General features: G+C 32.7%; 3 protein-coding genes and 1 pseudogene across 9 annotated transcripts; 2 read left to right on the forward strand and 2 right to left on the reverse strand.

Annotated features, from left to right (window-relative positions):
- Window positions 1-8,317: 8,317 nt before the first annotated feature.
- On the reverse strand, window positions 8,318-10,326 carry LOC100241682 (pentatricopeptide repeat-containing protein At4g25270, chloroplastic). Its single transcript, XM_002263614.4, has one exon. The coding sequence runs from the start codon at window positions 10,240-10,242 to the stop codon at window positions 8,692-8,694; it is 1,551 nt and encodes a 516-aa protein (XP_002263650.1). The 5' UTR covers window positions 10,243-10,326; the 3' UTR covers window positions 8,318-8,691.
- Window positions 10,327-12,154: 1,828 nt separating this feature from the next.
- LOC100248550 (adenylate kinase-like) lies at window positions 12,155-26,635 on the reverse strand. Of its 7 annotated transcripts, none has more exons than XM_010664095.3 (11): window positions 24,432-24,523; window positions 23,978-24,057; window positions 23,508-23,616; window positions 20,215-20,268; window positions 17,375-17,429; window positions 16,040-16,157; window positions 15,790-15,946; window positions 15,419-15,499; window positions 15,227-15,334; window positions 13,141-13,206; window positions 12,155-12,618 (listed from the first exon to the last, which is right to left on the reverse strand). In XM_010664095.3, exons 3-11 carry the CDS (start codon window positions 23,571-23,573, stop codon window positions 12,607-12,609), a joined length of 717 nt encoding a protein of 238 aa, XP_010662397.1. In that variant the 5' UTR covers window positions 23,574-23,616; window positions 23,978-24,057; window positions 24,432-24,523; the 3' UTR covers window positions 12,155-12,606. The 7 variants fall into 7 exon arrangements, with proteins under 7 accessions (XP_010662397.1, XP_019081796.1, XP_002263160.1 ...); XM_019226251.2 differs by lacking the exon at window positions 17,375-17,429 and adding an exon at window positions 17,326-17,374 and having other exon boundaries at window positions 24,374-24,482; XM_002263124.5 differs by having other exon boundaries at window positions 24,374-24,482.
- A 3,976-nt stretch (window positions 26,636-30,611) lies between these two features.
- On the forward strand, window positions 30,612-32,757 carry LOC104882139 (acetolactate synthase 2, chloroplastic-like). The gene has a single exon (XM_059743371.1). The coding sequence runs from the start codon at window positions 30,787-30,789 to the stop codon at window positions 32,755-32,757; it is 1,971 nt and encodes a 656-aa protein (XP_059599354.1). The 5' UTR covers window positions 30,612-30,786.
- Window positions 32,758-68,130: 35,373 nt separating this feature from the next.
- Window positions 68,131-69,633, forward strand: LOC132252721 (chalcone synthase-like; annotated as a pseudogene).
- The last annotated feature ends 2,456 nt before the right edge of the window (window positions 69,634-72,089 follow it).

Raw genomic sequence — 72,089 nt, forward strand, 5'->3', positions numbered from 1 at the left:
AAACCATTATCCACAAGACCAATTACTAACATTTAAAGTATTAAAAAGATACTTGAAATGTTACAACTCTGTCAAAATAAAAAGCTACCAGACATCGAGATTCAAATATGAAATAAGCTCCCTAAAAAGCTATTACCCATCTCTTCCAAATGTTAACTTAAGTTTCGAAGGTACATGCCCAAAAAAACTATTCGGACACACCCTATTGTAGGTACGCTTGTCGTTCACTCGGAGGAAGTAAGTCGGAAAAGACATCATTGACCATGCACCAACATGGTTAATAATTCTTAAAAAAAAAAAATTATTTTCTAAAAAATAAATTTCATATATGAAATAAATCTATAAAAAGTACCAATCGATAATATTTAAAACTTGTGAAATTTTAATTTATAAAAGTACTAACTGATAGTATTTAAAACTTGTGATATTTTAATATATTTACACTAAATCCAAGAAGGTGTAAATGAAATTAACCCACTAATAAATTGAATGTGGATACTCTACCCTTATGCCTTATACGTGGTACTCAACAAATTTCTTGAGAAATTTGAAAAAATTAGATAAAGAATCAAAATTTTGATAATCCAAATTGTCTAAATTCTATAGACAATTTAAAAGTGTCAAATGTAAGTCTAAGAAAGAAAAGATGCCAGCAATTTTTGTTATTGAAAATGATGTGCCCATGTTGTAAAACATGGATGTCGTGCAAGGCATAGAATTTGACACAAACTCTACATGACCCAGTTGTAATTAGGCGACAACTGAAATAAGAAATCAAAGGAAATCACGCCTAGCAAATTAAAAATTGGACGTAAACCATTGATGTGATAAACTGATAATGACGTATTTCAATTCAATTAAAGTATGCTAATCTTTTGCATAAAAATAAGAACAAATCCCTTGAATCAATGAACAGCCAAAAATTCGGCTACGTGATATATTATGATTTTAATTTTTAGTAATGGGGCTGTCCAAATCAAATGATCGGTGGAAAATTTAATTATAATATATGAAATTAAAAATGAAGAAGTATAGATAATTTCGGGCACAATAGTTTTCGTGCATGCATTTGAATACTTTCAATAGTTTAAGGCAACAAAATAATTAAACTAAGTAATGGGGTCTCTCAAATGAAGAAGGACACAAATTTGTAATGAAATTTCTTTTAATATATATTTAGGAAAAAAACCAAGGTTTTTATTTTGTATTTAGTGAATTTTAGATCTTAGTTGTTGAAAGTATATTATAAAATCTGAATCATTGAATAAAAACAAAAACCGAGACAAGATATAAAAGAATAAATTATGTGTATGAAATGAAATTATGTTGTAAAATAGTGAGAACAAGATATAAAACAATGAATTAAAATATGATATATAATATTGACACGGAAAGTCACATGTTACCAAACCTAATTATTCTAATATTTTAATTGGATTCATATTTATATAAGTGAACACATGATTATAAATTAGGGATGGCTACGGAACATTACCCCTATTCTAACCTAATCTTATTTGAATCATTAAAAAAATTAAACGGGACATGAGTAGTATGATAATTTATCATACTTATCTCACCTCATCCCATTTAATATTTTTTTTTTAAAAAAAACTTTTATTTTTTTTAAAAAAAATTTAAATTTTTTTAAAAAACTTTAATTACATTAAAATAAATATTTTATAAATAATTAAAATATTATAATTTTTTATAACTTATTTTATTGAAAACTATTTTATTATTATATATATTAAAAATATGAAAATTAAAATTAAATTCAATTCAATTAATTTATAAAATTAATTTTATATATAATCGGGGCGAGTGAGAAGAGGGTAAGGCAATATCCGAACCTATCGTCTACCCGTCTCGGAGTTTAAAAAAAAAATCTCAACCCCATCCCTAATCCATTTATTTAAATTTCAAATCTATCCCATTATGGAGTAAGGCACCACAGATATCCCAAAAAAAACCTATTCGAGACTTATAATTTATTGTATATTTAAAATACTTTTAATTTATTTTTAACTTAAATATAAAATGAGTAAAAATAAAAATATTTACTAAAGAAAGAGCAATGCATTTGACATATCAAATATGACATTTCCTACCTAGGTGCAACAAAATTTAGATCTAACATGCATCTAGGCTAATTTGTGAATAAATTTGTACTAAAATTATGCTATATCAATCTTCAAAAATTTTCAAATTGTTGTGACATAAGTACTCCAATTAAATAAATCTAATATATTAAAAATAAAAACACTAAATAATTTTGGTACTTATTTTTAATTAAGAAATTATATTAGATATAATAAACTAACTCAACTAAATTAAAATAATGATAATAATAATAATAATAATAATAATAATAATAATAATAATAAAACCGATACTTTTAGTAATGATTGAAAGGTAATCAAATCCTTATTTTAAATTACTTATCACCCAAATAAATGTCTTGATGAGTCTCATTCTACTTTTGCTTTTTTTCAAAACTTAAAGAATAAAGAAATTCAATAAATTCAAATTCCACACCCCTTTTTTAAGTTTCGTTTCCACTAAGACAAAACCCATCCACCTTTTTTGAAGTCGGCTGACACTTGAAGCAAAGGAGAATTCTCTGTGTATTTTCTTTAGATTAAATATACCTTTTTTTATTAAAAGAAACCAATGATGTAACATGGGCAACGATTCTTCACCCATCACCTATCCTATCCAAATCATAACTTCAACCTTCTTTTCCTCTTCTTTTTCTCGGGTTCTTTACCTCATTTTCTTTCCTTCCAAACCCTAATCTTATAAAAAGTGTAAAAGAAATTTAGAAAGCAGGTGATTGTCTTATGCTACAGGAGTTGGGACTGTGGTAGGACAGAGTGATGTTTGGAATATTTTGTTTGCTGCCTTTGCTGTTGTTTGTATATATTAAGAGCTTGATTCCCATTTTAAATATGACAGGGTTGGGCTGCCCGTCTTCTTTTCTTTAATATTTTTTAATGTGACAAAAAGATACATAGCATGCCCTTTGATTTTTTGTAATGGCTTTATTCCCATGCTCGATCGATACCACTTGGTTTTTCCAAATGGTTGGGCTGCCTTTCATCTCATCCTTATCTTGCTGAGAATTTCAAAACTCTTTGTTGATAAGGTTGCTAAGGGAATGAGCAACAGTAACTCTAAAAATTATGGAATACTATATGCGCTCAATAAGCATAGTAGAGAAGCAAGTTGAGTGGATCTTCAATGGAGGGAGATTAATTGAATTTTTTTAAATAAAAATAATAGATACGTGTGTTCAAGTTTTGACCCATTTCTTGAAATTATATTTGAAATTTGTTATCATCGCCTCCCCTTTGTTGGTCCCTAGACTGGGCAGTTCTTGATGGGAAGTTTCTCCTATTATCCTATAAGGTGAGCAATAGTCGGATTTGGTTTTTACTTCCTTCAAGATTTAAGATCTTCTAGCATGACATATCCCGTTGCTTTTGAGAAGAGCCCCTCAATGTTGGTTGGTGGAGACTTGGAAAGTGACAGGAATAGGTCGAACCTTTCTTTTGGTCCTTCCTCAAAGCCCATTACTATCGCTTGCATTGTGCATCCTCTTACTTAAAAGAGAACTTGTGTTAAATTATTGTATATGTTGTGTAATGGAAGCTTTAATACAAATAATATTAGTTTAAGAATATAAAGTTAAAATAATTTATTGTTCGATCAATTATATTTATATCTACGGATGGGAAAGAATCTTTTCACTAAATCATAAAAAATATTACAGAGAATAAATTAAATACAATTATTGAGTTTTTGAAATATTTTATATATTTCCTCACTCCTTGTATCCATACCCTGAACCATGAATCCTCATATCTCCGTCCACCTCGTATAATGCATGTCTATCTCCATCTCATAACTTTTTTCTTTTCATCACTTAGAATATTTATAGAGATGTTCTCAATAACTTTCCTTATTTTATAAAAGAATCTAATATAATAATAATATATCAATTAGGAAAATATTCTTTACACAAATGAATATATGTTAATTAGAAATTTGAGACATTTAAACAATCTCCACCTTTGATCAAATTTCATCAAGTCAATCTTCATCTCTATATGATGCATTTTTTTGCATCACATCCTAACAAAAGAATAATCGACTTCACTTTCAACTAAAATATCATTTTTCATCATCTTGTATGCTCTATTTTCTTCAGTTCTTCCAAAGATTTTTAACCTGGGCTTTGGTACTAGTTTGTTGTACCAACGAAAGCTTTAATGCAAACACTATTAGTTTCAGAACACAAAAATAAAACAATTCACATAAAGGTATATGAGGTTTTAATGTGGTTCGACCAACCATACCTATATCCATGGATAGGAGAGAATCTTTTCACTATATCATAGAGGATAAAACCAGATACAACTATTGAGATTCCAAAACATCTCATATTTATCTACTCCTTATATCTACATTTTGAACCACAAAGCCTCTCACTCCACCAAGTGTGTCATATTCTTCCTCACATCTCTATCCACTTTGTATAATCTTTACAAATTCATCTCTATTTTATAACTTTTTCCCCTCATAACTTAAAATATTTATAGAGATATTTCTAATAACTTTCCTTATTTTATAAGAAAATATAATATTTCAATAATATATCAACTAGGCAATTATTTTTTACAAAAAGGAAACTATACTAATTAGGAATTCGAGACACATTCAAACAGTATGTTTGCTTGTATTGATTCCCTAATGGTTTTCTATACTTGGAATAGGGCTTCTAGCCTTTTTTTTTTTTTTTTTTTTTGTGTTGCATTGAGTGAATGTATTGGACAATAAAAATAGCTCATAATTCCTTGAAGTTTGAAATTGAGTTGAGTGGCAATTGGTGGAACCACGTAAGGGTTGGTCCCTATAGGCTAGATGAGAAGACTTTGTGGAGTAACATTCATTCCCTTACATGAGGATCATCATCTGTCAAACATACAATGGTGGAACCACATAAGGGTTGGTCCCTATAGGCTAGATGAGAAGACTTTGTGGACTAACATTCATTCCTTTACATGAGGATCATCATTTGTCAAACATGCGATGGTGGAACAACATAAGGGTTGGTCCCTATAGGTTAGATGAGAAGACTTTGTGGAGTAACATTCATTCCCTTACATGAGGATCATCATTTTTCAAACATGCAATAGGTGTTCTAATTTGTTGCCTATCCCATTGAACATGTTGAATATAAGGATTCCAAATCCTCTAGGCATCTTCTCCCTAAGGATAGCCTTAATGAATGGTGTGGTGATGATATCACATACTGCTTGTAAGGCAAGGGGCTCAATGAAGCATGACAAGTATGTGGGTTTACCACCATAGTTTGGTGGGCGCTTTTTCTTCCCCTTGTGGCTTGGGGCTACGTCATGCTCAATTGGAGTTGATGGTCCCCCGCTCTAGTAAGTGGCTCCTTTGATTTCCTATTTCCTTAATTAAGCTTCTTTAGGATGGTTGTGGATTAGAAGGGCTCAGGCACCTACTATCTTCTTGTGATTCCCTTCTTAGTTGACCATTTTCATGGACGAGTTTTTCATTGTACCTATTTAACTCTGTGAGTTAGCTCGTTGTTTCTTCTTTTTTTTTCTCTTTGAAATCTATGTTCCGTTTTATTTTTATTTGTTGTTGGATCCATGATAACTGAGGATCATCACAAGGATGCATATCGTTAGTTCATTTTTATATTGTGACTAAGTTGATCAAATGAGGATTTTTCTATAGACGAAGACAATCCATTGAATCCTCCTCCAAGTAAGGTCGAATTGGGCATCTGCTTCCTCTTATGGATCAAAGAGATAGATAGGTGAAAAAGGAAAGGGTTGATTAAGTTGACCCGCTATAATGGTCAAGTTATTCATAAAGCGAAGTAAAGAACAATACATAAAAAAAAAAATGGAATTGTTTGTGTGCATCGTGTTTTGAAATTGGGATCTACTTTTATAGTTGTTTTTTGGTAGGTTGATTATGGGAAGGCAATATTGAGAGACATCGGTTATGAATCACCTTAAATGATATCTATTATATCCATCTTTAAGCTCTATCTATTATGTAATGATTGTTGGATGACCTCTACAGTTTTGGTTATTATGTGGTTATTGCGGGTCATGACTATTATGTAGTTAATTATGCGAAGGTTCTCCTCTTTACAAGGTTGCATATCGCAAGTGGATGGTTGTACTTTGTGAATGGAGGTCAACCCTTATATGGGGACTACCCTAGGTCCCTAGTTGTGGCATAATGGTGGCAATAGTTTGGTCCTATATATCCATTGTAGTGCAATGTGGTAGATCCCCGGATGGCATCATGGCATATGGTGTATGGGAGTAGTGCATCATTTTTTGACTTTACTACATGACCAAGTATATTCATGTCCCTAAAATTATCAAACAAAGTCTTGGGATTTAAACCTAAACCTTCATAATAAGGGAAAAAGAAATGCTAAGTGCAAGTTACATATCCTTTTGACGAAATTGGATAAGGTGCTCATCAAATAGTACTTTTGGAAGGCCGTTGTTCTACAAAGATTAAGCACGTTCTTGTTATTGGCTTGTTTGACCCATGAACATTCATGAGTTATGCTTGTAACCATCCCTTAAAAAAGCTAAACAACGCTAGGGTTTGTGCTAAACAACATGCTCTTTTTATAATGTTTGGTTCGGGAAAATGTTAGAGAAAGAAAAAAAAATACTAGGAAAAATGATATTCTCATATTTGATTTTAGGATCAAATTTAAAAGGGACAACAATCTTTAATTTGGAAATCTAACTCCAAGTCTAAAAAATACTCATTTTTGACAAAAATAGCCTTATTTTTTCTTGTAAAAATAATATTTCCTATTAAAACTTAAATATAAATAATATAAAGATTGAAAAGCTTCTTGTAAAAAAATGGATTACTTTTCAAGTTTAAATATGGAAGGGGTTAGATTTATAAAATTGGGTTCATTTTATCATTTTTAATCGATTAATTCTTGATTTGTTAAAAAAACACAAAAAAGAAAATCAAATATAACTAAATTTCATAATAAACTTACATATTTTTAAATTATTTAATATTTATATTGAAGAATTAGGATAAATAAAAAGAATTTGAAAGAACATATAAATATAATTTTGTGATTTTAAATCTAAAATTTTGGAACAACCAAACATAACATTTTGGTTTCAAACCTCTCGGTGTTTACTCTTTTTTTTCCCCACTCTAGACCCCTTTCTTCTAGAAAGAAGGGCGGAAGGCTTTGTTGGTTAATGGTCAGGTCTGAATTCAGTTTTCAGCTGAAACGTTACAAATGTAAATAGAAGAGGTTCCATTTTCAAAATCTTTCCTTTTCTTTCAATCCAACTACTAGAGTGAGCATGGGGATACCGCCATTCATCTTGGGATGGTCTAGCTAATGAGTCTTTGTGCAATACAGTATACATGGTAAGGGTGCAGAACGTTATAGGGGCATCGGTGAGTGCAGAACACATCCAAAACAAGAGAAATCCACCCATTCATGTGGCCTCCCTATCATTTACATGTTAGTAATTGAAAAAAAAAAATTACTTTTGTACCTTTCACCCTATATTGGTACGAAATAACGATGATAGACAATAAGAAAAAACAGTATAAGAACACATGGATTTACGTGGAAAACCCTTGACAAGAAAAAACATGGATAAAGGAGAAGAATATTCACATTATTAAAAATTGGAACGAAAAAGGGAGAGATGCAAGCGGCTACTGCATAGACATTAACATCATGACCCTAAATCCTATACATCATCGCTTATATATATATATATATATATGTGTGTGTGTGTGTGTGAGAGAGAGAGAGAGAGAGTAATAAATAAAGCAGGTCAAACCTAAATCCTATGAGGCCAATCCCTTCGCTACCACTACAGACCCTTCAAAAAATCTCATAATTTTAGCTTCACCACCTATGTCACACTGTGGACTTTTCGAGTCAGACCAAATTAAAATTCAGGTCACCAAACTCTAACATATACCTATAAGAAGATAACTTCTCTTATCTTTCACAATTTTTGGAAGTGGTTTTGTTCCATGCTCAATTATACTGGGTCCTTCCATCCTTATTTTTCTTATCTATCTTCATTTTTTTTCCCTTTTCTTGGTGAGTTTTAAGAACTATTAACTGATATATGTTAATGGGGTCGAGTTAAGGTACTATGAATTTGAAAAGGAAAAGCAAGGAAGAACTTAGGTAAACCAAACTGACCACAATCATGTAAGACCTCGCTCGCTGATGTAAATGCCCTCAGTCTGGAAAGTTAGAACCAAAATTTAACTTCGAATTTCCAGGATGGATGGACATAAAAAAGTTGGGATAGCTTCTTCATTTACAATGGAGAAGTGTAGAATTTGTTCCCATGATCCATCTTCTTTGTGCTCAATTTAGGTTTGTGAGATTTTGGAACTTTCTGACCACCTACTCATATGGGTAGATTTCTTGCGTGTTGATATTCTGAAATCATCTATTTTCTGAAAGAACCAATGAGAAGCACACTCATTCTCTGTCATATTAGTGCCTGGTTGAAGGAGATACCAATTCAATGGGTCGATAGTCCAGCTCCCAAGTTGGATTTTCTCCTCTCAATCAGCCTTAAAATTACAGTTCTGATTGTATAAACCCTCATATTAGTATAATGAATCAAATCCTCTATCTGCCATCATTTTTCTCACTTTCTCTACATCCTCCAATCTACCCACATTGCGGTAAATATTCATCAAAAGCTCAAAATTATGTTCATTATCCGGCTCCAGCTCAAAAAGACACTCTGCAGCTATCTTTCCAATATCTACATTGTGATGAAAGTAACAAGCATACAACAAGGCTCCCCACACAGTCGGACCGGCCTCAAACTCCATTCTCTTCTCAATGATTTCATAGGCTTCCTCAATCAATCCTGCTCTTCCATATAGATTCACCATACATGCATAGTGCTCCATGCTTGGAATCATTCCATAGTCCTCTCTCATCATTGAAAATAACCCTTCCCCATCCTTAACCAAACCTAAATGGGCACAAGCAGATAGTAATGACACAAATGTAACCACATCTGGCAGCACATCAGCCTTCTGCATCCGTGAAAAATATGTTATAGCTTTCAGGTCTTTCCGGTGAGCAGATATTATAGAATTCCATGACACAACATCCCTTTCCGGCATGTGATCAAACAACCAACAAGCTTGATCTAATTTCCCGTGATTTGAGTACAGAACAATCAAAGAATTAGCAATAGATAAATTCCACTGAACTCCACGCCGAAGAACCCATCCATGAATTTGCCCTGCCAGTTTTAGTGATGGCACGCCAGTGACAACAGTAGATATAGCAACAGCATCCGGCTCAAATCCATATTGAAGCATCCGGCGGAAGATGCTCAATGCCTGCAAAGGAAGCCCATGACGAATGTAGCCTGTTAACATCGAATTCCACGAAACCGAGTCCCTGCACACAATCTTATCAAACACCTTACGAGCCTTCACAATGTCACCACACTTGGCATACATGTCAACAAGCGCATTGAGCACAAACCCATCATCCGCAAAGCCACAACGAACAACATGCCGGTGCACCTCTTCCCCTACCGAAATCGAGCCAATTCCTCCACAAGCTTTCAACACTCGTGGAAACGTGAACCGGTCCGGCACAACACCCTCTTCCTCCATCTGAAAGTAAAGTGCCATGGCATCTTCATACAGACCCAGTTCAGCGTACCCAGATATCAACGAATTCCAAGCAAACGCCGAGCGATTTCGCCTAGACATTTGATCGAACAGTCGATGGGCTTCCTCGATCCGCCCAATTGACGCATACAACCTAAGCAACTTGGATGAAAGAGCAACACTTTTACGTAAGAGGCTGGTGGGTATAAGGCGGTGAATTCGGATACCATGATCAAAGGCCTGTAATTGGAAACAAGTCTCAAGAAGCGAAGAAAAGATCTGGGCATCGACTGTAATGCCGTCTTGTATAGAGGCCTGGAGGTCGCGGAGAAGGGCTTCAAGGGCTTGAAGTTTGGTGTGATTGCGGGGTTTGTGATTGATTAAGAGTGGCGTTGGGGATGATTTCGGGAAAACGAGGTTGGGTTTTGTGTCTCGATGAAATTGTTTTTGCTTTTGCAATTGGGTCTTGTTTATTTTCAGAGATTTGTGGAGACACAGAGGCTGTGTTGCAGTCAGCATTTCTGTTTTTCAACCCTAAAATGTAGTGTTAAGCACATTCTCTGTATCATTTGTATTCTTCCATTTCCAAATAAGAAAATTTGTTTAATTTTGCTGTAATATATATCATTAATAAAATTTGTCTTTTTTTTTTTTTTTTCTTTTTTCCTTTTTTTTCTTGGTCTTTTTCCATTCCCGAAAATGATTTCACACATTTCATCAAAATTAATACCGACTAGTATGATATTAGAATTCAGGTGTTTGTTTTAAAAAAATTTATTAAAAATAATTTATTTTCAAACTTTAAATTATTAGTTTTTCTATTTTTTCATGATTTATTATAAATTTTTTGTTAAATAGAAAAAATTAAAATATTTGAAATTTTCAAAATAAAAAAAGTAACATATTAATTTTTTTTTTCATTTTTTAATATTTAATAGAAGTAAAATGTTTCAAAAACAAACAACTTAATACTAATACTATTAAAAATTATTTAGTTTTAACTTTTATTTAGAATTAGGTAAAAAAAAAAACCAAACACCACCTTAAATCTATGGGCAAAGTCAAAAGATAATATTTCATAGCCTAAATTTAAATTTAATCAACTTTATTTATTTTAAATTATTGCTTAATATTTTATGAAAATGTTTTTAAAAACAATTCTAAAATACCATTCTTGAGAATAGTTATTAAAAATAATTCTTAATTGTATTCAAGAACAAAATTTTATTTAAAAATTCAAATATAAAAAATAATTTCCTCTGCTTATCTTTGATAAAAGTACTAGACATTTTATAATGCAAAAATTTGTAAAGTATTCTCTATATTTTCAATAATTACTCAAAGCACTTTATAAAAGCAATTAAAGACAAAAACAACCTATTTTCACAATAAATTCTTAAAAACTTATTTTATATCAAAAGTTTGTTCAACGTATATTTGAATTAAAAATTTATTTTTTTATTTTAAAAAAAGAAAAATTATTTTTAAGAATAATTACCAAACAAACACCTAGGTATGACAAATTGTTAAATAAAATTATTAAATATACATATTTACCTTCTCAATACTAAATAGTGAACTTATATCAAGGAAATAAAAAGGATAAGGGCTGATAATTATGACAAAAAAAAGGGCAATTAGAAAAAAAAAATTTCTTGTACTTTACTATATTTATTAAATTATTTAAAATATTAGATAATTCAAATTAAATTATTAATTTGTATCAAAAAATTATTTTATTAAGCTTATTTGAGCACTTTTTTAATTTTCCATTATCACGTAGGATATAATAATAATAATTTTTATTTTTATAATCAAGGAATCTTCTATGGTCAAATCCTTAAGGCTATGTTTGGTTCTCAGAAAATTTGAGGAAAAATGCAAGGAAAAGAAAATACAAAGAAAAAATAGAAGGAAAGAAAAAGTGGAGAAAAATAAAAAATGGATTAAAAGTTGATAAGTTATTTTTATTTTTTACTTCAAACTCATTTTATTTATTTTAACTCATTAATATAAAGATTAAATAATTTTAAAATACATAAGTTTTTAATTAGTTTTAATTATATTTGATTTTCTTTTATATTTTTCATAAGACAACCAAACATGAAAAAATCATTTTTCTTTGCATTTTTTTTCTTTCCTTAGTATTTTTCGGGAACCAAACATAACCTAAGACTCTCCACGGGGACCCTCGAGGTGTTAAACGTCCTGCAAAAACCAACACCGAGTAAATTTAAGATATCATCAATGACAAAATTCAAATCTAAGATCATGTGTCATTTACCGAGACCACACTTCCCAATGTTCATCCTGACCAACTAGGCTATCTTGACTAGTCTGGGTATAATAATTATTCAAAACATTTCTATTCAAAGCCAATTTTTTGCCTTGGCCAAACCAGGGAACCTTCCTTATCCGGAAAAAAAAAACATGTCTATTGTTTGTGATTTTATTTAATCATAAGATGTACAACATATTCTTTTTTCAATACCATGCAGTTCGACTACAACACCAATAGTTTGCATAAAATATGAAAGCGTGATTCTCCGCTTTTCTTAGTACTACTTGGTTCACATAACCATCGTTTCCGTTGCCTAAAGCAACTACACAACTTGTGGTTTGCACAGCAGGCAGGAGATGTAGAAATGCACCCAGCAACATCAAACCAAACTCATAGTCCCACCAAAACAACAACAAAAAATTGATAATGAGAGTTATCCTGCAGATGGTTTTTCCCTTTATGAATTCCCGCACTTTCCAAGAAAAAAAGCCGTGCTTGCTAACTAACCTATAATGCTCCTTCAAAAGAAAAGCAAGGTGATTCCAACCAAAAACCTTGACCTTCCATGCTTTGCCCTCTTCTTTGTCTTCTTCATTTCCTCCTCATTTAGTTGCCTAATGCAGAATAAGATCTATTTAAATCATAGTCATTCAAAAATTGACATCTACCAATATGTCATGTCCTGCTAGATAAGTAAATAGTTCATCTGGCGATAAATATGAATTCATATGCTTGGAGCTTATTTGAGAAAATTTTAAAGTAGCTTTCTATTTCTTAAATACAGAAAATTGTTTTCTAGACTCAAAAATCCATTTGCTAATTTTTTTTTTTTGACAGAAAACCATTTTTTTGGAAAGAAGGTGTTTTTTTGAGAATATTTTTTAATTGCTTTCATTTATTTTCTAAGGATCATTTTAAAAAATAATTGTCTACATTTGGAGAATGAAAATAAAATGCATATAAAAGTTATTTCCAAGAAATATTTGAAAGCACAGAAAACAAATTGAGAACATTCTAAGTTCCTAAACATACTTTTGTTCGAGGAAACATATAGAATTACTTTTGAAAACAGTTCTAAAAAACAGGTCCTCCGTGACCAAGTACTAGAGAATAGAAAAAATGGCGAGAATACATACCTCACATACAGCAAAAACTGGGCGAACTTGTTCAAAAATCTCATCCACGGTACCTACTGCATTAATCTGCAGGCATAGGCTTCTGTTACTACAACTGATGTTTTAATTCTTAACAACCTTTATTTTTAATTTTTTAATTTTTTATGATAGATAAAGAAAAGTTGTATACAAAGATAAGAGGAGACCAAAAACAACACCCTCAGAGTATACAGGAAGTATACAAAAGAAGCCAAAAAGCTCAAACCAGAGGGGGAGGGATAGAAACAAAAAACATTACCTGCCCTTACTTAGAGCCTAACCAATCAATAAAGGTTACAAGAGAAAAATGGCTCAAATCTATAGACACCCTAACCCAAGACCAAAGGTTACATATAAAAGAATTTTTCAATCTTTGGAGCGAAAGCTCCTCATTACCAAACGTTAACAAATTCCTTTTCTTCCATATTGTCCAAAATATACATAAGGGGTCACTTGCCAAGCCTTTTTACGAGCTTTACCCACAAACAACCAACTAAAAGGATAACAAACAATAGTTGATAAACAAACTGCCATAAACTCAGCCAAGTTAATTTAAAAAGAGAATTGGTAAAGCAATTTATCAAATATCATAAATTGCAGACCAAAGATGCTCTTACACTGACACCTGAGGAAGGATGAGGGATCCAAGCCACCAACTCATAATGGGATGTAATTCCAACTCTAAGCATATTTGTGTGTTGATAATTCTAGGTCAAAGTTCCCATTGTTTTTCTCCTAGCTCAATCACTTCAAATCTTCCCTTGGACTCTTGTCATTCTAATTTTTTTGTGATTTAAGATTGCTAGAGGAGATGGTTAGTGTTTTTGAGGCGATAGATAATATCAAACATTGGTTGAAAAATGAAGTTGAAGCTTAAGAGTGTCAAAATTTGTATTTAAAACATTTGGATCGATTTTTTATTAATCAAACTAAAGAGTAACAGTTTCTATTGTACCCATATTTTTTTTAATCTTGTCTAATCGAACAAACTTTGACCACATCTGTGAATCTTCATTATTTTCCTATTGAATCTCAATTGTTTGATAGGTTTTAAAACCTTAATATTTAAGCCATTTTTCCATAAGAAGAAGAGGTTGGGAGAGCTAAGTGACTCCTCTTTGAGTTTTACGTTTCTTACAAAACTTGGAGTGTGTTTGTTTTGAGATAAAATCTCATGAGTTTGAGTAGAAAATCATTTTTGAGTGATAAACTTTCTTTCAAAATGGGTTGATTCAGTGTGGGTTTCATCCCTACTCTTATATTCATCATATTTGGGGTAAAACCCAAGTTTCTTCTTGTAAGGATTCAAAAAAAGGTTGAGATCAAGCTTGATGTGGATTCCCAATATTCTCTGGAGGAAGAAAGTGGGTAACTAGAGTTTGAAGATTCTAGGCAAGTGGTCCGGGAAAGGATTGAAGGGTTGAACTAGGTAAATCTTTGCGCTCAGTTAATTTTAGTGGATGTTTTGATCACTTGAGACTTGTGGTTTTTCATCTTTTCGAAGGTTTTCCATGTTAAAATTTTTGTGTCAATGTCTCTTTATCACTATCTCATTTTTTGATTAGTTTATGTTGGCTTATGAAATTTCCATTGAGTTATTTTTCTTATTGATAGGGATTATGAGTTAGAATTGGATCATTTAAGCTTTGAAAGAGTAAAATATTTTGGTTTTGATGTTGATGTCAATGGACATGTGAAAATGTGAATTTGAGTTGATGCAATGTCTTATACATCTTGGTTGGGGAGTGTTGTTTCATTTGCATATGACTGGCATTGACTATCTTGTTGGGGAGTGTTGGTGCATCCATTATTGCTTGTGATTTGCTTGCTTGCTAAGTAGGATTGAAAAAGAAAATCAAAACAATTGAAAAATCAGGGGAGTTGTTAGCATTTGTGAGATATCATCTCAAATAGTTTTTAAAACACCTATTCACCCCCCTCTAGGTGTTATCCAGAGGTGAGATTCATCTTCACCAACTACTGAATTGTATAAAACAAACTATCCCAAATCCTTTTTTTTCTTTCCTTATTCCTACCAAACATTCACTTGTTAATACTGAATGAGTACCTTGTAAAGCTTTCCCTTCTCAGAGTAATATTTGATAACAGGAAGATGCAATGCTGTAAAAACTTCAAGCCGTTTCTTGATTGTATCTATGTTGTCATCAACTCGGCCCTGGATTTAGAAGATATCATGCATGATTGAAGAAAACAATGGTCCCCATGTGATATGATAATACGGAAATTAAAATGAATGCACCTCATTACGGCTTAGCAGTCGCTTCACCATCTCTTCTTCAGGGCAATGAAAGAAAAGCACAAAGTTTGGTTCTGCTCCAATCTGCATTTGAGAAAAATAGTCATCCTTCATACATGCAGTGTTTTATAATGGATTCAGTACTGCCTTATACTACTAATCTCCCTTTCAGATTCTTCATATCTGATTTCTTATTTTTCTTTTAGATTTCATGACTTGGCTACAGAGTTCATTCTTCCTGGAGGGTCAAGATCTCACTTCAGACAGTTCTTTGAAACCATTACCCAAGATATTCTCGATTAGATTTCAGAACTGGAAACAAAAAAATCTTCCATTAAACAGTTTTCATAAGGAAACAAATTGAAGTAACTTACAACTCTTTCAAATGCAATGCGGTTCTCCTCAGTTCGCGGAAATCCATCAATGAGAAATTTATTATTTTTACTTGACTCCATTTCCTTCTCAATCAGTTTGACTGTCACTTCTGAAGGGACGATTTTTCCCTCTCTAATACTGTCTAGAATCATGGAACTGAAATTAAATTCCAAATATCATTAAAAGGGTCATAAACTCGAAGAAATGTTTCATAAAAGATTTTTAACAGCAATAGAGGGACATTGTTACCCATGTTCACTATTACAAGATATTTCCCTCCTTAACAGTTCTCCAGCACTTATGTGTGTAAATCCAAAGGTCTCAACAATCTTTGCACATTGTGTACCTTTTCCACTACCAGGGCCACCTGAGAGAATGGAGCAAAATGAATTAAATTTCATGAACATGCAACAAAATGTTATAGTGTGAACAACGGTCGCCAGAAATAATTAGAGGGCTTTTCAGTACAACATTATTTTGCATAGCTAAGGAATGGCTTTTCTTTGTCAAATATCAATTTGAGGACCAAGTGACACCTGATGTACAAGTTACTATACCCTATGACAACTTTGTTTAACCCACATTGTGTCAAAGAAGCTTTTGGAATAGATATCACTCTTATATATCCATGCGAAATATCACAGGGTTCAGATATCAATAGCTCTACTGTCCATTCTTGTGTTTCCTTTCATATGGAAAAATCAAAATAAAACTCCAATTGAAGAGTTATATTAATGAGATAGCAATTATCAATTTAATATTTGGCAAGCAAGACAAGCATGGGACTTGATTCGGTGAAGGGAAGAAGAAAATAACAATAAAACCCTTTCAAAAGTTCCATTTTGATATTTAGGGTTTGCATATCCTAAATGTTTATGAGTGCAAGAGGGTGAAACCAAAGAGAAGACAGTAGGAACATGTGACAGGAAAAAAATATTGAATAAAGGATACTTCCACTCCTCTGGGCCCACATAAGGCAGAAGGAAGAACAGAATCACCACAAAATAGAAGTTTCTGTTATACTCGACTTTAATGCAATTCTTAGACCATGGGTAGTCTCTAGATGCAAACTAATGATAACTTTAAGGAGGCAAAGCCACATGAAAAATCATAGTCCACCATTAGATAACTGATAGCAAAAAAACCATTTCAATGAAGTCAAGCATTTCCATTTTTAATGACTCAATCCCCTTCACATTAATTATGACACTTCTTATTGTTAAAGGCAGTCCCAAAGAGTTCCTAAAACTCCCTGACTATGAAATAATATCATATTGTAACAATTGAAGTATAATAATAACTATTGGAATAACCTCTTCCATTTGGTTAATTCACAAAGCAAACATTTCAACATGAAGCAATACCCAAGGAATGAAGTACAAAGCATGAGCCTTGGAATATATTATTTTTGTGGTGGGTGTCAAAACATTTTGATTGAGCCAGCATCAGGGCATAAACCTTTAGAACTATGATTTAAACCAAGAAACTCTAAGAAAATATGAGCATATATTTCATAACTGAGTGCAAATATAGACCTGGAAACCTGGATTGAGGTTCCAAGTGCAAAGAATGCACAATTGTTACCTACAACAAAAGTTATGAATGGTGTTTTCTCATCAGAAGATATTCCAGCTTTTGCCTACATCTCAGCAAGAAAAGAACAAGTTAAAGATAAGAGAAACAACATATAATTAATATCTTTATATACATTCCCATACTTCATAAATAAATCTTCCAGAAATCCCCTAGGCTATGAATCAAGAACTGGCAAATTATGTAATGTAAACTTATGTTAACATTTGTCATGTGTGGGTGGGTGAAGGGTGAGTGTGTGTTTCTAGGTGTGCGATCCATCTCACTCCCAAATTTTAGGACACAAAGACTTGATTAAAAAGGATCTGAATACATGGATGCAGCCTACATAATTTATGGCTGTCTTAGCTCAAAGAAGCGATAAAGACTTAAGGGCAGTGAAATAAAATGACTTGAAAGTGAAAACCCAATCCTAAAATCTCTTACCCACTCTCTCTCTCTCAAACTTCTCATTTGTTGATCACTACTCTAGTTCTCTCTCAAAGCCCCCACCACAACCTTTTCCTTCTTTTGAAAATATCAAAACTTCTAGGGACACCATCTCCAACTTTTCTTCTCCTCTCTTTTATTTCTTTCCTTTATTTATTTTTTTAATTTTATTATTTTTTTGGAGATATTACATAGTCTCCAATAACGCCTCCCACACACCCACTCTTCCTCTCTGGTACCAGAAAACCAAATGGACCAGCATGCCTATAGATGCAATTTTATTTTTCTTTTTACTCTCTTCTGCTATTTAAGTTTCTTGTACAAGGCAAATGCCCTTATGCTTTATCTCCCTTGAGGCAACTGTCTTCACATATGTTTATTTTGCTGTACAATTACCTAATTTTATCTCCCTCCTCCCTCCCTTGCACCTAGACCAAAGATTTATGAAGGATGCCTAATGCTTAAAAAAAATCAACCAAAGATGTTGGTCTGAGATGACTGTCATTTCTAACCCATATCTTGGACCCACATCCACTTGTGGTAAAGTGAAAATTCCAGGCATTTCAAATGTAAGCCAAAAAGTCTACAAAATACTGCAAAAACAGCTAACTCATGTTAAAACAGGTTGCTGAAATAATGTCTCAGAGTTTGAATGAACATTTAAATTTGTAGGACAGTATCAACATAGCACAATTTTTCTCCTATATTCAGGTTTAAAAATGCAATGAATGAGAAGTAAAATGTGCTTCAGAAACAACTAAATGGCATGTGGTTTAACTTGATGACATTACAAGACCTATTGGAGGCCCAAAGTTTTCCAATCTGCCTGCTTGGTTTTGCTCAACTAAAAGACCAAAAAGGTTCAAATTGAATACACAACCCAAATTCCAAGGTCAAACTGGGCCAGAATATGAATAATTGATGTAATGCATACAAATTTTCATGTCAGACCAAATTTTCAATTAGAATGCTCAAAAATCTGCCAGATAGATTTTTTTAGACCAAAAAGAAAAAAGCTTCTGGTAACATTTTCTTTTTTCACTTCTTTGCTTCCCTAGACAACATATTCCGTCCAATATCTAGGTCTAAACCAAGTTAAACAAGGAAACTTGGTTTTATGCTGTTAATTCATGCAAATCCACCTTAAACCTGTGATATCTAGAGCCTTCACTTTACATGTCCGACAAGGTAATCATATCTTGGACACAGTACTTATGTCTGACACAACAGTTGTGTTTCAGATATGATAGTCCCAACTTTTTTCTTAGGTACCTTTCATAATAATTGGTCTAGCTGTAAGCAGGAGAGAACAAAAGAAAGAGATAAAGATATGATAATGATATAAACAGAATAAAGTACAGAAAACTAATTCCACATGGAGACAGAGATAAAAAAAATTGACTTTTATAGAATACCAAGATGGCGGGGCAGAGGAAAGTGAAAGAAAAATGTTTGCACAATACTTCCATTGGATTGTTCGATATTAAATGCAATGGAACACATTCACATTAAACATCATAAATATCTTTAAAGGAAGTCAAAGGGGTGAGTACAAAAGTTTTAATATATCTTCAAAAGAAGTTGAAGGGTGTGGTGAGGGAATAGAAAGTTGGACAGTGAGAGAAGTGATCAAGAAGTTGAGAGGCATGAAAATAGAGAGGGAAAGTAAGGGAGAGATTTTAAGATTGAAGTTCATCTCTTTCAAGTCAAATCTCTTCATTACCTTATTCTTCATCACTTATTTGATTTATAGGAGCATAAACAAAATAAAATCTTTTTCTAAGCCGACTTACGAAATAAAGAGATGAATAGATAATTATTTAAAAAATTGATTATGAAATAAACTAATAATTTATCTTCACATAAATTATGAAGTAAATAACTAAAGTTGTTATGCATATACACATTTGTACCCAATATTAAGATCCTCTATAGCCAAATCCTCATATCCTTAAATTTGGTAGTTTAAGGACATCTAGGACATCTAGACCAACACTCACACCAGAATCTATGTAGCATAATCTTAAGCCCATTCTTTTGCAGCCCTTACCTAGAAGATCATAGGTGAAGTTGCTAGGAGATGTTAAATTAGCCCTGGATGGAGCAAAATGAATTAAAAAGATTCACATGGCCTGCCTGTTTAATTAAGGCCATTTCAAGTTGGCTTAAGTACAGAAAAATGTGCTTATGAGAATTCAGGGAACAATTACTGCCACCACCTTTAAATACATATTTCTTCACATCTGATTGATATAAACTTCAGAAGCTTTAGCATATGAACCAATTTATTGAAAAAAAAAAAAGAATGCAAAAGCCGGTTATAATTTCATAGAAACTGATTACAATTATATGCAACATTATCTCAACAATAAGAAAAGATCCTCATAACAAGCTCTATGTACCGGAGTGAGTATTTCTGTGGTGAATAACTCCCAAATCTTCCCTCCATATGATGCCTGCATTAGATAGAAGAAACAAAAAGTCATAAGTAGCTAAGGATTGGTAAAAAAGAGATATAAACAATTAAGAAAATACAATTAGAGCAATTAAATATCTAAACTGATAGAATTCCCCATGCTGTGTCTTGAAGTAAATGCCTAAAAGACACTCATGAAAAACACTAAAAAAGCTCATAAAACTACTGGAATCAACTACCTAATAACCCTCCTCTTTACCCTATCAGTAAACTGCTCTTCCAACTCTAAATTTGATTACTGTACAAAATACTTCACTAAAAGGAAGTTTTGACTTCATAACTGTAATTGGGCTGGTGCATCTTATCAATAATAATCTAATGCTATGTTTACTGCCAAATATGGATGAATCCCCTACTCATATAGATAGAGCACAGCACTGTATAAGCACTGCTTTTACATTTCAAAGTTCAATTTATAGTTCTCATAACTTTTATTCATGTACAGATATTTTGAGGCCAAAACTAAAAAGAAAAGCACTACTAGAACTGAATGCAGATATATCAGAATCCTTTACCAAATACCACTGCGCTCAATTCTGACTCCCATAAAATATCTGCAACTAAATGGTTGATATGTAAAGGTGTGTTATTCATAGTTAAAGGCTGGAAGGCCATTTCATGCTAACATTTAGCAGGCTTGTATTGTATTGAACAATTGATTAGAGGCATGCCAAGACCAGTTCTTTATGGATTAATTTCTTTCCAACTAGAACTTATACTTCACTGGTTTGTGAGTTGGGTTGGACTAGGAGCAAAGCTTGGTATTGTTGTCAGTAAGAGGTTAGTTTTGGGAGGTTGGAGCAAAAATATGTGCAATAATACTCAGCTGGATATTCCTCTAACTTTGGACTTGTTTAATGACTGAAACTCCTATTATGATTGGTTATGCTTCTTCTTGCAGAAGAAAGTTCTGGTATATAATGTGTAATGAGGCCCCTTTTCCAATATCTCCTCCAGTTTCAGGCAATGATTTATTGATTATCGATTCTGATCTTGATCCTACACCTTTTTTTCCCCAGTGTTAACCATTTCCATCAATAAAGGCATGTATCCTTTCCTTTGCTACCTTATCTCCAATTTTATGTCTTGCATTGATTATTTTCAGAATACAATTCTTTCATTTTTTCTGGGTCACACTCTATTATGGTAATTTCATAATAAAAAGCCTCACTGAAAAGTAGAAACTAAACAGAGATAAGAATGCTACTGCAACTCAAGGAAAAGCGTCTTATGGTGATACCTCTTACCATCTCAACTTCAACTATTCTCAAGCTTGTCAAATTTTACAGGTAACTCTATGATCATAAAGCCCCAAGGATACTGTTTTATTTTCAAAGCGTTGTCCAAACTAGTAAAAGCTTTCAATGATGCACCAATCTTATAAGAAGACAGTCCAAACAAGAAAAAAGAGAAAAGACAGGGAAGACCAAAAGAAAAATGGCCCCATTCTAACTGGTAACATCAACAATCCCCCACTATACATTTCTTTCTAAATTATACCACCTGTAGGCAGGCCTCTGCCCTCTCATGTTCACTCCACTTTTAAGTTTTAGCTATGTATTTGGAATAGCAATCTATATCATTATCTTCATTATTGATCCTGTATATAGATGCCTGTATATATATTTATCCTGTATAAGGCTCTGAGTAGCATATGGTTCTAACTGAAAGTTCATCTGCCATCTCAACATCGCCTGAAAAATCAGGCCAACAACAACACCTAAGGCTTGGTGCCCTTCCAATCAAACTGCTAGCTTGTAATCAGAAAAGGTGCCACATCTAACAACTTTCAAGAACTTTAGCACCTGGCTCTGCCTATCTGTGATGATCACAAGATCACCTGAATTTCTGTTAATAGGGACCTGCACTAGGATAAGTTCCATTTGGTGGGGCAGGGCATCATGGCATATTTTTTCAGCGATTGATACCCAACAAGCCCTATTTAAGAGATAATCCGCATAAAATATAGTGTAAGATGATGATTTAACCACTTAAATTTAATTTTCTTCAAAGATGCTAAATAATTCAATCAATGGAAATTTTTTTGACAATGTTTAGGACCAAAACTGTGAAAATAAGATCCTATATAGTAAAATATGAAAACAGATGAGTTATGAATCACACAGAAATTTTGTACTAGTAAATCCACATGGGCTTCAATGTTTTAACACAAACATGAAATTTGTAAAAGGGGCCAAACATTATATGTCAACATATTGTCACAGGATGCTTCAAATGAGCCTCCTCATGGGTTTATATAGAGCCCAGGAAACTTCTGGAAACTCCTACATTTAGCCATTAGTGGGAAGAGTGTGGAAGGTTCTAGAGATGCCTAGAGAAGTCCACACATATCTACACTATGGTGGAAGGCATGAGAGGAGTCCAAGGCTTTCTAAAGAATTCTAGAGATCTCTTGTATATTCTTGTACATAGACTTATACATAGAATTGTGTAGGGTGTTCTAGAATCTTCTTGATTTGTGAGAAACCCTCCAAGGTTCTAGAGAGTTCCATTGGTGCTTATAAATAGGTGAGAGCCTCATTTGGCTAAGACACCAAGCAAGTGAGTTCCCAAAAGCACTTGTAAAACTTCCTTTGAGTAATAAAAGCTTCCATTTTTTAAGAGTTGCCTACTACGCCTTTTAAAGCTTCCAAGTCGTGAGCATCTTAGCCCAGCAAGCTAAGCATTGGGAGAAAGGCTGACTTAGCAAGATCAAGTGTCTTGATTTGTCTAAATGTAGCATGAGCTTAGAAAAAGACTAAGTTTGTGACAATATGCTTCTTAACAGGAGCAACACTCCTCCCTTAAGAATCAGTTTTATTTGATGAGTATTAACCATTTAAATCAAACATTCTTTTCACAAAACATTCCAGAAGATTTCCACCATCCAAGCAACTTGACACAATTTGAATAAGACTAGCTATAACAAATCAATAAATAGAGTTTCCCTATGAAAAACTTGCTTTACTGAGCAGCACATTATCATGGAGGTACAAGAATTCTCTGCCTACACATGGCTATGATTGTTGAAATAATGAAAATTCTCCAATCCATATTCTTATATATTTTTTTTTCTATGATTTCTTAGCAAAAAAATGGCACATTAAACAAAATTAATAGTTAGATCTTCAACTAAGCCAAATTGATGAAATGTATTCAATTATTTGAAGAACGACATTTAGACAAAAATATGGAAATTATAAGAGAATTACGACATACCTGGTTACGAATAGATGGTTTGGAAGAAGAAATAAATGGAGAAAGCGAAGTCACACGTCTCCACATATCTGGGTTATGTACCCTTCTCCACGATTTCTTGCTCTAGTTTCTGATTCCAATGAGACATTTCCTCAGATAAGTTATAGACTATATACATGGGGATATAAGACAAAATTCAAATTAAATGGGAATCCTAAAAAAGGGTATATGAAATCATACTTAAGTGAATTAAGAACTAAATATTAAAAAAAAATAAAAAAATCTGCATTTCTGCATATCATATCTGCATTTTCTTTTTTTATTTAATTAACTACCCCTATATTCTTTTTAACACCAGCCTCAACTTAAGCATAGATCAGTCATTCTTCACATCAAAAGGCCAACAATCAAATTATCAACAAATTTCCCACAAACCATAAATACCGAAAAAAGGAAAAAGAAAAAAAAAAATGAAGAAGTCAAATTCTTACATGTTATGCTAAATCTCTTGTCCTTCTTCACATAAACAGGGCTTATGCTTTAAGATAATCTCTAATCTGGTTGGTATTAACTACAAAACAGCATGGTTTTTCATCAAAAACCTTCTGGGTTTTTTCATCAAACAGCTCGAATGCATTATCAAAGCTACATTTCATCAAACAAATTCTTTACATTAACGAACATGAAACAACACTAAACCATCCCACGATAGCACAAGCTTAACAATGAAGAGAATTCACAAAAATTAAAATTTTGATTCCTGAAATCATTAAAAATACAAATAAATAAAAGCCAACAACCCAACTCAAAAAAAGAAAAAAAAAATCATGCAATAGATTCAAATTCAGTAAACTTGAATGTCCAAATGATGATCAAATTCAGAAAACCTTCAATTTTCCAGATGAAATTCAGAAATTGGAAAATTCTTGAATGAATCTACCAAACCTTAGGAAAAATCTGAAAATGGAGAAGTGTTCGGGGTGGCATGTCGGTCTAACCCCAACGCAGTACAAAGAACGTGGGCCGACCTTCGACCCAAACTAAGAGGTAAAGTTTTGGGCTAGCCCATAAAAATCTACTTTGGGCTAGTGGGTTTTAGCCAAAACTCATAAGTGATGACGATGATAGGAAATAAATAATATAAATTTTTATAATATATTTTTATGTTAAATAATCTTTATATATATGGATAGGATGGGGTCAACTTGTCCCTGAATCAGACTAGAAATTTCAAAAAATCGCCATATTAGGAGGGGTGGGGGAAGAGGAGGGGGCTTGGTGAGATAGCACAATAGTCCCAAAAAAAAAAAAAAAATTCTTTGTTCCATTTTCATCTCTAGAGGATGAAATTGATGGAGTAATCAAAAGTTAATAAGAAATATGTTACATTGTATAAGAATAAAATAATAACAAATTGAAACCATGAAGAATGAAAAAAGAGAAAAAAAGAATATTACATTGCTTAAAATAAATAAAAAATCTCAAAATCGAATAGGAAAAAAAAAATTATAGATTTTGCCTTCCACCAACATCCTTGTGTATATATATAGAACATGAAATGCTCACCAAATGATTAGTATTTATATCAAGTGTAAATATATTCTTTAAGCATTATAATTTGCTTATTGTTATCCTTATTTATAGGAAACTATTGAATGTTAATACCATATTTCTATCTAAGCATAGAAAGTCAATTATAGCAACATTGTGATAGGGAATAGATTAGCATGTCCTTTTATTAACCTTGTTAATGCATTCTACAAGATTAGTTATCATCATCCAAATCAAAGGCTTCTACATTGTATTTTCCAAAGTTTGAAAGAATATTATAAATACCATTTCCCAAAATTGTGAGAATGATATTATGATCCAATCATATTCATGAATCTTTTTCTTATACTTGTTTTTGAGATTGTTAGTCACATATCTTAGATTATATCAATCATGAAGAACATAAGACTTGGTCCATCTTGTTCCATCCTGTTGGAAGCTTTGGATTTCTTTGTTCCCATACATTGGATAGTATAGGTGCATGCAAACTACCTTAGGCCTATAGATCCTATGAAATGGAAGCAAAAAATCATATTTTTACAAATCTAGGATCCAAAGAAAAGGCATTAGAAAAACTAAACCTTTGAATCGTATGTTCCCGAATCAATTCCGCTCACTGAAGATAAAGAATGAAGAATCCGAAAGTCTCAAACGCCCAACATTTTTTTGTTTGATGACTTAAACTACGATATTGACACTCCAAAGTGTGGGCTTTGGAAGGAAAGAATTTTAAACTCTTTTTTTCTAGAAGGGAAGATGATTGTCTCTCAAAAATGATGGAAACCCTAACCTTTAAGGGGTTATTTATAGGGTTGCCTTATTGGGCTTAAGTGACTTGAACCTACTAAGGCTTGGAATTTATTAAAGAAAACCATTTTGAAATTTATTAAAAACTATTTTCTAGAAATTTTATTAAAACTGATTTTTCTGAAAATTTTATTGTATAGTAAAAAAAAAAAAAAAAAAAACTCAAGCGAGAAAAATAAATCAAAACCCAAATATGGCATGAAATGAAATATGAGACAAAAATACTAGCATAAATAGAATTACAAAAAAATTAAGACAGTGAAATATGAGGCAACAGGACTAATATTAATAGAATTATAGAAAAATTAAGACAATGAAAAATGAGGCAACAAGACTAACATAAACAAAATTATAGAAAATTTAGGATAGAAATTGCACAAATATAGAAAACTTGAAACAAAATACGTATAGTAACACATGTCAACACATATCAACAAAATAATAAATAAACATGACAAATTTATAGATGGGTAGAAAAAGTTTGGCAAATGTGCATACATACAAATTATAGAGTATAATGAACATATAACCCAAATAGGCAAAGAACTGAATAAATGAGATGGATAAAATATTTAACTACCAAAATGCTTATAAATATAATAAATATAAAACAAGATAAATCTAATAAATCCTAAAAAGAACAAAAACATAATACAAATAAAGAGATGAAGAAGAAATAACTTACTTGAATGCCACCCTAAATTGATCTAGACTCTCCGAACCTCCAAAGGCAACTCCAACATACGAATACAATATAAAAAAACTAATGGACAACCCTATAGTACATACACAGTAAGGAAAAACTCTCTCACTAACAATATACAATCAAGAAAGAAACCCCCCGAAACACACACACACACAAAGAGACAAACACAAAAAGAATAAAGTAGCAACACCTTTTCTCTCTCTATCGTCCTCCCTATTGCCTAAGGCTTGTGTGCCCTTTTTATATAGCTTTCAAGACTTCCACCCTAAGAAAACTCTTGGGCCCATGCAAAAAAAATAACTCATATCCATCTATAAGGAAATTTGAATATCAATTCATGCAATTTTTGGAAAAAAAAAATCTAAAATTCAACCTCATGCATTTTTTTAACAAATAAATAAATAGATAAGTAAATATAAAAAAATAGACAAAAATAAATAAATAATTCATAATAATAATAATAATAATAAATACTGCAATCAAAATTCAAATGTTAATCTATTGTAATTAATGATAAAAAAAATGAAATGTTGAAATCTCACACCTAAATATTGAAAATTCAATCCAAGCAATTAAAAAACGAAAAAAAAAATCAAGCTGAATACTCACATAAACTTAGAATCATGCCATCACAACTCAAAAAACAAACCTAAGTGCATTAAGCCTAAAGAATCGATCTAAGTGAACCTAAGGGGGTTGGGTGAACTAACATAGAACGTGCCTAAGTGATTTGAATGGAAAAAAATCTCTTAGTGAACTAAGTGGAATCTAACTTAAGGGGGTGTGTAAATGGGCTTAAGTGGGCATGGTGTCATAGGAAATGCCTAAGTATGCTATCCTAATGAAGGAAAGTGCATCTAAAAGGGCTAACATGAAAGAAAAAGGAAAAAAATAACCTAAATCTAACTCAAGGTTACCAATGGTCACAATGAGGAGCCATATAAATCCCCCAACTAGAGTCTCCAAGGTGGCTCAAAAAGTATGAGTAGTAATGGGCTACTAGGGAATTGTTGTGGAGTATTGAAAGAACACCTCATAATGCATGTGCTAAGAAGACAAAATGGGGGGTCTATACCTAATGCATTCAAGTCATGTATAATGCAATAAATGTTTGGCTAGAATACTTATGAGATATGATGTATGGAATAAGGATAGATAAAAGTGAAACTTGAATATTATTAAATAAATAATAAACTTTATATTTGTTACATCATATCATACATTTAAGGGTTCTATCCTAATAAAGATCACCATCATTGATGATGATTTTGCCACAAAATATTAAAAATTAAAAATAATATGATAAAAATATATTTATCTTATTTACAAATGATAAGAATTTGCAAAATAAACAAACATTTTATTTAAGATTCATATAAAAAATCTTTGGTTAATGGAAATCTTATATCTTGGCCTCTAAAACATAAAACATCATTTTTAAATCTAAATCCTAAATTATCAAATGTATTATTATAATTAATATTTTAAACTATCAAGTGTACTATTTATAGGATAAAATTTTCATTTTCTACCCATTTCATACTTATATTTACATTTAATTTATTCTAATTAGTTATTTATTATGTATTATAATTTTATATTTAATGTGTCCAAAAAATTATTAAAGTTAATAAATATGAAATTATTTAAAGAGTGAAAAGAAATCTGAAAGTAAAGAGGTTGAGTAGAGAAAGCCTCGTCACTTCGACATATATAAAAAAAAAAAAAAAATGTCAAAGGTGGGATATCAAAGACGTAATATCATTATTAGAATAACATTTTTTTTTAAAAAAATTGTACCAAGTTTAAGAAAAATAAAGTTAATTGCAAAGAATGGGTTAATTTTTTTTTCCACATTTTAGGAAAATATGGATTAAATAAATAAAGAAAACTAAATATCCAATTGTTGTGAATTAAATAAATAAACAAAACTAGATCTCCAAATTTTCCAACAATTTTTTTTTTTTCGATATTTCATCTTATTTGGAAAGTGATAGGATCATCGTGGAGCAAATTTTGTGAAAAAAAAAAAAGGGTTCATCAAGCAAAGTTTCAAAAGAATAGAATTGTCAATGGAAGGACTTCATAATGAAAAACATTTTTAAGGAATTGATTCTAACTTCTGTACGTCCTTTAAAAGGTACTACCAATTGATTCAAAGACTTGGAGGATGATCCTCATCCTCTCGACACTTCACTCTAGATGCTAGAATTGAATTAATCGGTTCCACAGTATGAAACTTTTCACGGGGAACATGGGACATGTGACAACATAAGTATGTACCAAACCAACATAAAGAAACTCTAGACAGAAAGAGATCAATAATAGTTCAAAAAGTGGGGGTGATGGGGATCAAGGCCACCAAAACCATTCAAATTACAGGAGTTGAGAAAAAACATGAAACATGGTTAAAAGAGATGTGTTGCCAAACAGCTCATTCTTAATAAATAGTGTAAATGAGACCTTAGAAGTGTAATATTTGATTTCTTGTCAATGTAGCAAAATGGAAAAAAAAAAAAAAGAAAAGAAAGTGAAATAGATAAATATGAAAATCTCAAATGAATTATGATCAAAGTTATTTTATGGTAAAAAACAATCCCATCACCAACAAGTCTTATCTCACCTATATCATTGAAGTGATGGGACTTCTTTTCCCTACCAATAGGCTCGTAAAATTGTCACTTAATTATAATTCTAGCATGATTAAATTTTAAAAAGCTAAAGATAATGTTGAATTACTGGAGTTATTATGACGCTATAATTAATGTTTGTAGAAGTTAAAGTCAAAATTTATAACTGTGGGATCACACTTCTTTTATTACTTATTAGTATAAAATTTTAAGTAAATATGTTTCAGTCTATAAACATTTTTCATTCTTCATATGTATACAAATTTTAGTATCTTATTAATCTTGTTTCCTACCTCTAGTTAAGTTTGATTCTTCTTTATTTCTATACACACTTATGTGGTATATATTTTTTCACAAGCACCAACAATAAATATATATATATTTTTTAAAAAGTAAGGATAATTTTGACATTTGCAAAATTTTTAACAAAGAAAAAATTTATGTCTTACATCATATTTGAGTAAAGTCAAGGCCACTGAGAGAGTGTTTGTCTTTTTAGTTTTTTGCTGAAAGTAATTTGCTTTTATATTTTAGGTTAGGTTGTTTGTTTTTCTTCTTTTTCATGATTTATAATAAATTTTTGGTTAAATAGAAAAAAATCAAAATACTTGACTTTTCTAAATGGAAAAAGTAACATGCATATTGGTTTTTCTTTATTTTTAAATACTTAATAAAAATAAAATATTACAAAAATAAATAAACTAATACTTAATACTATTAAAAACTATTTATTTTTAAGTTCTATTTAGAATTAAGTATAAAAAAACAACACCGCCTAAGTGTCATTCACGATTCTTAATTCTATACAAACATCTTTAAAGGTTGCAATTGATTTTTAAATACTTTTTTTAATGTCTAAGAACTTGTAGCAAATACAACTATTAAACATATTATATCATTTTCAGATTACAAGGCCAATATATAGAGAAGTTAGATGATTTAGTTTGAATGGAGATTTTGCTTCATATTTTTAACTTATATAAATAAAAAGACCAAATTAGTATAATTAGAGTTTGATTAAGTAGAAGAGTTTTTGTGTATAAAAATGTAATTTGCAAGGTGCAACTATTTCATCTTTGCTTCTATTTGGGGTTCTCTTAAACGACACAGTTAAGTTGTCAAAATATGTACCTAAATTACTATCAAAAGACTCATATTTGTCTTAGAAATGAGGTTTGATATCCAAGTAGTCAGTTCAAACAAGATCTTAAAAATTAAAGTTTCACAATAATGGAATAATTTAAAGAAGATATTTTTTAAATTATAATTACATGACCATCATACTGAAGATTATTGGTAAAAGAAGTCATCAAGATAACTACCTTAAAATTTTTTATATGTTAGTATTCATGGTGCTGAATATATAGTTGGTCTAGTAGTCATTTCATGGATATTGAAAATAATTTGTTCAGATTGCTATGGTTCCTTCGAAGTGTTGCTATGTGAAAACATGACTTTCAAGTAATGTATGAAAAAAAAAAACTATAAAAAATGTTGGACGTATATACCATGTTTTTTCGCCATCCATGTTTGATATAAAACCAATCTTGCCAGCCACAAAACGGCACACTCAACAGAACTTGTACTGAGCTCGCTGCATTCAACAATGGCGAATGTTGCAGCTACAAACATCACCTTTTTCAAACCCTTTTTGCAGCATTATTCCAATTTTCCTACCTCATTTTTCAACATCACCATCCCCATTCCCAATCATTACCATAAACCTACCAGCACAAAGTGTCTCTCCCGCTGCCACCTCAGTGTCACTCCCGAACCCTCCCCGGGCGCCCCAGAAACCTTCGTTTCCCGGTTCGCCGCTGACCAGCCGAGGAAAGGCAGTGACATCCTTGTGGAAGCCCTGGAACGTGAAGGGGTGACTCATGTCTTCGGTTACCCGGGGGGAGCCTCCATGGAGATTCACGAAGCCCTCGCTCGCTCCTCCATGATCAGAAACGTGCTGCCCAGACATGAGCAAGGGGGCATCTTTGCGGCAGACGGCTATGCTCGCGCTTCTGGACGCCCTGGTGTCTGCCTCACCTCCTCTGGTCCAGGCGCCACTAATATTATCAGCGGCATTGCGGATGCAAACTTCGATAGCATACCCATCGTGGCCATTACTGGGCAGGTCCCACGAGGCTTGATGGGAACCGATGCCTTCCAAGAAGTCCCACTTATTGATATAACTCGACCGATCACAAAGTTCAATTATTTAGTTCTTGATGTTGAAGACATTCCTCGCACAGTTAAAGAAGCCTTTCTCCTTGCAACTTCAGGCCGACCTGGTCCGGTATTGATCGATATACCAAGAGATATACAGAAAGAGCTCGTGGTTCCGAATTGGAATAAGCCAATTATGCTGCCTGGGAATGCATCCAGATTGCCTAAATTGCCGGAAAAGGCCCACCTGGAAGAAATTGTTCGATTAATTTCAGTGTCAAAGAGGCCAGTTGTGTATGCTGGTGGAGGGTGTATGAACTGCAGTGAAGAGTTAAGGCGGTTTGTGGGGCTCACTGGTATACCTGTGGCAAGTACTTTAATGGGTCTAGGGATTTTCCCATGCACGGATGACCTATCTCTTCACATGCTCGGAATGCATGGGACTATACAAGCAAACTACGCTGTGGACAGGTCTGATTTGTTGCTAGCATTTGGTGTCCGATTTGACGATCGGGTAACAGGTAAAGTTGAATCTTTCGCTAGAAATGCTACAATTGTTCATATTGATATTGATCCAGCAGAAATCGGAAAGAACAAAAAACCCCATCTTTCAATTTGCACTGATGTAAAGCTGGCATTGGAAGGCATCAACACGATCTTGGAGAAGAATGCAGCAAAGCAACCCACTGCAGAAAACAAAAGAGGAAAAGGGACAAAGTTTAATGACAATGTATCGGCTTGGATAGAGGAAATTGATGAGCAGAAAGAGAAATACCCAGCAAGTTATAGAACATTTGGAGAGGCTATTCCTCCACAGTATGCTATTCAACTTTTGGATGAATTAACTAATGGAAATTCTATTATTTGTACCGGAGTCGGGCAGCATCAGATGTGGGCTGCCCAGTATTGCAAGCATAAGAATCCCCGCCACTGGCTCTCTTCAAGTGGATTAGGAGCAATGGGGTTCGGATTGCCTGCTGCTATGGGTGCTGCACTTGCTAAACCCGACGCAATTGTTGTCGACATTGATGGTGACGGAAGCTTTATGATGAATATCCAGGAATTGGCTACAATACGAGTGGAAAATCTGCCAGTGAAGATTATGCTATTGAATAATCAGCACCTTGGCATGGTTTATCAGTATGAGTATGAATATGGGGACGGTGATTCGTTGCACTCATACATGGGGAATCCATCGAACCAGGCCCAAGTATTTCCTGACATGTTGATGTTTGCGGAAGCTTGCAACATAACTGCAGCCCGTGTGACAAAGAAAGCAGAGCTGAGAGAGGCAATAGAGAAGATGTTGAAGACTCCTGGTCCATTTCTGCTAGATGTGATGGTACCCCATCAAGCACAAGTGCTGCAGTTGATTCCGGATGGTGGCACTTTCAAAGATGCTATCAAAGGTGCTCAGTAAATGTAAAACAAATGCAATTTTATTATGAACTGTCAAGTACTAATACAATGGAAAATAAAAAATAATATTTATTTTTTATATTAATATTAATATTAATGAAGATATTATCATTTAATTTTCATTTCATTGATATTGAGTATAACAAAATTTATTACATGTGTTAGAAAAAGAAGACATAAAAACAATAACTCTCCAATCCCAGGAATGAAAATAAATATCAATATGTCAAAGTAATTTATCTATCTACCAATACAATTCAGATGGAAGTAATTTGTAACAAATTTGCAATCAAAGCACAAAAAAAAAAAAATGAATAGCAAGAATTTTAAGAGATGATTTATCAAACGGATAGAAAGCAAGACACAAATACTAAGATTTAATATGGTTTGAAAATGTGCTTACATGCACAACTCAAGCTTTGACAACAATTCACTATAGTAAATATTACAAATGTCACTCCTCAAACTTTCCATAAGACTTAAGTTAATATGGCAAAAGGAAAGGGATACTTGTATTACTATAAATATGCCAGTTATAATTCAAACAAGTTTAAGAGCTTAAAAATACCCATAAGACGCTTCAATGGATGTTTAATGGTGTTAGTAGAAGAAAAAAATTGAAACCTAGCCTTTTTTCTTTTCTCCCTAGAACTCTCTTTCTATTTAATTTCTATTTCAACAAAACCCTAAATTTTTGCCAATTCATGTCATTTTAAGATGTGCTTGTGCCCAAATATTGGGTCTAAGAATTAGGACCAACGATAACTATCAATGGACTAGATGCCCTTGAGGAGGATTGTCTTAAGTGAAATTCAATCCCTATTGTAATATTCATGATTCTCTCATTGATCTAATTGTAAAGATCTCTTGAAATTTCTCCAACATTAGCCATAAGTTATGCTTTATAGACAATTTGAAAATTTTCCTATGGTTAGATTCATTGTGGTTCATTTACATTACTTATGTGTAGAAGCTTGAATGGATCAAGAAAGCATCGAGGGCTCAAATTCTATAGAGTCTCTAAACACTGAAAGTGCAATTGAATTTTTATTTGGAATTGACCCTATTTAAATTGTAGATCTAATCCTATAATTGAATATATTTGGATGACATCTATTCAATTGATAAATTCTCTATTTTGCTTCATCTTAATCATCATCATTTATCAAGCTCCACATATTCATTTTATCATGAATGATTTTATCTACTTTTAATGCATTTTTCAATCATTTATGTTACAAATTTTAATCACTTTGAATCAATATTTTGAATCATAGATGACTAATCCTTGTGAAAACGGTCAAACACTATACTATAGGTATTCATTCTCAATCAAATGGATAAAAATAATTTAAAAACTAATGCTATAACTGTTTATTATCAATCAAATTGCCAAATTCATTGCACAAACAACGATAATTAAAACAATAATCTAGATACAATTAAATCAACATACCTATTTACATTTTTCTTGCAATCATCTCATTTACCCACTCGTTTTAGTTAAATTTTTAGATTGAAAACGAGCCATGCCAATATAGATGATTAAGACATACAAGCAAACACATGCTTCATCTTAATCATCATTATTTATCAAGCTCCACATATTAATTTTATCATGAATTTTTTTATCTATTTTTAATTCATTTGTCAATCATTTATGCTACAAATTTCATCACTTTGAATTGATATGTTGAATGTTAGATGACTAATCCTAGCGAAAATAGTCAAACACTATACTATAGGTATTCATTCTCAATCAAATGGATAAAGATACTTTCAAAAACTATTGCAATAACTATTTATTATCAAACAAATTGTCAAAAGTCATTGCACAAGGAACAATAATTAAAAAAACAATCTAGATACAATTAAATTAGCATACCCATATACATTTTTTCTACAACCATCTCATTTACCCACTCATTTTAGTTAAAGTGTCAAACTCAAAAGGAGTCATGCCAATATAGATGATGAAGACATGCAAAAACACATGCTTCCTCTTAATCATCATCATTTACCAAGCTCCACGTATTCATTTTATCAAGAATGATTTTATGTACTTTTAATTCATTTGTCAATCTTTTATGCTACAAATTTTCATCACTTTAAATCAATGTTTTGAATCTTATATGACTAGTCCTTGTGAAAATGGTCAAACACTATACTATAGATATTCATTCTCAATCAAATGGATAAAGATACTTTAAAAAACTATTGCTATAATTGTTTATTATCAATTAAATTACCAGAAGTAATTGCACAAGCAACCATAATTAAAATAACAATTTGGAAACAATTAATACATGGAGCTTGATAAATGATGATTATTAAGATGAAGCATGTGTTTGCTTTCATGTTTTCATCATCTATATTGGCTTAGCTACTTTTGAATCTAACACTTTAACTAAAATGAGTGGGTAAATGAGATGGTTGCATGAAAAATGTATATAGTTATGTTGATTTAATTGTATCTAGATTGTTGTTTTAATTATCATTGCTTGTGCAATGACTTTGGGCAATTTGATTGATAATAAACATTTATAAAAATATTTTTTGCAAGTATCTTTATCCATTTGATTGAGAATGAACATTTGCAATAAAGTGTTTGACTGTCTTCACAAGGATTAGTCATCTAACATTCAAAATATTGGCTCAAAGTGATGAAAATTTGTAGCATAAATGATTGACAAATGAATTAAAAGTAGATAAAATCATTCATAATAAAATAAATACATGGAGATTTTGAAATGATTGTGATTAAGATGAAGCATGTGTTTGCTTGCATTTATTCATCTATATTGGTTTAGCTCTTTTTGAGTCTAACAATTTAACTAAATTGAGTGCGTAAATGTGATTTATGCAAAAAAAAAAAAAAAAAGTGTAGCTATGTTAATGAGTCGAATGTGCTTGCTCCCCTGAGTGTGAGGAAAAAAGGCCTTAGCTTGTCTATGAAACGAGTTATGAAATGTCCCAAAGCTACGAGACAACCCGTGAGGTGTTGTAACTCTTTCTTATTGTTTAGAGCAATTGTTTCGAGAACGACTTTCACTTGAGCCGGATTGACTTAAATTCCTCTTTGGGTTACCATAAACCTTAGAAACTTCCTTACGTTGATGCCAAAGGCACACTTAGATCTCACTTCATGTTGTATGCTTGCATAAGATGGAATGCCTCTTCCAGGTGTTGGGCGTGCTCAGCTCGGGTTTCGCTCTTTACAACAATGTCGTCAATGTAGACTTCCATAGTTCAACCAATTAGGGGCTTGAAATTTTTGGTTATTAGCCTATGGTAGGTAGCACCGGTGTTCTTCGGTCTGAATGGCATGACTTTGTATTAGTACAACCCTTGCGGTGTAACAAAGGTTGTATTCTTCTCATCTGACTGGAACATGGGGATTTGGTGGTATTCGCAGAAGGTGTCTAGAAAGGAAAATGTCTCATGTCTGACAGTGGTGTCAACTATCTGGTCTATCTGGGGTAAAGGAAAGCTATCCTAAACAGACGTCATTTAAGTTGGTGTAATCAACACAAACTCGCCACTTTCCATTCTTCTTCGGAACTACCACCACGTTTGCCAACCAATCCAGATACTTGACATCTCTGATAAATCCAATTGCCAATCATTTGTCAATTTCTTCCTGGATGATTTTCTACCTGTCCAGATGGAAATGCTGGACCTTTTCCCCGATAGGCCGCGAGGTAGGTGAAACATTAAGTCTGAGAGAGGATAGGCAGATGAATCCCTGGCATGTCTGAGTGAGTCTAGGCAAAGATGTCAATGTTGTGCTGGAGCATTCTTTCTAACAGTTCTAGTTCCTCATGCGTAAGCAAAGAGCTGGTATAGGTGATTTGTCTTATGTCATGTGAAAGGTGTAGTGGTTGAAGAAGATCAACTATAGACAGATCTTTCTCTACTGAGCTCAGTGATTTTTATTGCTTCATTACGCTTGATGATTCAGGGTGTATCTTGTCATCGACCGATTGTCTGAAGTCTAGCACCACTTGATAGCATTGACACACGGCTAGTTGACTGCCAAGAAGATCGACTTGTCCCTCCTCCATGAGGTAGCTCACCATTTGGTGGTACATAGAGGGAATGACTTTCATTCTGTGAAGCATGCATGCCCCATTATAGCATTGTATGGTAATAAGTTGTCAACCATCGAGAATCACACATTTAGGATGACTAGGCCAACTTAGACTGGTAGCATAACGTCACCCAAGGAAGTCGTTGTAGCTTCATTAAACCCGAACAATAAATGCCCTGGGTTCTCTAGGGCAAATAGTGAGTAGCCCATCTACTTATAGGCTAACATTTGTAAGAGGTCAGCTAAGCTACCCAAGTAAACCAGAATCCTTCTCATGTCAAATCTGCCTACCCCTAGTTTTAGGACTAGGGTATCTTCATGTGGTTGCAAGATTCAGTTAGCATCTACTGGAGGAAAAGTAACTACGTCGTCTATAGGGCGCACACTCTCTTTTGAAATGTTGTTGAATGGAATTAACCCGCTCTTTTATAGAGGCTACACGGAGCAACCTTCGCCTTTGCCGCTTAAAACTGTGTTTATTGTCTACGAGGCCTCTATGTATATAATTGATGACAACTTTGGGAGCTGTCGGAGATATAGAGCTTGGATGGTTGCCTCTTGCGCTGCCTTTTTTTACTTGCCAGTTGTGCGGACATACTCTTTTAGGTACCCGACCTTAATTAGTTTCTCCACCAAGTAATGGAGACTCTTGCATTGCTTGGTGATATGACCGTGATCTTAATGATAGGAGCACCTTCTATTCCAATCTCGCTTAGCTGGATCTATCTTGATAGGTTTCGGTGACCTGAAGTATGACAGATCACAAATGATAGGAAGGAGTCTTTCATAGGATATACTGAAGGGGGTGAGTCTTACTTGCTAGCTTGCCTCGATTGGTTCAAGGGCTTAGAACTCCTGGCCTCATTGTTCTTGGTCGGGCGATGGGTGACCAAGACTTGTTGAGAAGCTGCTCGGACTTCGTCTTCAAGCATAGAATATTTATCCGCCTGTCTGAACAGGTCATCCATCGTTCCAGGTGGCTTCTTTGCAAGAGACTCAAAGAAGGGTATGCTTAGGTTGATATTTCGCTTGAATATTTACAAGATGACATCCATATTGTAGGATTCCACTTGAAGTACTGCTTGCCCAAACCACTTCATGAAGTCTTTGAGCGACTCGTTCTCCTGCAACTTGATGTTTTGTAGGGTGCTTATGTTCTGTTTTTGGCGAGCAGAACATAGGTAGTGGCCCACAAAGGCTTTCAAGATATCCTGGAACGTGTTTAAGGAATTCAGTGGGAGATGGTGGAACCATGATAGAGCTGAGCTGTGTAAGCTAACCGGAAAAATCTTGCATTAGTGCATTATTCCCTATGTCAAGGGTCATGAGCTGCTTGAAGTGCATAATATGATTAAATGGGTCACTCGTTCCGTCGTACATCATGAACTTTGACACTATGAATCCCTTGGGCGGCTCTTAGTTGAAAATATGGGGGCTAAATGGCGTGGAGAGCATGTCATCCAGCCGCTGGCTAATGCAATTGTGTAGAGCTCGCTTCAACAACACTTTAACCTGCTATCTTGATAGTTAAGAGGGTCGTTCTAGCATAGGTGTTGTGGCTGGGGGACCTAGACGAGCACTCAGAATTTCTAACATGCATGATTGCCTTTCCACGCTTGGCGCTTGAGGTCCCATCTGAGCTCGCAATGCATCTAATAAATGCAATCTTTTGTTACGCCTCATTTTCTTGGATACCCGGTAAAAGGTTGTTTCTTCATTCGGCTGAATCTGGCGATCCGATGAAGACTCCTCCTTAGACTGTTTTAAATAACTACTAGAAGAGAACTCTATTCCCCAGGGGTAAAATGCCTCAGCAGTTCGCCTCAAAGTCATGTGCCAGCTCTGAGTGTGCTGACTTTAAAAGGGGCCCACTGTTGACATCTGAGTCTGTAACTCCTCATTCTCCTCTCTGAGTCATTTTGTTTGGTAAAACAGGGTCCACATCTGTCGATCATTTTCTCATTGGCATCTTTCCATCCTTTTATGCCATACAAAATAATCCTCCCCACCCATAGTTGACGATTGACTTTTGGAGGGTGTTGACATCCTTAGTTCTTTCGCTTCCCACAGACGACGCCAATGTTGGTGCAATGCCAACCAGATTGAGTCCATTTAGCTTCTCTGGAGTCAAACGAGCTTCTTCCCTACACAAAGGATATCCGGACAAGTGGTCCGGGCACTCCCCTCCGAAGCTTAAGTTAGAAAAGAATAAGGACGGGTCTAATTCTTTCAAATGGATTTGTACGCGCATGCTTTTTTTCATGCTTCTCCTAGGTTTTTATAGAGCAAATGGCACATTCACCCTAGTGCTGATGGTGTATTCATGCCTTTTTTGTGATGATGATTGCCACCAGGGCGGAAATCAAGCCTTAGCAAGAGGGTCAATGCCATCATCTCTGCACCGATTGAGCAATCATACTAAACAAAATCCGTTGACTAGTGCCATTTGCTAGCTGTTGAGCAAGAGTCTCAGACCACATAGTTGACTATGCATTTACGTTTATCAATGTCGTAGATTGTGCGTAGCAATTAATAAACATTGACTTTCAGGTGTAAATGTTGTTTAAGTCGTTGCCCAGACATTGGATGTGATTGTCCATCTGTTCAATGCCTAGAGTCTCCGGTTATGTTAGTTAATTTGTTTGGAAATCTCTATTGACTTGGTCTGTCCATTCCGTCTGACATCCAGAAAGAAAGAAAACTCATTCGTCTTGTGCTAGATGGAATTTGTTTTGGTTTAGACAAATGGATCTAGACGGATCATCTCTTTATCTTGGACGAACCAAGGGTTTTGGATTAGGGGAGGATATGTGGAGGGAAGCCCCCACAACTTATACTTGAGATTTTAATTCTCTCAAATTGAAAGATATTTTGATTCCTAAGTTACTTTTTAATTTTTAATTTTTAATTTTTAATTTTTATAAAAAACACAATTGTATATTATTAAAAATAAAAAATTTAATTATAATAAATTAATAAATAAATAGTTTTTAATAAAATGTGAAAATTAATAATATAATAAAATTATAAATGAATTTTTTTTTATAAATATTATAAAAATATAAATATTAACATTAATGGATTCATTTGTTAAAAATAAATAATAATATTTCAAAATTAATAATTTCTAATACTATTCTATTTTAAATGAATATGACAACAAATAAAATTTAAATTTTTAAGGTATAAATGAGCCAAATTTTTTATTATATTTATTACTCAAATATGAAGATGACAAATTGAATTATTTTATTTAAAATTACAAGATTTATTTCAAGAATTTAAATAATTAATTATGTCTATTATTTTTTATAGTTATTAAATAATTTCTAATACTATTCTATTTTTTAATTATTAAACTTATTAATAAATTCAATACAAATTCTCACATGATTTGAAAATCATTTTTATAATAAAAAAAATCAAAAGAACAATTCTCTATTTTAGTTTGTTTTTAAAAATTATTGTTATAGAACAATAACCAAATATTGGTAAAAATTTTAAAAACAATTTTGTTTTTTAAATCACACGTACAAATATTGTGAATATTATTAGAGTTTAAAGTGTTTAATATTAAAACCAATATATAAATTGTTAATTCTAATTCTATTAGGAAACTAATTCTAATTATACTATAAAAAAATTCAAACTCTAATAAAACTATATTATTAATTAATAATAATCCTAAAATAAGAAAAATAAAAAAAATTATCACTTTCTATATTTAGGCTTGATGTAAGTACGTAATCAAACATATGAATCGCCATTGTTTCCTCTTGACAAAAAACAACTCCACTTTGGTGAATTATACAATAGGTATTACTCTAAAAAGATAAGGATCAAGTCAATAAAAATCCTCATAAAAAATCCAAGTATCATTTATAGAATGGCTAATCCTTTCATCGAACAAAGAAGACAATTGCCCAATACCGAAGTAACATATTGATCCACCTATACATGCACAATCACATCAGTAATAACTGTTTTCATTCATCACTAAGAGCCAAACTATTGAAGGATAGTTTAATATTTGTATGGTTTGCTCATTGTGGACTTCATCTTTATTTGAAGGTCATACCAGCCATAAAATCAAGAGCTAAATCTCTATCTTTCAAGCTTGAGTTCACCCTGAATTGGGGAACTGAGGTTGGATTTTGGGGTTTAGAAAAACTTTTGATAACAATACATCTCAAATGCAATAAGAACAATTTATGTTCTACCTTGTCGATCAGATGTACTAAGCTTGCAATGAGTTGCTCAAATTCGCTTTTTTCCCCCTATTGGACTGATTAAACTCAGAATTTAAAATCAATATTAAATTGATTGCAGATAAAATGTTACATCTAAAATAAGAACAATAAGTTCTAACTCATTAAGATCTTGTTTGACAGTGATTCTAGTTATAAAACATTTCTAGCCTTTTTAATACTTGAAAACTACCTTTTTGATAAAAAATTTCGAGTGCTAAAAGACTCTAAATTGATTTTATGAAGTACTTCTAATCTTTTCAACACTTGAAAATTTCTTAAAGGAATTTTCAAGTGTCTGAAAGACTATAAATGACTTTTAAAATCACTGTCAAATAAGTTCTAAATGTACTTATGTATCATAATTTACCAAGCTTAAAATGAGTTGCTTCTATGCTTTTATTTTTTCCCCATTTTTTGCCTTTTTCCTTTATGGAAATCACCATCAATATTAGACCAACTCTACCTCAAAATTTTACATTCAAATTGGCCGACATGAAGACGAGGACAATATGAAACATCCATTACCAACAAGAAATTCTAATTGAATTCTACAAATGCAGGTGTGACCAGTTTGCTGAAGAGGATATAAAGAAGAAAGATTGATAGTGGTTGCAGGACTATGGCACTATAGCTTTCAACATGTGAAAGGCTGCAAATAAGAAAGAATGTGGTGAAAGAAGGTGGGAAAAAAATGGTCCTTATCCTCCTTCCATAAGGTTAGGCTGTCCTACATCTACTAAATGTGGGGCTCCCGCCTTACAATGATTGGATATGAACGGCCTAGATGAATAAAAAGTGAACATATATTAATCATATGATGACCCTACCATTTACAACTGCCAAATTTCAACACTGATCATAGAGGAAAATGATGTCAGGCATGCCTGAGGAACAAAAGTGAGACTCGCAAGAATATCTTCAATTTATTAATGAACGTGTTGAAATGAATCTAAAAAAAATGCTTTAAAAAGACTGGTGATGTTGCTAGTATCTTGTGATAGAAAGAGTAACACATAATTGAAGGGAGAAGGATGCCAAAAACGGCCAAGTCGGCCGTCCCATGAAGGCCCATTTGCAAGCAAGGAGTCCATAAAATATTATGGATTTCATCCAGAACATTGTTGAGCTATCTTATCACTCTTTTCCATTTGCCCACTTGCTTCTAATTTCAAAAGAAAAGGTCACACGATCAATTATTCTTCAATGCGTGCTTAAAAATTGAGATATTTTATGGGTGCTTTGAATCATTGATTAATTGTTAGGCTTCAAAACATCTTCAACAGGACCACCTTTTTGTGTCGTTTTTTCATTCAATAATGCTTTACAAGTTGCATGCAATTGGGGTTTCCTACCAGGAATTGTTGGCCTTTACTGGATAAAAAATGTATAGAGTGAAACTGGGACAACTATTGGTGAAGCTTTCAGGTTTCAACCGAATAAATGAGATCAGGTGGGACACAATAAGCTATTTATATTTATCAAGCTAGGTTTTTGGCGTTATCTTCATTGTACCAATTTTAAAGAGGAATCTCAGAAAGTCATGACACCTCAATGTAAGGAGCAAGCACTAATGTCTTTTGAAAATTGTTTTTAAAAATAGTTTTATGTTCTTGAGAACAAAAAAAATAGCAAAACATCTTGATCAACAATCATAAAACTATTTTTTGCTTTTTATTTTTAAGAATAAGAAATAAATATTTTTAGAAAACATCTTCTAGTTGTTTTCAATTTTTTATAAAGACTGTTTAAAAAAAAAAAATTATACAAATATGGGGAATGATTAAAAATAAAGTACTAAATATAAAAATTATTTCTAAAATATAATTTAAAACTTTTGTTGTACAAAATATTAAAGAATAATTTTCAAAAATTATTTTAAAAAATAATTAATAATTACCAAAGAAGGTCTAAATATCATCATCTCATTGATATTAGTAATGATTCTTATCTATAAAAGGAACATAATTTGTTATAAGTGAGTTTCAATATTTATAAATAGATATTCCTTTTTTTTCCTTTCCCTAATTATCCTTTCCTAGGAAAGTAAAACAAAAAATATAAACCTAGAAAATGATCATAACAAAAATTATCTTTAATGCTAAATTTGCAATTTTCTTTTGACCAAGGCAACATCCATTGTTCCAGCTGGGGAGAGGAAGAAACTGCTTAAACACTTTGATGTGGAAGGGATATTGTACTACGTAAATTACTTAAAAATTAAGTACTAGTTCATAGTAGTTGGCTTCAATTTCAAGTTTTGGGTTTTTCTATGTGGTGTTTCTTATTTTACTAAATAAAAAAAATCAAAATATCTGACTTTTTCTATTAAGTTAAAAGTAACATGTTAATGCTAACCAACATAAATAAAGTGAATTTATTGATAACGATTTCACTTTAATTATGTTGATTGATATTAACAGGTTACTTTTATCTAATTAGAAAAAGTAAAATATTTTAACTTTTTCTATTTAGCAAAAAAAACAAGCACTAAGGTGATTTTTTTTATAAAAAAAAATCTAAATAAAACTTTAATGCTTAATAGTGTTAAGTATTAGACTATTTGTTTTTTTAAAATATTTTATTTCTATTAAACATTCAAAAGTAAAGTAAAAACAACATGTTACTTTTTCTATTTAGAAAAAACTAAATATATTGATTTTTTCTATTTAGTAAAAAGTTAATAATAAGTTATGAAAAAAATAGAAAAACAAACAATCTAAAGTCTAAAAGCAAATTGCTTTTTGTAAAAAGTTAAAAAACAATGGTGTTTATTTTTTTACTTCACTCTAAATAGAACTTTAATACTTAATAGTATTAAGTATTAAATTGTTTGTTTTTATAATATTTTATTTCTATTAAGTATTAAAAAGTAGAGAAAAATTAACATGTTGATTTTATAATATTTGGTTTTTTCTATTCAAAAAAAAGTTTATAATAAATTATGAAAAAGTAAAAAAAATAAACAACTTAAAGTTTGAAAGCAAATTACTTTCAACAGAAAGGTAAAGAAACAAACACCATATAAATCTTCCTCTAAACACAATAAAGAGCAGGAAATAGCTTATATCTTTTATTCTCATCAATCGCTATAGAGTCCAAATATACTATTAAAGTAAAAGTGATATGACTTTCATCTTTTTTCTTTCATTGGTTCATTTGGAGGCATGATGAAGTTCTTTTTCTTAAGATAGCAAACATTTTTGTACAACTTCATTCAAAAAGATACTTTAATTATCATACTTACAAAACCCTGTATGATTCATAATTGGAAATGCTTAATTTTTGAAAGTTATAAAATAAAAACAAATTTAAAATTATCAACATAAAATTCTGAAAAGGAAATATATAATCAATTCACGTGGTTCTTAATTTAAAAATAAAATAAAATAAACAAAACCGAAATTTTGGCATCCTATATGAATCTTGAGGGTGACCTTAATGTTTCCTCTGTACAGAGAAGAGAGAAACCCAGCTGCTTCTTACGTTGGTTGGCAGGAAGTAACCAATTGCTCATATAGTTCAATTATTTTGGAGCCTACCTGAATCTTGAGGGTGATTTCCTTTGTATACAGTTCCATATCCTCCTTGGCCTAATTTATCTTTGAATTGACTTGCAATCCTTTTAACATCAGCATGGGAGTATCTTGAGGGTTTCAGATCTTCATAGTCTTCTAGAAAATTTTTAACCTTTACTCTATTCTCTCTTTCTACTTTATCTGAGCTATAGACCCGATAAAGCATAACAATCACTAACACGAGAAGAAAAAAACCAAAGATTGCACCTGAGTACATAAAAAGAAGAAAACTTAAACTTTTTTTTATATAAATAAATAGATAAAATAACCAAATTAAAAATCTTTATCTCTATAATAAAATATGTATGAATAGAATATTACCTGTCACAATTATTTTCTTTGATACACTTATAAAAAGAATAAGAAAAAAAAAAGTAATTAGCTTGTTATGCTCTTGGAATTAAAAAAAAAATGCTAAATTACATGTTCATGTGATATGATTTTAATCTAATTAATTTTATGCTAGGCCTCAACCTTATCTTTTGGTTTCTTTCTCGTATTCTATGCTTTTACTTTTAAGGTAGTACCAATTCTACTAATAACTCTATCCTAGCTTGTAGTGGAAATTCAAACATACCCTTCTAATCCCTATTATGTATCATAGTTAGACTATGTTTCATAATAACTTATTGTCTCCATGACTCCCTCATACACAAATTCATCCTATTTTATGACAAAAACTAAAATAAAAATGAAACTCTATGTAAAAGGAATGTGGAGAAATCTCTATCCTTATTCTATATCATTACATATAGTGATCCAATTGGTAGGTATGATGACACTTGGTGATTCGATTGACCATTAACAATTTAGTATTAAGTATTAAATTGTTTGTTTTTATAATATTTTATTTCTATTAAGTATTAAAAAGTAAAGAAAAATTAACATGTTGATTTTATAATATATTGTTTTTTCTATTCAACAAAAAGTTTATAATAAATTATGAAAAAGTAGAAAAATAAACAACCTAAAGTCTGAAAGCAAATTGCTTTCAACAAAAAGGTAAAGAAACAAACACCATATAAGTCTTCCTTTAAACACAATAAAGAACAGAAAATAACTTATATCTTTTATTCTCATCAATCGCTATAGAGTCCAAATATACTATTAAAGTAAAAGTGATACGACTTTCATCTTTTTTCTTTCATTGGTTCATTTGGAGGCATGATGTAAGTTCTTTTTCTTAAGATAAGAAACATTTTTGTACAAGTTCATTCAAAAAGATACTTTAATTATCATACTTATAAAACCTTGTATGATTCATAATTGGAAATGCTTAATTTTTGAAAGTTATAAAATAAAAACAAATTTAAAATTATCAACATAAAATTCTGAAAAAGGAAATATATAATCAATTCACGTGGTTCTTAATTTAAAAATAAAATCAAATAAACAAAACCGAAATTTTGGCATCCTATATGAATCTTGAGGGTGACCTTAACGTTTCCTCTGTACAGAGAAGAGAGAAACCCAACTGCTTCTTACGTCGGTTGGCAGGAAGTAACCAATTGCTCATATAATTCAATTATTTTGGAGCCTACCTGAATCTTGAGGGTGATTTCCTTTGTATACAGTTCCATATCCTCTTTGGCTTAATTTATCTTTGAATTGACTTGTAATCCTTTTAACATCAGCATAGGAGTATCTTGAGGGTTTCTGTCACGCCCCAAGACCCACTCCAAGGGCGTGATGGTCAATTTACACCTCAAACCCAAAGGCTTAAAGTGTAACCTGACCCAAACAATCATATTGTAACTGGAAGCAACAAATTACCAAATACCTGTTCAGAGTAGCGGAATAAAATTCTAAAATCTTCAAACTTAACTTTAAGACTAACCATCCATCAACCAAAATCCATTATCTAAATAGATTGCAAACTCAAACAAATCAAGTGCTAACAAATCTTCATAATCTCCAAATCTCAACTTCAAACTATCATAAAATAAAATATTTAAAAGCTCAATGTCTAAATAGCTTCCAAAAGCCAAATAATCCAAATGAACATAAACTTATAAGCTAACAATGTTAAAAAATAACATCCGAAGAAAAATCTTAATGATGACCATTTCCCGACCCAGCCATCACTCCTCGCCCGAACTAAGGATACCTGAAAAATTATCAACAAAGGGAATGAGCTCAAAGCCCAATAAGGAATATTAATGCAATCCATAGATCAAATATTTCAAGTTCACTTACAAAATAGGAGATATTATAACTAATTATTTTCATAAACCTTTGAGTCAGTTTTGTCAATACATTCAAAACTTTTAACTCCACACTTTCATTTCTGATTCAAACATTTTCATATCAAATCCAATCAAAATATTCAAATTATTTATTTACTCTAGTCATCAGACATCAGATGGTGCCCAGTTAGGTGGGACTTTTCAAATAGGTGGCTAGCCTCAAATTGTTCCTTTAAGGTGGACGAAACCAAACACTACTAGTACTAGTAACCTCTAACCAAACCCTTAGAGGCTGGGGTCCAAATCAATTACATTCCCCTCCAAGAAATGTAAAGATCAACTATTATATCTCGTTGACAAGGGCCAAAAATTCAAAAGTTAACTATTATATCCCGTTGACAAGGGCCAAACAAACCAGAGTCAAACACTTATTTCAATTATTCAAATTTGTAAAACATAATATCTCCACATTTCTCTGTTATAAACAAAATGTAAGGTTCTAACATACTTTTCATGCAAAACATATTTGATTCATGCATAAAACGAATAATAACTCAAAATATTTCCAAATGATGTATATAAAAATTTGTTTCTAAAAAAAAATAATAACTACATTAATTTCTCTTACTTCAAAAGACGTCCTTGAAAGCTCGGGAGAAAAATAATTCTGGAAAAAAAAAATCTACTCTTCACCTAATATAACATAAGAGAAATAATTATTACTATTTATCTATAATTTAAATAATCTATTTCTTATTTAAATAAAATTAATAAATTCCCAATTTGTTTCTAATAACACATTACTAATTTAATTAAATTGCAATTTTATTTCATTTTAAAATTATATATATATATATATATATTGCTAAATCTCTCATTCTATTTATTACAAAAAAAAAAACCATTATTACTATTATCTTATTTGTTAATCTAAAACTAAATATTATTATTTTATTAATTATCCAATTCAATAATCACCCAAACCATTACCCATTTGTCTCGGGTACACACCAAACCAATAAAACAAAGCAAGTTTTTTTTTTCCATTGCCATCATCATTATTATGATGATTCATTATATTTATATATATGTTCCAAAGTCTTCCTTCCATCCAATGCACACGCTTTTTTTTTTTTCCTTTTTTCCAGTATTGTGCACACGCGTTTGTTTTTTTTTTACATTTTCTAATCCCTTCAACTATTTACTCTAATTTTTTTTTTAATAAAATTAACCCTAGCCTAAAATCGAAACCTTCCAAGGAACCTTTTTTTTCATCTAAAAAAAAACTTAATATCTCCCAAATTCCAACAATAAATCAAAATCTTAAATTTTTACTATTTTGATATTAAAACGAATTAAAAAAAAAAAAAAAAACTAACCCTAATCTAGATTTGGGTTTTTCAAAAGATATCTAATGTATTTGAAATTAACCAATGAATCTAAAATATTAAACTAAGGGTTAGAATCTTACCTATAGAGATCTGTTCTTCAACCCTGAAATCTGACTCCAACCTTACGTTCTCTGGAATTCTGCAAACAGGAACTCTATTCAGAAAAGAACAGGAAGAATAGAATTTCTAATTTATACCTTGGGTATTTATTCATAAAAATATATTTTTACCCCTCTTCCCTTTTATTAAATTAATTAATTAATTAATTTAATTATTATTAATAATTTCCTAAATTACCCTTAAAAAAACTTGGGTGTTACATCCTCCCCTCCTTAACAAAAGTTTAGTCCTCTAAACTAGACATACTTGAGTCTTGAAATAATTGAGGATGTTTTTCTCTCATCTCTTCTTCTAACTCCCAAGTGGCCTCTTGGATACTATGATTTCTCCACTAGACCTTTACCAACTTGACAACAACATGTCGTAGTACATTATCCATCACATCCACAATTTGAACGGGTACCTCTTCATAGGTCAAGTCCTTAGAAATTTGAATAGGCTCCAACTCCACAACATGAGAGGGATCATAAATATACTTCCTCAAAGTCGAAACATAGAATACATTATGAATCTTAGATAGACTTGGGGGCAAGGCCGCTTTATAAGCCAAAGTGCCTACTCTTTCTAATACCTCAAATGGTCCCACAAAGCGAGGACTGAGTTTCCCTTTTCTTCCAAATCTCATTATAGACTTCATAGGTGAAACTTTCAAGAAAACATGATCACCCACCTCAAACTCCAAATCTTGCCTGCGATTATCAGCATAATTCTTCTGTCTACTTTGTGCTGCTTTTAATCTTTCCTTAATTAAAGAGACCTTTTCAATAGTCAACTACACAAGTTCAAGCCCCAAAAGCTTCTTCTCTCCAACATCATCCTAACAAACAAGAGATCGACATCTCCTACCATACAATGCCTCAAAAGGTGTCATCCCAATGATAGCTTGAAAGCTATTATTATAGGCAAACTCCACTAAGGGCAAATAATCATCCCAATTACCTTTCAAGTCCAAAGCACAAGCTCTCAATAAATCTTCCAAGACCTGAATTACCCTCTCTGATTGACCATCAGTCTGTGGATGAAAAGCAGTACTAAAACTCAACTTAGTACCTAATGTTTTCTGTAAACTATGCCAAAATCTAGAAGTGAAATGAGGATCTCTATCAGATACTATAGAAACAGGTACACCATGCATTCTCACAATCTCCTTAATATAAAGAGAAGCCAAACGATCCATGGAAAAATTGACTTTCATAGGTAGAAAATGAGCAGACTTTTTCAATCGATCAACAATCACCCAAATCGCATTATTGCCCCCTAAGGTCTTTGGTAACCCTGTCACAAAATCCATAGTAATATGTTCCCATTTCCACTCGGGAATAGAAAGTGGTTGCAAAAACCCTACTGGTCGTTGATACTCAGCTTTCACTTGTTGACAAACCAAACACTGAGCCACAAATTGCGCAATATCTCGCTTCATACCTGACCACCAATAATTTTGTCTCAAATCTTTGTACATCTTTGTCCCTCCTAGGTGGATTGCAAGCCTAGAACAATGAGCTTCCTCCAAAAGCTCCCTCCTTAAGTCTCCATCATTTGGGACACAAATTAAGTCTAGTCATAAACCTCAAAATCCCATCATCTGATAAAACAAAGTCAGGCTTACTGCCCTTTTTAACCTCTTCCATAAGTTGCACTAAATTCAAATCATTCTTTTGTAGGGCCTTAATTCTCCCAACTAAGTCTGGTTGTACTCTAAAGTTCGCCACAAGAGCTTTTGAGTCCAAAACTCTCATATGGACTTGTAAACTCCTCAAATCTTCCAATAATTGCCTTTGACAACCTTTAATAGCTGCTAAGGAACCAACAGATTTCCTACTCAAGGCGTCAGCCACAACATTCGCCTTCCCTGGGTGATACTGAATAATGCAGCCATAATCTTTAAGCAACTCAATCCACCTCCACTGTCTCATGTTCAATTCCTTTTGAGAAAATAAATACTTCAAACTCTTATGATATGTGAATATCTCACGAGTTTCACCAAAAAGAAAATGTCTCCAGATCTTAAGTGCAAAAACCACTGCAGCTAACTCCAAATCGTGAGTAAGATAATTTCGTTCATAAGGCTTCAACTGTCTGGAGGCATAACCTACAACTTTCCCATGTTACATAAGAACACAACCCAAACCTTGACAAGAGGCATCTTTATACACCACAAACCCTCCTGAGCTTGAAGAGATAGTCAAAATAGGAGCTGTCACTAATCTGTTCTTTAACTCTTGGAAACTACTTTCACAATCATTAGACCACTCAAACTTAACCCATTTATGAGTCAACCTGGTCAAAGGTAGGGCGATCTTAGAGAACCCCTCAATAAACCGCCTATAATAACCAGCTAGTCCTAAGAAACTTCGAATTTCTGTCACAATATTAGGTCTCCTCCAATTTGATACGGCATCTACCTTTCCAGGGTCAACAGAGATGCCATCCTTGGTCACCACATGCCCAAGGAAAGAGACTTTATCTAACCAGAACTCACACTTCTTTAGTTTAGCATACAATTGCTTATCTCTGAGAGTCTGCAATATAATACCCAAATGACGCTCATGCTCCTCCCTAGTCTTTGAGTACACCAAAATATCATCTATAAAAACCACGACAAACTGATCTAGATAGGGCTTGAATACCCTATTCATTAAGTCCATAAAAGCAACAGGTGCATTAGTCAAACCAAAAGGCATAACCAAAAACTCATAATGCCCGTATCTAGTTCGAAAAGCAGTCTTGGGTACATCTTCACTTCTAACCCTTAACTGATGATAACCAGACCGAAGATCAATCTTAGAGAACACACATGCACCCTGAAGTTGATCAAACAAATCATCAATCCGATGAGGGGGATACTTGTTCCTCACCGTCACCTTATTCAACTCTCTATAATCAATGCAGAGTCTCATAGATCCATCCTTCTTTTTTACAAATAAAACAGGAGCTCCCCAATGTGAAACACTAGGCTTAATGAAGCCCTTATCTAACAACTCCTGAAGTTGAATCTTCAACTCCTTAAGCTCCAAAGGTGTCATCTTGTAAGGGGCCTTAGAGATAGGAGTTGTCCCTGGTGCCACATCAATGGTGAACTCCACCTCCCTCTCTGGTGGCAAGCCAGGTAGACCCTCTGGAAAAACATCAGGATAGTCCCTTACAATGGGTATGTCTTCCAACTTTAAATCATTTTCCTCATTCACAATAAGCTAAAAAGTCTTGACAACCTTTCCTAAGAAAAGAACTAGCTCGCAAGGCTAAGATCATACGCAATGGTTTGTCCACATGTTTCCCCTCAAAACTAAAATCAGGCTGACTAGGAATACTAAACGTCACTCTTTTCCCAAAACAATCAACATATGCATGGTATGAAGCTAACCAATCCATCCCCAAAATCACATCAAAATCTTGGAGGTCAAGAAGTACTAAGTCAACTGTCATCTCTCTATACCCAATCATCACACAATAGTCTCTAAGTATTTTATTAACCACAACAAAATCTCCCAAAGGAGTAGCAACAAATAAATCAAAGTCCATGTTATTAATCGACATACCTAACAAACCAACAAAAGATGCGGAAACAAAAGAGTGCATTGAACCAGGATCAATTAAGGCTCTAGCAAATAAGGTGTGAATTCGAAGAGTACCTATCACTACATCAGAAGTAGCCTGAGCATCTCTATAAGTCATAGCAAATACTTGCCCTTGAGCCCTGGGCTTCTGTCTATCCTCTTTATTCTCCTCTTTAGGCTTCCCAAATACAAACTTCTTACACTCTGGACAATCCCGAACCATATGTCCTTGCTTTCCACAACCAAAGCAAGCTCCTGTCTCTCTATAGCATGGCCTACCCCCATGCTTCTTGCCACAAGTAGGACAAATCCCATCTAAATTTTGTGCTACTTTTCCTTTATTCTGATTTCTACTTGGAGCAAACCTTTTTTGTGCTTGGTTACCATGAGCACCATCATTTCTATTCCTCTTCCTTTGTTGTTCCCTATACTGGTGAAGCTCTTCATTATCCTTCTTTGTAATAAGGGCTCTGTCTACCACCTCTGAATAACCACTAAGCTTCAGAATTGATATCTTGTTCTTCAGATAAGGCTTCAGTCCATCCTGAAACTTTATTGTTTTTTCCTCCTCTATAGCAATCAACTATAGGGCAAAACATGATAGTTCGATAAACTTAGCCTCATACTGGGCCACAATCAAATTCCCCTATTCCAAACGGACAAACTCTCCCACCTTTTGTCGTCGAACACTGCTAGGAAAGTACTTCTTATAAAAAGCCTCCCTAAACTGACTCCAAACAATAGGCTTCTGATCCTTCAAAAGCCTTTTAGTCATGCGCCACCAATGGTTTACCTCTTTGTCTAACAAAAATGTTGCATAAGAGGTTTTTTGCTCCTCAGAACAATCAATGACATCAAAGAATTTCTAAATTTTCGTAATCCAAGCCTTTGCCTCTGTTGGATCTGAAGTACCAGAAAAGTAAGGGGGACCCAACTTCTTAAAGTCGTCAAATGAGCTACCCCTAGTAGATGAGGATTGTCCTTAACCATTACTTCCAATAGCTCTAGCCAGATGCTCAACCAAACCAGCCAAAGTCCCTAAGTATCTATAAAGCCCTTCAGTACTCATAGGGGGCAACGCCTCAGATGGAGGAGGTATATCATCATTAGCCTGACTATTTTGGGAAGATGTAGGTCTCCTTGGTGACATGGTGTCCTATAAAGCAACAGGTATAACTAAATTAGTCACTAAGAACCCAAATAAACAAATCAAAATTGTAAAGAATAAAAGGAATCAGACTAGATGAAGTTGAAACTCAAACTAATATGTCACTCATCTATTCCCAAAGGTAAACTAAACAAGCTCCCATCAAGATCACAACCTAGTGCTCTAATACCACTTTGTCACACCCCAAGACCCACTCCAAGGGCGTGACGGTCAATTTAGACCTCAAACCCAAAGGCTTAAAGTGTAACCTGACCCAAACAATCATATTGTAACTTGAAGTAACCAATTACCAAATACCTATTTAGAGTAGCAGAACAAAATTCTAAAATCTTCAAACTTAACTTTAAGACTCAGCATCCATCAACCAAAATCCATTATCTAAATAGATTGCAAACTCAAACAAATCAAGTGCTAACAAATCTTCATAATCTCCAAATCTCAACTTCAAACTATCATAAAATAAAATATTTAAAAGCTCCATATCTAAATAGCTTCCAAAAGCTAAATAATCCAAATGAACATAAACTTATAAGCTAACAATGTTAAAAAATAACATCCTAAGAAAAATCTTAATGATGACCATTTCTCGACCTAGCCATCACTCCTCGCCCGAACTAAGGATACTTGAAAAATTATCAACAAGTGGAATGAGCTCAAAGCCCAATAAGGAATATTAATACAATCCATGGATCAAATATTTCAAGTTCACTTACAAAATAGGAGATATTATAACTAATTATTTTCATAAACCTTTGAGTCAGTTTTGTCAATGCATTCAAAACTTTTAACTCTACACTTTCATTTCTGATTCAAACATTTTCATATCAAATTCAATCAAAACATTCAAATTATTTATTTACTCTAGTCATTAGATATCAAATGGTGGCCAGTTAGGTAAGACTTTTCAAATAGGTGGCTAGCCTCAAATTGTTCCTTTAAGGTGGACGGAACCAAACACTACTAGTACTAGTTACCTCTAACCAAACCCCTAGAGGCTGGGGTCCAAATCAATTACATTCCCCACCAAGAAATGTAAAGATCAACTATTATATCCCGTTGACAAGGGCAAAAAAGTCAAAAGTCAACTTTTATATCCTGTTGACAAGAGCCAAACAAACCAGAGTCAAACACTTATTTCAATTATTCAAATTTGCAAAACATAATATCTCCACATTTCTCTGTTATAAACAAAATGTAAGGTTCTAACATACTTTTCCTGCAAAACATATTTGATCCATGCATAAAACGAATAATAACTCAAAATATTTCCAAATGATGTATATAAAAATTTGTTTCTAAAAAAAATAATAACTGCATTAATTTCCCTTACCTCAAAAGAAGTCCTTGAAAGCTCGAGAGAAAAATAATTTTGGAAAAAAAAATCTACTCTTCACCTAATATAACATAAGAGAAATAATTACTACTATTTATCTATAATTTAACTAATATATTCCTTATTTAAATAAAATTAATAAATTCCCAATTTGTTTCTAATAACTGTAGACCCTCAATTTTGTCCCTCGACACTGACATTTATCCTTTGGGTATCACCTGTACCCATCGTTCTCATATGGCACCACTAGGGCCCTTTTTGGGCTTAGTCGGTGTCCGAGCCTCGTGTGGGCTTGTCCGTGGTCCATTGTGGTGCGTATGTGGTTCATTTTGGAGGGTCATCGTGGCCATTTTCCTAGTCGTTCACATCACCCTATAGGAAGGAAGTGGGGTCATCCCGATGTTTTAGCTTAGTTGGAGTTTATAGGGGCATGTTGAGGTTCGGAGCACTCGGGCTTGTTTTGATCATAGCTCCCTCATTCAAACTCGGAATTGCACACCATTTTTGTTCATGGATTCCTCACTCTTCCAGGAACATTCTGTCAAATTTTCAAGATTTTTTGCAACCGGTTCGACCGGTTGGAATCCGGTTCAGCCGGTTCAGCCAGTTCATCGAGTCAGTCGGTGTAGAACACTGATTTTTGGTAATTATTTTGATCATATCTCCCTTTTCCTAACTCGGAATTGTGTACCATTTTTTTTATGGATTCCTCACTCTTCCAGGAACATTTTGTCAAATTTTCAAAATTTTTTGCAACCTGTTCAACCGATTGGCATCCGGTTCAGCCGGTTCATCGAGTCAACTGGTGTAAGACACTGATTTTGGTAATTTTGGGACCCAAATCCTACATGGATCAAGCCCATAAGCTCTAGATCGGTTTTGGGAAATGTTGTGGGCCCATTTTGGGCCTTGGTTTGGGTTCCTTGTAGCCCACCACGAATCCATATGGATTCTTGGTGGTAAAGCAAGCTGAAAACTGAAGGGTTGAGCTGGTCTCGTAAGTGCAAGAGAAATAATGGGGGGTGTATTTTCCATGCTGATGGAGGGGATTTTGGTTCTGAAGAGGAAGGAACCCAGGAGGCTCAAATGCTGAGAGGGGTATGAGTATAAAAGGTAAGAAGATAGGAGGGCAAGATGAAGAGGACTTTAGAGAGGGGATATTTTGCTGGTGAGAAAAACAGAAGGTCAGGGCATCTTCTAAGTTAAGAGCGTGAGGGAAAGCTTCAACACTGTGATTTTTGAAGAGGAGAGCTACAACATCTCAGTTTTTGGAGGTCATCGTCGGCATACACGGATCATATCTGGTGGAGATTCTGAGGTAAGTAGGCTGAATTTTTTTTTACCTACAGTTTATCTTCATCTTCTTCATATGCGTTTTCTCCTTCCGCATCATCTTTTATTTCCTTTGATATGAAGATTGTATTGCTTGGGTGTGGATAATAAAGGCCACACATGATTGTTGTTGATTGGTTATGAATGGTTTAGAAACTTTCTGACCAAATTTAGGATTTTTCATCAACCGGCTAAACCGGTTCAACTAGTTCAGCGCCATAGCTGGCTGCCTCTGTCTGCCATGAGGAACCCCTGACCTTTCTTTGTCCGGTTCTCACTCATCCGGGCTCAGAATTGAGAACCGTTTCTTTTGTTTGTTTCCTTATTCAGTTAGAAACTTTCTGAAAAAATTTGGGATTTTTTATCAACCGTCTGAACCAATTGGGAACCAGTTCAACCGGTTCAGCACCATAGCTGGCTGCCTCTGTCAGCCATGAAGAACCCCTGACCTTTCTTTGTCTGGGTCTCACTCATCCGGGCTCGGAATTGAGAACCGTTTCTTTTTTTTGTTTTCTTATTCAGTTAGAAACTTTCTGGCCAAATTTGGGATTTTTTATCAACCGTCTGAACCAGTTGGGAACAGGTTCAACCGTCTGAACCGGTTGGGAACAGGTTCAACCGGTTCAGCACCATAGTTGGCTGCCTCTGTCAGCCATGAAGAACCCCTGACCTTTTCTTTGTCTGGGTCTCACTCATCCGAGCTCGGAATTGAGAACCGTTTCTTTTGTTTGTTTCCTTATTAGGTTAGAAACTTTCTGGCCAAATTTGGGATTTTTTATCAACCGTCTGAACTGGTTGGGAACCGGTTCAACCAGTTCAGCACCATAGCTGGCTGCCTTTATCAGCTATGAGGAACACCTGTCCTTTCTTTGTCTGGTTCTCATTCGTCCGAGCTCGAAATTGAGTGTCGTTACTTTTGTTTGAATCCTTACTCATTTAGGAGTTTTCTAGAAAAAATTTGGGAATTCTTCTCAATAGGTTGTACCAGTTGAGAACTAGTTCAACCTGTTCTGCTGGAGGACTTTAGGTAGCCCTCGATTTTGGCATTTTTCGAGCCCGTACCCATTGGGGCTCAAACCCATCTGCTATAGGGCACTTGTGAGCCATCTTGAAGGTTTAAGTCAATGTTTGATTTCAGTTAGTATGGGCAATTTTGAAGTTATGGGTGGTGTGGTCTAGATGAGTCTAGTTCGATTTGTATGACATTTGGGAAGTCCCTTACCTCATTTCAACCAGCTATCTTCCTTTTTGGCACAAGCTTTGATGCTTGATTTTGAATACATGTTGCGTGGCTGACTCACCCTCTACTGTAGCACATGGCTAGGGACCACAGGTATGCATCATTGGTTTTGATTGTTGAATCATATGCATGCATGGTGCTTAGTCCTGAATGTTTGTTATGTGTTTATCTGTGTTTGGCTGACCTTTTATGCAACGCTTGGCTAGGGACCACAGGTACGCACCCATTGTTTTGGTTGGTTGAATTCATATGCATGCCAAATACCAATTAGGATTGTGTGATTCATGACATCTATTTAGCCTAGGGTTTCATTTTTGACCCATATGCTCCCACATACCCAATTCATTAGTAGAGACCGAGTTCCGGGCCTAGAGGGGTGCTACCTCGCATGAGGTACCTTCCCAATGGGTAACCTGATCCCCGGACCCAGAATCTAGTTTTCGCAGACCACTTTTTCCATACTAGGGTCATTAGGGGTTTTTGTTCTTACTTAATTTTCCCCATTTTAAAAATAAAAATAAAAATAAAAAGTAAGTGGCAACTCCATACAACATCGTTCCTCACCGGGGGCGGGTTTTTCAAAACTGGAAAACACAACTTTTTCTTTCTTTCTTTTCTTTTAAAAGCGAGTCGCACTGGTCCGGTGGATCGGGTGAGGGTCCACAATAACACATTACTAATTTAATTAAATTGCAATTTTATTTCATTATAAAATTCTATATATATATATTGCTAAATCTCTCATTCTATTTATTATAAAAAAAACCATTATTACTATTATCTTATTTGTTAATCTAAAACTAAATATTATTATTTTATTAATTATCCAATTCAATAATCACCCAAACCATTACCCACTTGTCTCGGGTACACACTAAATTCTAACAATAAATCAAAATCTTAAATTTTTACTATTTTGATATTAAAAAGAATTAAAAATAAATAAACTAACCCTAATCTAGATTTGAGTTTTCCAAAAGATATTTAATGTATTTGAAATTAACCAATAAATCTAAAATATTAAACTAGGGGTTAGAATCTTACCTATAGAGATCTGTTCTTCAACCCTGAAATCTGACTCCAACCTTGCGTTCTCTAGAATTCTGCGAACATGAACTCTATTCAGAAAAGAACAAGAAGAATAGAATTTCTAATTTATACCTAGGGTATTTATTCATAAAATTATATTTTTACCCCTTTTCCCTTTTATTAAATTAATTAATTAACTAATTTAATTATTAATAATAATTTCCTAAATTACCCTTAAAAAAACTTGGGCGTTACAATTTCAGATCTTCATAGTCTTCTAGAAACTTTTTAACCTTTACTCTATTCTCTCTTTCTACTTTATATGAGCTTTAGACATGATAAAGCATAACAATCACGAACACGAGAAGAAAAAAACCAAAGATTGCACCTGAGTACATAAAAAGAAGAAAAGTTAAACTTTTTTATATAAATAAATAGATAAAATAACCAAATTAAGGATCTTTATCTCTATAATAAAATATGTATGAATAGAATATTACCTGTCACAATTATTTTCTTCGATACACCTATAAAAAAATATAAGAAAAAAAAAAGTAATTAGCTTGTTATGCTCTTGGAATTAAAAAAAAAAAATGCTAAATTACATGTTCATGTGATATGATTTTAATCTAATTAATTTTATGCTAGGCCTCAACCTTATCTTTTGGTTTTCTATGCTTTTACTTTTGAGGTAGTACCAATTCTACTACTAACTCTATCCTAGCTTGTAGTGGAAATTCAAACATACCCTTCTAATCCCTATTATGTATCATAGTTAGACTATGTTTCATAATAACTTACTGTCTCCATGACTCCCTCATACACAAATTCATCCTATTTTATGACAAAAACTAAAATAAAAATGAAACTCTATGTAAAAGGAATGTGGAGAAATCTCTATCCTTATTCTATATCATTATATATAGTGATACAATTGGTAGGTACGATGACACTTGGTGATTTGATTGACCATTAACATCTAACTACTCATCTTAGATGTAAGGCAAAAGTCATCCATGTGGATAACTATTTAAACTAGAAAAATGATGTTTATGGAGTTTTTTACTCAATTGTAATTATTGAGAGTTGAAATAAAGATGAATTACTTGGAAAATTTAGGGTTAGTATGGTCCAATTGGATATGAAAAAATAAATTAAGAAAATCATCTATATTCAATAATCTTAGTAATTTTCTTTTATTAAATATTTCCATATCCAAAAGGAATGCTTTTTAATTTCAAAATGGAGTATTTGTGCACTAGTACCAAAACACAATTTATTATACGTTTTTGGGCTCATCTAAACCTTTTTTTTAAAAAAAAAGAGGAAAGCGAGGCGGTAGAAAAAATTTGAAATCTCATTAGTGCATATTATGACTGAGTCTATATGATTAGGATATAAAGAAGATGACTAACAATTTGAAGAACAAATTATAACTAGAAGGTTTTGGCACGACATACAAAGGAAATTTCGAGGTAGTAGCATTGTGAGCTATAAAAGTGTTACTTCTATAGTTAATGAGCAAGATTTCATTAATATGAAATCACTACTATTAGATGGTTTCATCTTATTGTGGTTCGCCTAATTGGATTTGTGTGAAGGGATCAAAATGCCCTCTCACATATGATTTGGTGTCTATTGGATCTCTTAATAAGTACATTTTTCTTGAAAGAGAAAATTCTATTCCTTTGGGTTTGCAAATGTTATATAAGATTGCATTAGGAGTGGCCAGAGGAATCGAATATTTGCATCATGGTTATGACGAGCAAATTATATGGTTTAATATCAAGGCCTACAATTGATTACTACTCAAAAATAGCATATTTTAGATAATAATTCTTATGAGTTTCACATCTTTTGAGTAATAATTATGCCTAAAACACTCAATTAACATGTTGTTGCCTTTGCAAGAGTTACTAACAAGTTTTATGAAGTTTTGGAGTCATTTCATGGTATGATTTTGATAAATTGGTGACAAAAAAGATGAATCAAATTGAAGAGAACAAGTAAAGTTGATGATGATCCAAATGCATAATGAAAGAAGCAATGCAATCGGTTTGTATTGGGATTTGGAGTTGATTTGGAGGTAGTTGAAGTGGAATCAAGAGAAAGAAATGGAAGAAATGGAAGAAATGGCAAAAGGAGTTGAAAAACTATGTTTTTCTCATTTCGCATGAACATGCGGAAAATTCGCATAGTCGTGCGAAATGAACCAAAAGGGAATTTGGCTACAACTTAAAGGGGAAAAGTGAAAACTGATTTCGCATGACCATGCGAAAATTTCGCACAGTCATGCGAAATGCTCTAGGAAGACAAAAATGGTGCTGATGAATTTTCCACTTCGCACAATCGTGCGAAATTGTTGGAGCTCATGTGAAATTACATTTTTTTTTTCAGATTTCTTGGTGAAGAAGCCTCCGGAAGACCTCTTAGATGATGTCAAGTGTCCACTTGACCATGACCTATAAATAGAAACTTGATTTACTCATTTTAAAAACTTTTAGATATTTTCTAATTATAGAATTTTCCAGATTTCCTCTTTATATAGAATTCTCTATTTTCCTTCATTTTCTCTCATTTCCTTACTAGCCAAACATGTCTTCTGAAACCAAATCTCCAAGTATGAGTGGTTAAATCTCGTTTTTCTTGGTAGAGGGAGGATTTAGAGGCAAGATCTATGGTGAATTAGAGAAATGAGCTTGAATTGCAAAGGTAATTTGATCTAATTGATTGATTAATTGAAATTTGGGGATTTTTCTCTTCAAATTGTCTTGGATGATTACTACAATGCAAGCTAGGTAGATTCATCAAATTCTTAAAGCTAGATTTGATGAGATTGAATAGTTGCATTGTGTGAATCATTGGAAGATAATTTAAGATGAATTGAATTTATGATTTGAATCGATCTCTTGGATTAAATGACCTAATTTGAAAAGAAATTAGATCTAGACCTAAAGCTAAATCAAAAATCAGTTTAGATGAAAATTTGGGTTTTCAATCTAACTTGATGAAAATTAGATCTTAACATCTATTCACCATGGAAATTGTTTTCTAGAAAATCCTAACTCCGAGAATTTCATTTTCTATTAACTTTCTTCTATTTTACATTTTATTTTTCTTCTCAATTTTAGACCATTGTTAAATTGATTTTTCATCATGAATTTTCAAATCAATTTCATTTGATCATAATCATTTCTTATCATCTCATTCAAGCCTTAATTACCGCGAATAATCCATCCTAGTGGACGACACCTAAAAACCACTATATTGTGGTAGTTTGTACTAAAACCATTTTTGGTCGGGTACAAGCTACTTTAGAATAATAAATTAGGTTATAAATTGTGTTTTGATCCAATAAATGACGAAAATCAAGCGATCAACAATAATTTTCCTCATGAAGACTTTACACCAAAAGTTTTAAACTTTTACCAAACGAAATTATGTTTGATAGATAAAATTATTGTGTCCCACTATATCACAAGGAATACTGGTATATATCAATCTATTAGTATCTTACAAAAACATCAGCGACATCTTTTATAAGTTTAATGTTTATAGTTTTTGGAATGTTGTTGATGGAATTATTAGAGAGAAAGAAGAATGTGATTGCATTTGTACCATCCTCAACTCAAATAAATACTTTTCATTAATTGTGGATTTATTACAGATATGATAGAGGAGAAAGCATGGACATGGGAGATGTTATGGAGGACAAATTAGGGAGGAAAAGAAAGTAGATTGGAGTTTTGGATATCAACATCCCTTAATGAGGCCCCAAACTGTTCTCAACAAAACATAGCTAATACAACATTTAGCTTAACTGAGTTCGAACAATTCCCACTGTAACTTCATCGATAATTTCTGTATGAATCGGTCCAAACCTGGAAAAAATGATGTCTGAAGATCTGATGGTGGTTCCTAAGAAACTTCTACCGACTAGGTAGGACATGCAGTAGAGTAGTCAGGAATTAGTTAGCTTTATTATGGTACCATGCACGCTGAATCTATGGCATAATTCCTCATGGTATCACAAATAAAGACCCATTTGGGCTCTTCCGTTGGGTCCAAATAACTTGCTAGAATATAGCCATTTAATATTAGTTAATGGCTAGCCCATATAGTTATGTGTTGATCCCTAGAATTGCTTCCTTGGCCCAATTGGAAAATGGACTCCTTTCGAGAAAGGGAAACCTAAAAGTAAGAAAGCTAGAAGGAATGGAACAATTTTGTTGCTGTTTTGAGTAAGAGTTACTTATCGGTGTTAGATTATTTTGAGCTTGAATGAACTCCACATGGAATCCTGAACAATGTCTTCGCTGCTGCAACAACAGCCACTGTAAAGGACAGTTATAGAAAAATCAGCAGAAGAACTTCAATTGCTCCATCTGTGGTACCATTTTGCTGAGTTTTACAGTTTTCTCTTGTTTTTTGTTTTCCTTTTTATTTGTTAACCGACCAGATGATCTTGAAAGGCTTGTCTTTTACATTTTCCACCTTAAGTTGTTTCCTTTTGTTCATCACCACTTAATGAGGAAATTCAATGTCTTACCAAGGAAGAAGAGTCCGGATACCAGAATGTCTGCGCAAAAAAACAAAAGAAATAAAACATAATTGAAGGTGTTTTTGTAACGGTTTTACATAAATAGGTATTTCTTACGTTGACCAACAAGCTAGTATTATTTTATGTTGACCAAAAATTCATAATACTTAGTTTTCATTAAAGTTCCTTTATTATACTTTTGACAAAGGAGAAAATGTGTGAAACACATTCTTAGTGATAAAGATGTGGAATCTATCATGTAGAGTTGAATAACTCATTAATTAATTAAATTTAAAATTGTTTTTGTCTCTAAGGTTTTTTCTTTTTCCATAGAATAAGAGACTTTAATTTCAACAATTTAGATGAAACCACATCAACTTATTGAGTTGCTAGTGATTGTTAGTGGTAATTAAAGATAAGCTTGATTAATAGAAAGTTGTTGACTTACACAGATCAAGCATTGTGGGGTGGTTAATCATTCGGCCTAGCATGTATTCAAGAGTTCTGCAAAGTTGAACATGCTTTAATCAGTACTATGGAGTCATTCCAAAGGTAAATTAAAGAATGGAAAATGGTCCAGAATATAAAATAGCATGTCACTCCTGATCAAACCATTAAACAACGTAGATTTGTGTTTCTAGATTATTATTCCCATAGTCTTGTTGCTTTGAAGAGATACTTATTTTTTATTGTTAGGGTTAATTTCATTTCTATTTTATGATATTTGAACTAAATATACTTCATTAGTTGCCATTAAGTTTAATATTTTTCTTATCCCTTCTCATTTTTTAATTTTGTTCACCTTTCTTGGATTCAAAGTAAGAGATGTATTTGATGAAATTTTAAACTAATAATGACTAAATATATTTAACTCAAAAATGTGAGTGAAATTAAATCTTTATAATTATGCCCAAACATATGCTTTTTATGTTAGGCTTTCACCAAACAAAATTATGTTTGATAGATAAAATTATTGTGTCCTACTGTATCACGAGGAATACTGGTATAAACTACTTCATTATTATTCTACCAAAACATTGGCAACATTTTTTATAAGTTAAATGTTTATAGTTTTGGAATGTTGTTGATTGAAACATTAGAGAGAGAAGAATAAGATTGCATTTGTACTACACTCAGATCAAGCATACTTTTCATTGTAGATTTATGACAGATATGATAGAGGAGAAAACATGGACATGGGAGATGTTGAGGACAAATCAGTGAGGAAAAGAAAGTAGATTGGAGTTTTGAATCTTAACTTCTCTTATGGAGGCCCCAAACCATTCTCTAGAGTGAGTAGGACATGCAGTAGAGTACCCAGGAATTAGTTAGCCTTATTACCATGTACACCGAATCTATGGCATAATTCCTCATGGTATCACAAATAAAGACCCATTTGGGTTCTTCTTTTAGGTCCAAATAACTTGATTTAAGGCAAGCCCAGATAGACTTTTGTTGATGGCTAGGCTTCCCTGGCCCAATTGGAATAGGGCCTCAATAGAGTAGAGAAGGGCAAATGGACTCCTTTCAGGAAAGGGGAACCTTTTTTGATTTGTTGTACTGTTGCTTTTTTGGGATTTTATTATTATTATTATTATTTTTTTTTATGTGCTTTTGGAAAACCCCCCATTTGTGTGCATTTCTACTATATATTGGAATTCTTCTGTTTGAGTCACGAGTCATGGTTTGTTTCTATAATGTCCACATAATAATAAATGTGAGGAATTTTGAAGAAAAACATTATGAACGTACGTGCCTTTTGAACTTGATTTAAAGTTTGGTAAGGTTTTGAATTGGTTTAGTTTCAAGTACTATCATTGTTTTGGTAAGTCCCATTAAGTATGGTATGGTACTACAATAATAAAAAAGGAGAATTATCTTTTGGGGGTAGATGGGCCCCCAAATTAACAAAAGGTCCATATAACTCTTGAAATTGAGTTGAAGGATATAAAATAGTAACGGACAAATATACCCTTTAAGAACACATATAAAATATTTTATAAAATTAAGTTAAATTATTTTTTTTTCAAAAATACTAAATTAAATAAAAGTAGTTTTCAAAAATATTAAATTAAATAATTTTTTTTAAATATTAAATTAAATTAAAGTATTTAAAAAAATATTAAATTAAATATTTTTTTAAATATTAAATTAAATAAATTTATTTTTAAAAAATATTAAATTAAATAAATTTATTTTAAAAAAAATTAAATTAAATAAAAGTATTTAAAAAAATATTAAATTACATAAAAGTATTTTTTAAAAATATTAAATTAAATAAAAGTATTTTTCAAAAATATTAATTTTTTTTCTCAAAATAAACAAAGGGCATTTTTGAAAATACTGAAAGATGATATCCTTCAACTCAATTTTCATACTTTCATTGGATCTTAGGCTCAATTTGAAGAGTTACATAGACCTTTTGTTAATTTGGGGGTCCATCTACCCCCAAAACATAATTATCCCTAATAAAAACCCATTGCTATATTGATATATTTTCTGGATGCTTTGCTTGGAATTCAACCTAAAATAACTAAAAAATATCTTCCGTGGCTGCTTGTTGAAAATGTCGCTTTTAGGAAAAGTATAGTTTTCTCGAGCAATTGTTGGTTCCAATCATAGTGATTTGTTTACTAGCAAGAACATAATTGTATAGAAAATTAGCCCATCTCAAAAAAAATTGTACCCGTATTTTAGAAGATAAAATATTATGTTATCTAACCCTACTTCCATTAATTAACAAAACATGTGGTTTAGGGTCCTTGAGTTAAAAAAAATATCACTTTCATGATAACAAATTATTTCCATGTGATATGTTAATTAATTACTTTTTTAACTTTTTTGTTTTATATAATAATAAAAAAATTATTTCTTGTGTCTTTTTCTTGAATAATATAGATGCATTTGCCTAGAAAAACTATGACACCATTCCCAAAAAATAATTGTAATATTCATAGTTGATAAGATAAAATGAGATTATATTACGCAACCCCACTCCCAATCAATGAAATATCATGTTATTTACGTCCACATGAAATTGACAAATCATATAGTTTACCTTGACTTGGAAAAATAACACTTTCATAATTGGAAGAGATAACAAACTATTTCATTTTTCTATAGGATAAAAAAATAAAATGATAGCAACATGTGACATGTGACATGTGACATGTTTATTTATCTACATATTTTTGTTGAATAACAAAAATAAATTATTTCTTATGTCATGTTTAATTTGACTAATATTATTGATGCATTAACGATAGTGTAGAAGACAAATGATTTCCTATATATAAAACCATGTCACCTAACCCACTACCAAAGAAAAAACCATTTGGTAGTGGTTTTTTCTTTGAAAGACGTTTTTTTTTTTTTGAAAGACGATTTAAAATAAAGCCAAATACTAAAACCAAAAAACAAAAAACCAAAAAAAAGCAAAATATATATATATATATATATATATATATATATATATATATATATATATATATATATATATAATGAAACAGACAGCACAAGGGTGGCATGCCATACATTCATCTGATTCCAAGATTTATGTGGGATTATTTCATGTATGAAAATCACAAACACTAAGATAATGAAATTATGGACCCCATATTTCGGTTCATGCGTTTCTCATTCGATGACGAGCTCGATTTTTATTAATTAAAAATGACTTGGAGTCGCCACTTATTTTTGTTTTATTTTTAAAAGGATAAACAAAATAAGAAAGAAAATCCTAAGTGAGAGTCCTTATTTTGGAAAAGGGGGTCTATGAAAAACTAGATCGGGTTTGGGGGTCATGTTACTTATCGGGAAGATACGGTATGAACCGTAGCACCCCTCTAAGTCCCTAAAATCGGATCTCTACTAATAAAATGAAGCTGACATGATAATTAATAAGAAAATCAATTGATACCCTAATCTATCATGCACATATGGGAATCAAAATATATATAGATAATGACCAAAATAAAAGTAGATGTGTACTTGGACCACGAGCCGCAATGCGCTTTTAAGAAATTGGATTAGTGTACAATCACAGAATGATTATGCGCATATCATGGAACAGAACAAATCAATCATGTATGGCAAACAATCCGATCAATCAATCATAAAATCACATGTCGGGCCCCCACCAAAACCCATTTTATCTTGCCTGAATCAATTCTGATAACTCTATTGTTCAGAATTTGATTCCTTGTTTATTTCAAAACGTTTTAAAATCATGAAAATTGTCTGTCGAAGAAAATGAGAGCAAATTTATTGTAAAATGGATTTTTGAAGCCTATAAAAAGGACTAAGGATGAAATTTTTTTTTAGACTTAGGTTATTTGAAAACCAAAATTTGAAAAATTATTTACAAAAATGGGATTCAAGAAAAAAAAAAAACATTTTTTTAAATCAAAGAATGGAGCAATGGTAGAGAGTCAGGTGGCTTAAGAGTGACTATACAGTCCAGACACAAGTGGAAAAGATGGGGAATGATGGCCACGCATTTGTGAATCTCACAGTGTTGCTGTGTTTACTGTACCAATAGTCCAGCTTCAATTGAAATGTACGAGCTTTCTATACTAGCTGGCCGTCCACATGCTTCACTACCCCAAATAATGCACCCATCATGAGGAACACTTGTCCGAATTCCATAACTTCTAGAAGTCTAATTAATGAAACTATTTGATTTGATTTGATTTGATTTGATTTAACTAGTCTGTTTGTGAAGGCAGATGATGAAACCTCCAATAATTAATGAAACTATTTCAGAAAAAGACTTTGAAATTTTGATTCCAGAAATATGGCTCCAACTTAATGTTGAGCCCTCTCTAAGTACAAATAACCTTCCACAATAATCGTGATTGATGCATAAACTTAGAATAATTATGATATTAGCCATTATTGATCCTTGTGAGAACACAGCAAGGATGAGAAAAAGACTTTGATGTAATAAATAAAATAAACAAATGGCTAATATCATTTTGTAAATAATTTTTATTGTTTAGTTTTTTTTAAGAAAATACTCATATAATAAATCACTAAATAACACTAGCTTATTGATTAGATTTTAATGACTTATATTATATTCTTACATCAAAGTAAACATATAAACAGCCAATAAGAATTCAACAAATATTATTTTTTATGATTTAGTTAATTCAACCATAAAAATAAGTATAAAAAGGAAAATATTCAATCAACAAGAAAAAAATAAGTATGAATATATTAAATAAGATTTTTTTTTTAATTTATAGAGGGGTCAAATTTTTCATTTTGGTTTTTATTTAAAAATATATATATATATATATATATGTATGGGATTTTTTTTTAATTTTGGAAAAAAATTTTACACGTAAAGGAATTTTTATTTATTTATTTATTTTTAGGAAAATTGAGGGGGGTGGGCATGTGCGCCCCGCCAACCCCCCCCACCTGACCCCACTATCTTGGCTGGCTCCGCCAGTGACCACCACATATTCTATAAATTCTTTTCCCTTGATTTGAACCTCCCTCCAGTACTTCTTCTATTTCCTTTCGTTTAACAGCTTAGTTTCATAAGCAGTACTGATCCATGGCCTCAGTGGAGGAAATTAGAAGAAATGCCCAGCGGCCCCGCGGCCCCGCGGCCCCGCCACCATTCTAGCCATTGGCACAGCACTCCCGGATAACTGCTTTCCCCAGGTTGAATTTCCTGATTTTTTCTTTCGGGTCACCAAGAGCGAGCACTTGACTCAATTGAAAGAAAAGTTCAAGCTGATTTGTAAGTCTCTAATATTTATAGTAATATGATGCTCACTGAATGCATATGTGTGCAATGAGACAAAATGATTGTTTTTTTTTTTTTTTTCAAGTTAAATTAATTTATAAGTTGCTTAATTTTAGTTTTGATATGAGCATCATTTCAGGTGTTTAAGAATAGTTCTGCAATTGGAAGCTATTAGATTTCTTTACCAAGTTAGTGGAAGTGTTGCTCTATTGAAATATAATGGCCATTAAACACTATTTTCAGGTGAGAGAACAATGATTAAGAAACGTTACATGCATCTGAGTGAAAAAATTATTAAAGAGAATCCAAATATAGGCGCCTCCTTGGATGCTCGTCAAGATATTGCCAACGTTGAGGTACCAAAACTGGGAAAAATTGCAGCAGTAAATGCCATCGGAGAGTGGGGACAGCCCAAATCTAGGATCACACATCTTGTATTCTGTACAACCACGAGCTTACACATGCCTGGTGCCGACTATCAACTTGCTAAGATCCTAGGTCTTGAACCAAAGGTTAAACGGGTGATGTTGTACCTTCAAGGTTGCTTTGGTGGTGGGACTGTCCTCAGAATGGCTAAAGATCTAGCAGAGAACAACGTAGGTGCTCGTGTTCTTGTAGTATGTTAACATCGACTTTCCGTAAGCCTTCTGAGATCGAAGTAGGAATTTTAGTAGGCCAAGCTCTTTTTGGTGATGGAGCCGCAGCTCTAATTGTGGGATCAGATCCAGATACCTTAATTGAACGACCATTATTCCAGCTTATCTCCGCAGATCAAATGTTTATCCCTGATTCAGAGAATGCAGTTGAAGGGCATGTTTGTGAAATGGGCCTTGTTGTTAATTTGGCAAAAAATGTGCCAAACCTAATTTTTGAGTACATAGAAAAATGCATGGTTGAAGCTTTCGGTCCCCTTGGTATTAATGATTGGAACTCATTATTTTTCATTGTTCACCCAGGTGGTCGGGCAATTCTTGATCAAATTGAAGCAAAACTCAGCTTAAAAAAGGAAAAACTCGAAGTTAGTAGGCATGTGCTAAGGGAGTATGGAAATATTGTGAGCTCATGTGTGTTCTTTGTCATGGATGAGATGAGAAAAAGGTCTTTCAAAGAAGAAAAGGCTACTACAGGGGAGGGATTGGAGTGGGGTGTTTTGTTGGGGTTTGGACCAGGCTTGACAGTGGAGACGGTTGTGCTACGCAGTCAGTGACCATCGATCATGACTGATTTACCAATGAATAAGGGTAGAACCAAATAAGAACAACAAAGATTCTTATGAATTGTAATATGATTAGGTTCGAGAGTGCCATAAATTATCTTCTTCCATGTTATCTTCAGGTCAAATATCTGAAATCTACGCTTTTCATTTCATATAACGATTATCTTCCCTACTAAAAGATGTTCTCTTTATAAATTGGTAGGACCTCACCAAAAATCAACTATTAAGAGATACCATATTTAACGAATATTCTCCTTTCTAAAGAGAATGGAAGTTAATTGCTGTGTTTGTTTTCCATTCTAATATGGTGCACTCAATAATCAAGAATGACTCTTCATATTAGAGGTGCGAGTAGTCAAGCAGGCTGGGTAGGTTGATTGAGCATCAAGTTTATTTTCCTCAAGTCAACCAAACTCAATAATCAGCTCAAGTTTCATTCCAAGTTCAAAACTATAAATAATTAGTTTTCGAGCTTAGGTTAGAAAATATGTTTTCGAGCTTGGTCAAGTTGGATAGGTTAAAAGGGTTAGGTAGGTCACTAAATTAGGTGTCGAGTTGAGGTTGAAAACAAAGTAATTAAATTTTTATCTATTAAATAAATAATTAATTCTAAAATTAAAATCAAATAGAAATAAATCAATCAATTTTAATAATTTAAAATATAATTATTAATTAATTAATTTTGGATAATTATAATCAAAATAATTATCATAATACCAATAATTATTCCTACAAAAATTAAGGGGTTAATATTGAATGAAATATCCTAATCATATAAATGAGTGAGTGTCCTTACTTTTAAAGCACATTTGCACACTTCTAGACTACCACAATTTAGAAGGGCTACAAAATGCACATCCTAGAACTTAAAAGAAGCTCTTTAAGAAGGTTTGATGATTTGAAAAATGAGTTTGAAGATTCAAAAATTTCAAGAACAAGTTCTAAGCCTCTTCAAAGTCAAGTCACAAGCTTCTTCAAATTGAAGACTAAGCATTCATGACCATGGTTGGTAATGTTGTTCAACTCAATCCAAATCCCAGGTCAAACATTCATGTCATCTACTAATGTTGTTCAAGTCACAAAGGTGCAAGTCCGTCAATTCAACATTAGGCTTCTTCACGCCCTTAATTAGCAATTTTGAAGAAATAAATCATAGAATGGCATAGTGATTGTACTCTGATTTTTTAAAATCAATAGAGATTTCAATCTACTTAAATTTATAGCTTTCAAAAAATTGAATGCTCACAAATTTCTTAAACAGTCCTTCCCTCTCTTCTCTTCCTTCCCAGCATAAACAATCTACACTACATAGAATCTCGAAAAAGCTCATCCAATAAAAGAGTTAAATTTGTTTGGTCCACTCTTATTAAAGTACCACCTCTAAGGTAAGTCTAGTCTCATGATTTCAAGTAAAGTGAAGACTACTTCTCAACCTCAAATAAAAGCTAGCTCTTTTCAGATTCAGTTTTCAATTTTGAAGCAACTCCACCTAAGAACCATTTTATTTACTTCAACTCCTTAGGGGTAAAAAAGAATGATAAACTCTCGCTACTCCTTTCCATCTCTCAAGAAACATCTTCAAAACACAAGTCCTCACCAAAGAAAAAAAGGCAACAAGTATATATGACAATGAATCCACAAGAGGCTCTTGCAACACCAAATAGTGCTATCATGTTGATCATGGTTGTAGAAGCATATTCTACTAAAGAGAAAGTTCACAAAGGGTTACAATTATCTTATAAAAAACAATCAAAAGAAACATGTTGAGATTAATACACTCTTCCATGAGCTTGAACTCATAGCAAGACAAACAAGTAATGGCACACATCAAAATCAAAATGCATCTTAAGACAACCTTAAAACCTGCTATAAATGAAAATATTCCACAAAAGGCATCAAGTGTCTTCATATTGGTTTATTTCAATAAATCAACTTAAAGACCTAATCACACAAACGGTAACCAAAGTATTTAATAATGGATCTTATGCTCTTTTGGCATATGAAAGACCATATATATAAAGAATTGAGTTACTACAAATGTTAGTAAGCTTCTGATCACTAAAAGTTCAATATTTTGATAGGAAAGAAAAACCTAATGTAGCAGATTACTCACTTTGTGAGAAATTCTAGAATAAAAGGAACCTTTAGTCAAGAAATTTGTTGCTAGCTTATTAAAATCATGTTATGCTTTCAATTGGTATGGTTGACTCTATAGATAGTAATTAAAAGCAAACTTTCTAGAGCACCATGCATAATAATTGTTGGATAGAAAAGATAGAAAAAATGGAGCATGCTACTCTATCAAATCGTGAAATAACATATTTTACCTAATGATGAAGAAAAATAAGTCATGGTACAAGATTCCACTCTAGAGGCGGTAGATAACTGGTCGATCACTTTAGTAACCATGGACTTGGTGATAGAAAACAAAGTTCTGGTATAACAAATAAGCATTTTGAACTTAACACCAATGAACAATCAACCCCACAATAGAAAAAGCAACCTTAAAAGTTAAGTGATACCCTCATTTGCCAAATTTGTAATAAAG

This window comes from Vitis vinifera, chromosome 16 (assembly GCF_030704535.1).
Source record: "Vitis vinifera cultivar Pinot Noir 40024 chromosome 16, ASM3070453v1".
NCBI lineage: Eukaryota > Viridiplantae > Streptophyta > Magnoliopsida > Vitales > Vitaceae > Vitis > Vitis vinifera.

Coding starts and splice junctions, on each gene's coding strand:
- LOC100241682 (XM_002263614.4), bottom strand. CDS start 10,242: ATGCTGACTGCAACACAGCCTCTGTGTCTCCACAAATCTCTGAAAATA.
- LOC100248550 (XM_019226250.2), bottom strand. CDS start 23,573: ATGTGGAGACGTGTGACTTCGCTTTCTCCATTTATTTCTTCTTCCAAA. Junction 20,269..23,507: donor AACCATCTATTCGTAACCAG/GTATGTCGTAAT, acceptor TATCTAATGCAG/GCATCATATGGAGGGAAGAT. Junction 16,158..17,374: donor ATTCATAACTTTTGTTGTAG/GTAACAATTGTG, acceptor CCATTCTCTCAG/GTGGCCCTGGTAGTGGAAAA.
- LOC104882139 (XM_059743371.1), top strand. CDS start 30,787: ATGGCGAATGTTGCAGCTACAAACATCACCTTTTTCAAACCCTTTTTG.